Below are 72,089 nucleotides of genomic sequence, written 5' to 3'. Positions count from 1 at the left end.
ATTTGCGGCTCCTGATTTTTATATATATTATCTTTGCGCCCAAGCCCAATACGCGCACTACTGGTTCCGGACACATGATTTTATCCCACACATTGTGGTGGAAGACGGGGACGCATACCCTGTCCCGCTCGGGAGTATCCTCGCATACACTAATAGACACACGCCCAAAACTCGAGATCATTACTATTGATATGACTCTTGCAGCCTGGCAGGCGATCGGCAAGCGCGCTCAGAAGCTCCCACTCTATGCACCTGCTCTACCCCTAGCGGGCCACGCTTCTCTCTCTGTAGCTCAGGAACAGGGGCCCATGAGAGCCCTGAAGGAGGTTGGCATTGCACACATGAGTGATCTATTTCCAGGAGGTGGTTATCTTTCACAGGCTATTACAGGCTACATTTAGAATCCCACATTACTGTTTCAATATTCCCTCTATCGCCTAAAACGTGCACTTAAAGATCACTACCCTGACTTTCCGGCAGAGTCCCCTATACTTCAGTCGCTTCAACTGCTATTATTTACCCCAACTAAGAAGAAATTGATTACCAAACTTTATAAGGTGGTGCAGGGGGAGGCGATGAATGGGCCAGATAACAGTCTAGAGCGCTGGAACTCTATATTGGATTCTCCGATCCTCCCACGGGAATCAGAAACGTTTTAATGCATGGGCAAAGTGGGCTCTGGCCAGGGCCTTGTCCTTTCAGGGGGGCCCCTGACAAAGTCAGCTCCATTCTCCAGAGTTTTGCCCTTATGACCTTGAATATCAGATTGTTTTAAATACTGTTTTCCTTTAATTTAATTTGATGTACCTGATGTGTGAGAGTCTAGCTCAGCCATTTTGCAGAGAAATTTTGTGTTTACGTTTCATGCAATATACTTAAAAAAAGGTTCTTTTAGATCAAAACAAGGCCAACATATAAGAAATGGGAGGGCGTCCCAGAGATTATTTGCAGTAATAATGGTGAGCTGCTGCTGTGTTACAATATTGAAAACACACATAACTATCCCTGAGTATTAGATGTAAACACATTTAGGGCCTTATTTATGAGAAGTGACGCATCGCTGTGTGAAAACAGGGATGTGTCACTTCTTAGTGCGCCCTCCTTGTGACATGATTGATGCGTCATATTTACTGTATGATGCATCATGTCGAAAGGAGTTACAGATACAACAGTATTTCTGACGTATTTGTGGGCGCAAAAGTGATGCATTGCTGGGGTGTGTCTGAAAATAGACGCAACTCCAGCAATGTGTCCTTTCACATGGGGCAAGCCCCATGCGAAAGGGCCTGCATCAGTCTTATGCCTGCTGTGAGGCAGGTGTAAGATATTGACGCACTGACGTCCTAGAAGTGGTGCACTGAGTTCTCATAGATTTCAATGCGACACTTCTATGAGGCTTTTTGCGGGGAAACCCCCACCCTGCATACATTATACCTGGCGCAGGTATAATATGGTGCAGGTGTTTACAAAGTGACACATCTGCTTAGATGCGTCACTTTGTAAATAGGGCCCAACATGGCACATTTTTTACGCTGCCGGTGCGTCACAAAAAATGACACACCGGCGGCATAAAAGTGAAGCAAGGCCTCATAAATAAGGCCCCTAGAATTTGGACGAGTGTTCCTTTGCATTGTCAGGGACCTAATGAATTGAAATTAAATAGTGTATTTAATAAAGTGCGCAGCTACTCAGACTAGAGTGTTGTGGCCTGTGACAGCAGGAGGAAAATGTGCGTAAAAGACCCATAAGTTTAAAAAAAGCCCGGTTTTTAAGTTCTTCCTGAAAGAGAGTAGGTCTGTGGTTAGTCTCAGAAACTCAGGGAGTCTATTCCACAATTTTGCGCCTAGAAAGCCGAGGGATCTGCCTCCAGTGTGGGCACTGCATATTTTAGGCATGATGGCCAGGTTGGCACTGGAAGATCTATGGGGTCTAGATGTAGTGTTGCGATTAACGCACCTATTTAGGTAGCCTCTCCTAAGCCGTGGAATACTTTAAAGAAGATGGTAATCGCTTTGAAGTCGATTCGTTCTTTTATGCGGAGCCAGTGTAGAGACTTAAGAATAGAGGGTCATACTAGATCTGGGTTTAGGTCTCAGGATGACTCTGGCCGCCGCTTTTTGTACCACTTGATGGCGCTGGATAAGTGATTTGGGAAGACCGAGGTACAAGCTGTTGATATAGTCAAGCTTTGATGTCACCAGAGCCTGCACCATGATCTTTCTGCTCTCAAGCAGTAACTGTGGCAGGAATTATTTTAGCATCAGGAGTATGCCAAAGGAAGCGCCATTTAGATTTTGGATTTGAAAGCGCATGGAGAGTGTCTTGTCTATGACAATTTCAAAGTTTTTGACTTTCTCCTTTTCCGCGGGTAGGGGCAGCAGATCTTTTGGCCACCAAGAGCTCCAGTCAGGCGTTTCTGGATTACCAAATAAAACCACTTCAGCGTTGTCAGGATTGCACTTCAGCTGATTGATCTTAAGCCAGTTAAAAACCTTTGTGAGGCAAGACCTAATCATTGCCCAGTCAAAGTCGGTTCCTTTCTCACATGTAAAAATCAGCTGAGTGTCATCAGCATAGGAAACAATTTTGCCGCCCTTTTCCTCTAACAGAAATGCAAGGGGGGATAGATATATATTAAAAAGGGTGAGCTCCTCCAGCGAGAGCGTTTCCCCCTTCCGCGTCTTAGTGATTCTGCGGCGGCGGACACTGGATCTACCGCTTACCCCTGAAGAGGTGACAGGCGCCATCTCCCGCATGGCAGCTGGTAAGACGCTGGGCCCGGACGGGCTCCCCCAAGAATTCTACTTGTCCTACTGAGATACTTTGGTCCCGCCTCTCATTGAGATGTACAATGAAGCGGTGGAGGGTGGCTCCTTTCGCCCGGAAACGGACCTGGCGACCATTGTAGTAATCCCAAAGTCTCAACCCCCCTCAAGTTGTTGTTCGGATTATCGTCCTATCTCGCTCATCAACACTGAACTTAAGATCTTCGCATCCATCCTGGCCAACCGCCTACGACCCCATCTAGCCACACTGGTTCATCCGGACCAGTGTGGATTTATGCCTCTCCGAGGCACCAGACATTGTCTCAGACGCCTTCATCTTGCTCTTGCAAATCGGCACTTGCTGTCCCCATATTTGTCTCTCCTGCTGGTAGACTTCGAGAAGGCTTGTGATTCGGTCGATTGGGGTTACCTGGAGGATGTCTTGAAGCAGATGGGCTTTGGTGCTCCCTTCCGAAAGCTGGTGAAGACGCTGTACCAGCGGCCCCGGGCACAGGTCCTAGTCAACGGAGCTTTATCTCACCCTTTCCCCATTCGCCGTGGTGCGGGACAGGGATGCCCCCTCCCTCCGATCCTCTTCGCTCTGGCTATGGAGCCCCGTGCCTGCCTTATTCGTGGTGACCACTCTCTCATGGCCTGGCGGTGGCCCGGCTTTGAGGAGGATAAAATCGCACTTTATGCGGATGACGTCCTGCTGTTTTTGGCTGATCCAGCCCAGTCAGGACCCCGATGCCTCCGGGCACTTAGCCTCTTCGATTGTACCACTGGCCTACAGCTCAACCCAGCTAAGTCCGTGTTGGTCCCCCTGCACGTATCGCGGGAGTGCTTTGATTGGCAGTCGACGATCCCCCTTCGAAGGCAGTCCTTCAAGTACTTGGTGATCTGGGTGGCTCTTCTCCCCGAACTTGCATGGTCAATTAATGTCACCCCGCTAGTCAAGCGGGTCCGTGCGGATCTCACGAAATGGTGTACTCTGCCCCTAAACCCTTTGGGAAGGATAGCCCTTTTCAAAATGATGATTTTACCCCGTTTTCGCAACATGCTTCAAAACACACACCTCTTGTTCACCAGGTCTTGGTTCCGGGAGATGGATGGTCTGATCACAAAGGTTTTACGGGGGGGAAAGAGGCCTAGGCTGGCCCTGGCCCAGTGCAGCATTCCACTTTTTGACGGAGGTGTTGGACTGACGAGCCTCTATCTGTATTATTCAGCGAGCCGACTACTCACGCTTCACGACTGGTTTAAGGGCGGATGGTCCGATCCGGCGTATCGCCTGGAACTGCTCACTCTCTGGGCTTCGCCTCCCTCCAGGGGATGCTCTATGGTGCGGCTGTCCCTCAGGCTCTCCCTGATGTTACTCGTGGAGTGTTCCTGGCTTGGTGGGCCTCATTGCGCCACACCCGCTGGTCGGGCAGGCTGACGCAATATACCCCCCTGTGGTGTGGTACCCGGCTCGGGGAGGTGGCGTCCCTGGCAGGGTTCTGGCAGTGGGACCTCATTGGGATATCCCTGCTGGGCGATGTCTGGAGTGGTACCCACTTGCGCTCCTTTCAAGACCTGCAGGCCAGGCATTCTCTCCACCCATCCCAACTTTTCTGCTACCTGCAGCTGCGTCATGCCCTTCGCTCATGCATCCCAGATGGTACTTCCTTGCCGGAGTACAGTTTGCCGGAGGCGCAGATTATAACTGGTGATTTGGGGAAAGGAGGGATTTCCAGAATATACCGATCACTCACTAATAATACCCCCATCTCCCTCTCTCACCTCCGTGATAAGTGGGAGGGCTGGCTTGGGGCACTAGAGGATGCAGACTGGAGAGATGCCTTGATGGGCCCCAAAACAATCACGGTCTCGGCGCGGCTTCGGTTGGTCCAAATTTACTTCCTGCATGCTGCCTAACTTACACCACTGTGCCTTCACAGCGCAGGGCTCTGGTCGGATGCCCTTTTCCCCCGCTGCTCCCATCCCAGGTCTGGACGGTAACAGAGCCGAAAAGCTTTTTCTTAACACGGCCTTGGTGGTAGCAAAGAGAGATATCGCTGCCCATTGGCTGACGGCTACAGCACCAACATTGGCGCGTTGGTGTAGGGGGGTGGACTGGTGTGCCGTCCAGGAACGACCTCTTTATGTGGCCAGGGGATGCCCCGTGAAATTTCGCCGAATGTGGGGGAAGTGGGTGGGGGTGATAGAGTTTTAAGGTGGGTCGGCTGAATCCACAGAATGCTTCTAGGGATTTGGGCCTTTAATTTGCATGTATGTCACCGTTTATATCAATGTGAAATGTGCTTAGCCTGAACTATTCCCATGCGATGTAATTCTGAATGGTGCTGTTTGTTTGGTTACACTGAAAACTCAATAAAATTGATTATAAAAAAATAAAAATAAAGGGTAGGGCTGAGAATGGACCCTTGAGAGACACCTGCATTAATTGCCGAAACCGGGGATGAGAAAGTGGGGAGCCAGATGTCCTGAGATCATTTTGCCAAGAAGGATGACATCCATATTAAGGCGGTCCCCCTCAGGCCGATGTTAGCAAGTCTCTCCAGGAGCCTTATATGTGGGACCGTATCAAAGGAAGCCGACAGATTGAGCAGTATCAGAACAGCCTTGCCTCCCTGGTCCAGCTTACCCTTGAGAAATTCAGTCACTTCCAGCAGAGCGGACTCCGTACTGTAGTTAGCCCTAAAACTGGATTGGGACTCATGAAGGAGCTTCCCATCTTCAATGTGTTTTTGGAGGGCCTTGTTTACATGTTTCTCTAATACTTTGGAGAGGGCCAGAAGAAGGGAGATTGGCCTGTAGTTGGCAGGGTCCGTCGGTTTGGCAGTAGCCTTTTTTATCAGTGGAAGAATCTTAGCATTCTTCCATAATTTTGGCATGTTGCCTAAGGAGAGGGAAGCATTAAAAAGCTGGTATACCGTGGGATTTATGGTGGGACCTAATAAGTTCAGGATATTCGCTGTACATGGGTCTGTTGGAGAGCCAGACTTAATGCTTTGGAGAAGGGTCAGTGACTCTTCAAGCTGAAACTCAGGGAAAGCTAGTAAAGATGGAGAATCCAAGAGGTGAAATTTGCTATAAGAACTAAGGTAGAAGGCCAGTTCTTCCTCTGAGATGTTAGTGAAGGCTTGTTGGATCACGGAGATCTTTTTGTAGAAGAATTGAGCTATTTGCTTAGACCATTCTTCCGTGCATAGCCCTTCCTTTGTGCCGGCTTTTGGGGCAGTAAAGGATTTAACTATGCTAAATATTTCCTTACTCTTATTTTGGGCATTTTCTATCTTGGTTTGAAAGAAGTTTTTTTTGGCTGCTTTCATGAGAATGTAATGAGCTTTTAAGGTGCCTCTTTACACCTTCCTGTCCCGAGGTAGATAGGATTTACGCCATTTCCGTTCCATTTTTTAACAATTACTTTTTCTAGATCTAAGGGAATCGTTAAACCATGGAGCTGGTGGGGCTGACCTCTTTGAGGAGCGGGAAACAACCGGTACCACTGCAACAATGTTGGTTCGGAGCTATGAATCTATTGAGGGCATCTGAGTCAGGGCAGCCAGACAGCTCTGGTGAGGAATGACCGAGGGCATCTGAGAACATTGGGATATTTTATGGAACCTCCTGTAATTAGGGACCCTCTGCCCTGAGGTAGCCTGAGGGGCTGTGGCAGAGTTGGGAATGACGAATTTTAATAGGAGGTAGTCAGACCAGGTAATGGCAAAAGGTAGGCTTACTGATATGTCAAAGTTGTGAAAGATTTGGTCTAGGGTATGGCCCTTCTCATGAGTGGCCGAAGAAATAGATGGAAACATGTTGCAGGCCTGCAGCGTCTCCAACAAGGAAATTGTTTGAGAGTCTCTTCCATTGTCCATATGTATATTGAAATCTCCCAGAATAAGGCAGTTGTTGTATTTTAAGGCCAGGGAGATGGTGGCTGCAGTAAGCGTAGTAATAAAATTTCCAATTGCACTGAGAGGTCGTCAAATCAAAAAAACAGCTATGCGGTGATGGGGGGGATAAGGTACAGCGGAAGCCTAAGGACTCTGCGCCCTGGAGGTTTTCCATCCGGATGGGAGAGCAGTCTAGTTTTCTATTGTAAATTTTGGCTACACCGCCCCCCTTACCACTCGGTTGGTCCCTCCTAAGGATTTTATAACCCGTAGGCATGGCCGAAGTGATAGTAGGGTTGGAGGCTTCAGACAGCCAGGTCTCAGTGAGAAATAAAAGATCAGGCTGTTCGTAAAAGTAGGTCATAAATGTGTGGTTCATACTTTTGCATAGAGCGACAATTTTAAAGGGTGGCCTTTAAGTCCTCTGTTTTTTTATTGTTTATTGTTGCGTGGGAGGATCTTAGGTGCGAGTTTCCTGGGCTGGAGGAGAGACCAGTTGCATTTATTGCATCGAAAGTCTACCTCCAAGCTTTGATCAGCCGCTGTACACTGACATAATGGTAGCCGCCTAAGGCTAAGCAGTTTTTCCCTATTATAATATAGTGGAAGAAACTCACCAGAGGGTAACTGGGCAGCATGGCCAGTGCCGGACGCCTCCAGGACACTGACGGGCGCAGACGGGCTTACCTCTGGCACGCCTGTGGCGCGCCAGCAGCACGCCAGCTGCGCGCGTCCGTTTGCAATGGAAATATGTAGGCTAATGCCTATGATGAAAACTGGATCGCTAACACAGCTGAGAACGTGGAAACTGCGTGGGGGGAAGTGAGGAGCCCGATAGTAGCCCCAGCCCTCCGCACAATGGGCATATCAGTGGCGGCAGACCACGACTGGAGGAAAAGCAAGATGCGAATCGGAGCAGCTAAGGAGGTGTAGGCAAGCAGAATCAAGTAAAGTGCAAGTGCGCGTAGGTAGGAGAAAGTGTTAAAATGCACAGAGTATTTCAGCCACACATATACAATTTAAAAGGTATTAAAAACCTAGTAGCAGGGCTTTAAACCCTAAATCCTACCGCTGTCAGCTGCGCGCATCTGTTTACATCGGGAATATATAGGCTAATGCCTATGATGCAAACTGGATCGCTAACGCAGCTGAGGAAGCGGAAACTGCGTGGGAAACAGGGACTCAAATTGGATCATAAATTCAAAGCTGCTCTGAACAGGGGCCCCCAAAATATGTTTGGCTCAGGGCCCCAAAAATCCTTAAGATGTCCCAGATGGGAATGGGAACAGATTTGCACTCGCACAGGTCGCCTTACCCCTAATGGCAATCTACGTAACATACATTTTAAATTTATACATCAAATGTATCATACCCCTGTTAAATTGTATAAAATGGAACTGCGGGATTCAGAACACTGCAAGCGTTGTGGCCTTCCACAGGCCGATTTTATCCACATCCACCTGGCATGGCAGTGTGATTGTGTGTATAAGTACTGGGAAGGTGTGACAGCACGCATACAAACCATGACAGGAATCACTCTACAGTGTACGCCTTTAGAATGTCTCCTTGGCTATGTCCCCCAGTTGAAGGCCGCTCTGGGTAAGTTTGTTAGGGTGGCTCTCCTGCTCGCCAAACGGCGCATTATGTTTACCTGGGAGAGCAAATTGTCCCCCAAAGTTGATGAGTGGCTTAAAGACCTAGTGTACTGCCGCGAACAGTTGGAGTTGTATGCCGAGGAATTGCCTGTGTCGTCCAGGCCTAAAGACATCTGGTCACCATTAAGAGACTATTTATTACTACAGACTCATAATGACACTGTGTAAATTGCTTGCCTGTGTATATTGGTGTGTTCTCCGATTTCTGGACATGGGTGGATTGCTGCCTTGGGATGGGGCCAAAAGAATGCATGTAATGTAACGTCTGATCATAACATGTACCTTTACGAGTTTTGTTCTTATTGTTTTTGGTTAATGCTGCCTATCGTGGCGAAATGCCTGTACGATGCTGTGAAAATCCAATACACAGAATTTTTTTTTAAAAAGACCTCCAACCATCATCCAAGAAGACCATAGCGAGCTGACAACCTGGGGATAACTTACCCCTTTCCAAGTGGGCAGGGTGTAGATGAGTAAAAACAGGTGCATCCTGCATGTAAGTGGCCATGGTGCTGTCCTGAAGACCAGAGGAGGACTTACCTCCCTACTTTCCACAGTCCCCTCCAGATCCAGTCTCCAGATTTTTCCAATAGCGCCCTGGTAGTACTTGTGCTCCCCAAAACGTCCCCATTTACTCCAGAAAGTCGTGGTAGTTAGGGGAAGGGTGCTGTCATGGCAGAGCCAGAGTATATTTATGCCCCCTCCCCCCACCCAAATGACCTGCCAGTAGCCAATGGTGTCGGGACGAAATCATTGATTAGAAGCAACTGCAGTCGCCTTTAATACGTGTAACGGGTGACATGAGCAGTCTGTGCTTAAAAACGAGTGTTTCTTCTAAACGAAACTTTTCTCTGTAAGTATGTGAGAAAAATCAATAACATTACTCCTTGCTAGCTACCAGAATTATCTGTTGTCAGGGGAATCTAAGCTTTGTAAACCAGTACCAGGATGAGCATTACTGATGTGTGCCATACGATTTACAAATTCATTTTGCATGCCAAAGTCAGAGAAACTTTTCACAGAATTTGTAGAAAAGATGGACATTTTAGTAAAAAGTATGAAACTAAAATGAAATAGAGCTGATTCAAATTAATCTTACTTTTCGTGAATCTCATAACCCTAAAACCTAAAGTAAACGAGACTTGTACTCAGAAGTAAATGGGTTTTTTTCCGCAACATCGCGGTGATTTTTATCCTCTACGTTTGAGTTAGAAATGCAGACATCAAAGACTTTTGCTTAAGAGCCAGAACGTGCACCCACGTGTTGGCGTAACGTTAAGGTTACGCCTTTTTTTTATTGTGGCTCTTACGAATAATTTGATTTGCGTGTCAATAAATTGGAGATTGGTCGGTTTGTCAGATATTCGATTCTTTGAGACAATTTGAGATGTAATTTTATGCGGATGACGTCACCGCTCCTCTCTCTCTCGACAATGGGTCACACACTCTGTTTTTCATAAGCCACGTCACTCAGAGACTTGGCTATGAAGCATGGACGATATTTCTGATTCTCAGCCCAGTAGCAGAATACAAGGAGAGAGAGGCTGTCATATTCTACTCCTTCTATGTTTTGTGTAATGAGTAGAGATGCAATTACTTGTTAGTCAAAACATCTTCATCCTGCTAAGAAGAGACTTGTGTGGTCCTATTAAAAGAATAGCCACCCTGTCTGAAAGTGATGGCAGTGTCCCAAACAAGAAGCAGTCACTAGGAGGTGCTGATATATCCATAAAAAGTTAGTAGCCCTGGTTAGAAGGGATAAAAAAGCCATGAAAGTGCAGGAGCTTCGTACCTATGCGTATACTGACCAGGAACGTTATAGCGCTCTGGTCGAAAAATAAGTGCGCATCTGACACCATGGCGGGTAAGGCAGTTGTTGGCTCCGGATTTCTGGTGTGCCACGATTACTGCTCTTGACAATGCCAACTTGGGGCTAATTATGATGTCGGGGACACAGTTGTTGAATCAGGACCAACCGACCTCCAGTCAGCAGTCCCGACCGCAGCATTACAATGTGACCGCACATAGTGCGGTCGCATACTCTCATTTGTCTATGGGAGCTTGAGCTTTGGCCTTAAACCGGCGGTAGCACAAGCTCTCTTAGAGAAATTCGAGAATCTGTTCATCCATGCACTGCGTGGCATGCATCTCAGGGTGCCTGCCACACGATGCAGGAATCCCCCAAATGGACATTGCAATGTGAAGGGGGCCCTCCTAGTGGTCCCCAATGTAAACAGTCCGCCAGGATTTCCATGTCGGAAAGCCCAACATGGAAAGCCTGTCGGAAACCGGCATCTTTATCCCTATGACAGAAACTCCTTCCATAGGGATTACTGGCAGGCCTCCGACAGGCCGAGGGGCTCTTTGAGCACGTCGGAATCCAGCTGAAATGACCAGTCTGTCTCACTTTTGACCGCCTGCATCGTAATGCAGTGGTCCACACTGAAACCTGCAACGAGACTCGGAAAGCCTCCGACCTGCAGTCGGAGGCTTTCCAAGTCTCATCGTAATTAGGTTCTCATTCTTTATCCTTCCAAGGTCGATAATGGTGTACCATTAAATGGGATAAGATGTGTTATTTACAGTTCATAGTAACAGCAGATGCTGGGCTGTGGCATTAGGCGACATGTACCAATTATCATAAAAGTCAGAGTAACCCTGCTTACAAATGTTAGTGTTATCTCCTTCTGCAAATGGTAGGACTGTGACTCTGCCATTGGAAATACAGCCCCTAGACATTAGCAATGGCTGAGATAAAGTCATGCATTTCATCAACAATGTTTTTGTGTTTTTTAAGTTAGATGCCGTAACTGTTACGGGTATGCTGGCCACTCCTGGATATAGCCAATATAGGTCCTGTGCTCTCTGTGCTATAGGTAGGGCCACTACAAATATGTGATTGTGCGGTCACAGTGATTTTCACATAATTGTAGATTTTCTGCATTTGCCACATAATCCATCATTCGCCGCATAATCTGCAGATTTCAACAAAAACAATTGTTTCTCGCTCAAACACTTTGCAAAGGTTGACTGGTCACCTTTCTGTTGCTAATTGCTGTGTTCAGATCTTAAATTGTTACTAATGAGGTGCAACCAGTGCCCAGACAGTGTTAACAAGTTTAAAAATGCCAAAATAATTAAATGATGCTATCACAAAATGTGGCGCATTACGCATCATAATTGACCATTTCTTGCTGCATAATTTGCTCAAGCCGGCCACATAAATTGGCCATCCCCTGATGCATTATTCCAGTGACCCTGGCTACAGACATCAGGCTTCATCTCACTAATGAAGTCCAAAAAGGCCGAAACCTTTCATGGTTCCTTGTATTCCCCTCTAGATATGAACCTGCCTGTCAGGTTGGGCTCAACTGTTCCTACTACAGCCGGACCAAGACTGATTTGCCTACGAACGGTTTTTGTCTGGAGCGGCCTAGTGAGGAAAGCAGCAGAAGTGGGCAAAAAAGGATGGCCTGGGATATGGTCCTGAGTAACTACTATTGCAGAAGAGTGATTTAAGATTTTATCTACCAATCTTTTGTCTTTCTAAGTGAGCTGGTACACAATCCTCCCCATAACTCCTCATTTTAACCACACCTCACCTTAGAAGTGCTACCCAACTCTATCACCCCTCTACACTGCAACTGTGGCGTTTTCCGCTTAATTATAGCTGCATTTGCCATGCAATCCATCACCTGCTGCCTTATCTTCAGATTGTAACCAAAAAAAGTGTTGTTTCTTGCTCAAACAAGCAGCAACGTGTGTTGCCGCGCCTTGGAAGGCTCTTTTCAAGGGTTGACTGGTCACCTTTCTTTTGCCTGTTGCTATATTTTCGGGTGTTAAACTGGTGCTTATGAGGTGCAACCAATGCCCAAACAGTGTGAACAAGTGTAAAAAGTCAAAATAATGAAGTAATACTATCTACACTGCATTGTGCTGCATTGTGCCGCATAATTAAAATTTTCTTGCCACATAATTTGTTCAGCCCTGCCACATAATTTGGTTCTACCCTGCCGCATAATTCCAGTGGCCTTGCTTACAATTAAACAACACGGTTTACAAGACGTCATTTGAACTCGTAGTATTGTTTTGACAAATCTTTCCTTTTCTAGCTTTTTTCTCTTGAGCTACAATTTCAGTCATGCTCTCAAGTCAGGAGAGTGCCAACGTTATCTACATCCGTGAAATAATTCTGTCATATAAATAATTAAATTGTTCCTCGTATATTCGTTTTCTATTCTCAGACAATACTTTCATTTGTACCGGCTCAAGAAAGTTTCCCATTTATGGCAAATAAAAATCAAATTGAAAGGATGTTGAGATGCTAGCAAGCATTTTTATTAAGAGAATATGCAATGCAAGCAGGAGTAAAAAAAGTTATGTGCTCAGACAGGTTTGATTTTTGCCTCCCACTGAGGAGTGTTTTTTTCAGTGTGTGGTAAACCTAGAATTTAAGATTGCCTCTTGAGTGCAAATTGTGCTCAGACCTGGGGTTTTTCTTCCTACAAATTCCTCTACGCTTGAGGTGGAGACATCTGCGTGGGGAAAACAATGCTGAAAGTGGAATACCCCATTCTTTTACAGGTTAATTAGTTCACAATTGCATGTTATTCCCCATTTCGACTGGGGAAAGTTCAGAATTGTATTTATTCTGGGAGTCGTTACTGCCCTGTGGTGGGAGTGCATTCATGGAAGTGGTTCACAGTTGAATCAGCTGCATGATTCAGCTTCCAGGAGGCGGATGATTAAGTGAGCAGCTTCTCTTCCCCTCTGGCCAGCTCCTGTTTTGATAGTTGGTACTCGCAGAAGAAGGCATATTTCGTGGTACACCACTGGCCGTTCCACAAGCCGTTGTCTGGAAGAGAAATCCATAGTGTCATACGAAGAATACACCTGGAGCTGTGGGCATGTGGGGAGGGAAGACGGATTTGAGGCTGGGGAAGGTAGTACAGCATGTGGAGGGGAACAGAACCCTAGAATTTGCTACGATAATGAATAAATGAAACAGCCTCACTGCAGATAAGGTGATGGACGCACAAAGAGTCATTGATTTAAAGAAATGCTTGTGTTATGAACTGGAGAGTTTTGTGGAAGCACGAGTGACGATGAGGACCATGAAAGGCCTGTTGGGTTATTTACAAGCCCCTTGCACCGCGGGTGCGTCACTTTTAACATGGGAAAAAGCAGTGGCATAGCAAAACATTTTTACGCCTGGGGCGGCCCCTATGTTTGCCGCCCTGCAGTGGCCGCATGTGAGAGGGGGGTTGCTGGGCGATTCCTGCGTTCGACACCCCACGACAGGTCACAAGTAAGAGAGGGGACGTCGCCGGCCCCAAACTCGTGCCGCCCGGGGCGGACTGCCCCTTTCCCCACGCTACGCCACTAGGAAAAAGTGACTTATCGGCGGCGCAGGTGGCTTGTAAATAATCCCCTGTTTGTCAAGAGACTAGATCACATTACGAAGCTAGAATTTTCCAACAGTTCATATCCACCATCAATTCTATGTTTAGATGCTCATCCCTAAATATAAAATATAGAAATTACACACAAAAGGATCCCACTGGAGTCCCCCCTCCTTTCTCCACCTTTGTAGTCTAAACTACTGTACTTCCTCTCACCTCTGATATCTGTACCCTGCCTACATCCCCACCTGCCTGCCCGTACCCTTTTTCTACGCACAGTTCCAAGGCCATATTCTGTGCATGGCCCTGTTCTTCTGTAGGTAGGTTTGCTCTTTATAAATGTCCTACATGAATGCTGAGAGGGTATGTGTCTTCGTGTTATCACAGACAGACTTGTCAATCTGCCATGGATTGTGGCATGCATCCAGTCAACAAACCTACGGAAAACAAGAAAAGCACACACTCCTTTGAGGGAACCCGTGGTAAGTGGATGTGGGTGCTACCATTGCATTATCTAGGGGAGGGATTTATGAATCAGTTGCAGTTAAATCCTCTGACTATGCATCTGTAACCTATGTTTATTCTAGAACTGCATTTCAGCAAGAGGAGTGTACCCAGACAAACTTCTTTCCAGCCCTACTCAAATGAGTTCCAGATTACTGGCAGCTCCGAAATCCCTCTAGTATGCCAGCTATGCTGCCAACGGTTAGTGTACCCTACAGACTCAAACTCAAAATACAACCCTTCAGAAAAAACAAAGCAATGAAGTAACACAGCTTTGCATGCTACAGACAATAATTCACAGGCTTTACGATTCAGGATGGCCACCTCAATCAGACAACACCTCCAAGCAAGCCGCACACCCAGATAGTCAAAATCCTTGGCTTGCTCCCTCTGAAGGATCTATGTAGACTAAAAGCCATACATTTGATTTTGGTGACATTATTTCCAAGCTAAACTGTTCAAAGGTGATAGAAAACCTATCTGTTAAGTTCTGTAAGCCCTCTGTAGTTTTTGAGATTAATAACGTATCATATGCGAACCGCAGAGCAGGCATTCTCTGGCCGGCAATTTATGGGGGGCTGACAGTGCAGTTATGAAACATATCAATTGCCTGTTAATATATAGTGTAAATAAGGTAGGGGCTAGTACACATCCCTGACGGATTCCCTTTCTTGATACTAATGCAGTCCATCAATTACCCTTGCCTGCCCCATCTCACTGAAGCATAATTGTTTCTGTAAAATAAAACATAATTAAATACATTTAAACACCATAATACAAATATATTAAAGTAAACCATTTTAAGCTTCAATATTATCATAAAACAGTAAAAAAAACAAAAAAAAAAAACTGCCTTTGATATTTTAATCCATGCTCTTTTTGAAGTCAGTATATTGTGACCACAATATTATTGTCAAATGGTATTTTTGAGTTTATTTTAATTAAGGTGGAATGCCGTCTGATACTTAGGTGTGCCAATGGACTTTATCCTAGTGGACACAGCCTTTTACATTTGAACACCATAGTAAAAAGATATTAAAGTAAACCATTTTAACCTTCAATATTATCATAAAAGAGTAAAAACACACAAAAAACTAGCTTTGATATTTTAATCCATGCTCTTTTTGTAGTCAGTGTATTTTGACCACAATATTATTGTCAAATTGTATTTTTGAGGTGATCTCAAGGTGGAATGGCATCCTAGTGGACACAGTCCTTAAATCCTCTCATTCATTCACTCATAGGAAATTATAAAACATGGTAAATGATAGGCATTGGGGGTGTGTATTGTTTTCTTACCCTGCATATAAACACAGTATTGATAGCTGCTGGAGAAATTTGGCTGTCCTGGTGTCCATAACCCGTAGTTGAAATCAGACCCATCCGACCAAATTAAAAGGTTACCCTGGAGAGAGAGAAAGGTAGTTCAAAGCAGAATTAGAGAGAGATCAGGTGAGGGGAAAGATGTGAAGAAAGAACATAACATCTAACACCACTCATGAGGTTTTTTCTTTGGATTTTTATTGTATTTGTATTTATTGAGCAGGGAGTTGTTTCTAATGAGTATTGTGGAAGATCAACCAGGAGGCTGTTACAAAAGTAAAGGTTGGCATTATAGTAACCTGATTAATGTGTTGCAGGAGACGTGGGGACAGATTTTACATTAGTTTAGAGCCTGAACCTGGTGTGTGCGGCACGTGAATAATGTTTTTCATAAAGGTCTTAATTCCACACTTCTGTCAGCTATATCTAAATGCTGTAAATCACAGATATCGCTATTAACCAATTTAACAGTACTCATTCTACTGACCCTATGCTGAATGGTAAATTTACCACCGTAGATGGATTGAAGGGTGTGCTGTGTCGAAATTCAAATTCTGACCTGTTAGCAGCAAATATTTAATCCAGCCCACCATCTTGACACCAAGCCCTTGCTTTGGCATAAGAAATTTAGAGACATCGCCGAGATAATGAAGATAGTAAGTTAGGCACCTACAAAGGGAGTATATGAATTGTGTAGGTTCCCTATTTTGATTAAACTAGAAGTCATTTGGAAGGGCGCCTGCTGGGCATGAGAGTGGGGATCCAGTTTTATCAGGGCTACTGCTTCCCCAGCAGACGGGGGAGATCTTTTAGGGCTTCTTTTAATAAGGGGAAGAAAGAGGTAGGCCTCAGGTAAATGGGGAGAGATTTCCAGTGGAGACGTCCCAAGAAACTTAAAGGGTGGAATTCATACACTGCACAGGCTGGTTTCCAGGACGGAGAGGAGGGGCAGATTAGCAGAGTGGAGATACTGATCTGGAGTATATTGGGTGAGGCTTCATCTGAGGAAGGTTGGATTTATGGCAAGGAATTGTCAGAGTATGAGGTCAAAGGTTCAAAGGGAAGAGTGAGTATTGCGGGGGACCAACCATGAAGTTGTTGCAGTTCTCGATATTGGCTTTACAAGCGACATGAGTAATGCTTTTGGGGTACTGAGGGAGTTGCAGAGAAATATTTACATCAAGCTAGATAGAGATTTAATTTAATTAAGTTCAAGTTCGTGGTTACAGACAGGTAACGTTTTCCTTTGTGTGCTAGTAGAAAATGTAAAGATGGTAAAGTGAGGAGCCATTAAACAATGACTGATTCAGATCTGAAGACAGGTGGAGATTGATAAGTGGGAAAGCAATGTGGAGAGAAAACAGACCTGGATTCTGAGCACCTGGGGACAAAATACATGGTGGAGTGGGCTGGTAGTGGATAGGTCACTTAGAGACAGAAAAGGAGTGGTCGGAAAGGTTCTGGCTATCATGCTAATCCTGAGCCAGGGATGCTGAGAGCAGCCAGTGCTTTCAGTAAGGTGGAATGGGATTGGCGAACAAGTTTAATGCTGCTAGCGAAGTCAATGAGGATGGGGGCTAGGGTGGGCTTAGGTGATAAAGCGTGTTACATATGATAGTGTGTTCTTGTCACAGTAAGGTGCTTGGAATGAAGGTTGGAGAGGGTTGAGTAGATTGCATTTGGAGCGATATTAAGTTAGACGAAGAAACCTTTTGAGAAAGAATGATGCACACAATTCTGGAGCTCTGTTTCTTGAAATGCAATTTACAGTACATCAGCAGCTATAAACTGGAAACAATTGGATGAAATTGATTTATCAAAAAGAGGCAAGACTGGTCAGAACACGATGAGTGGGAGCCAAATGTTTGATGATTTGTGGGCAGAAGTGGCCAGAGTGAGTTCAGAATGGTGTGGCCCAGATGGGCACAGAAAATAGTTTTGTGGGTGATGTGGAAGTGGATGAAGCAAGTTGGGCAGGGTGAGTGGGACGCGAGGTTGGGAGTATGAGGGAGATGAAGGTAGCAGAGAGTATTGAGTGAAGGTGCACTAATTACATAGGAGCTGTTGGATCCCTGCGCTCCCCCACAATGGTCAGCAGACAAGGTGTCTGTGCCTCACTGACACCCATCCAAAGCCCCTGACAGGTCAGTGTGAGGAGTAGACATAGAAGGTCAGCTTTTTCAAACAAAACGTCTGGTACTAAAGTCCCAGAATGCTCTGGGACAGTCACCCATACCAAGGAGCTAAGAAACAGTAGTTTTATGAGCTGTGATACTGTTCAGGGAAGCTAAGTAAAACAGGGGTTTCGGCAACATGTTTACATCAGGGCCTGACTGAGAATGCATGTGTGTGTGTGCTGGGGGGAGCAGGAGGGACCCAAAAGGGCCCCAGGGCTTGTATGAGACACATAAGTTATTTCTACCTTATTGGGGCTTCTATGGAATGATCAAGACCACCCCGTGGTAAAACACTAGGCCTGACACCTTGGGGCTGTGTGGGGTATTTTAGGGCCTTCCAGGGTTTTGTAGCTGCAACTACTTGAGCCTGAAATTTGAAAGCAGTACTTGGCATATTTGTGGGCATCATCAAGCCTAAAAAACATGCAATCAAAATATAAAAACGTGCTTATAAATACTTAAAAATAAAAAACAATAAAAACACAATACATGTACAAAAGATAAAAGTAGAGTACATAGCAACATGTAAATCATTGCAGTTCATTAAAATAATATTTAGTGAAGCAGCGGTACAGACAAAAAGTGCAAATATACAGTTTGTCATAACTGCAGGGGCCAGCAGTGTCCAAGTCTTAGGGGCTTATTTACAAGCCCTTTCCGCCGCCAGTACGTCACTTTTTCCTATATTAAAAGTGACACACCGGCGGCGCAAGGGGCTTGTAAATGAGCCCCCTAGTTTCATGGGAATACTGCAGTCAGATCTTAGAGTTCGAAAAGTTGTGCTGCTGGGCCTGGTACCCAAGGTAATGCCTATTGGCCTTAACCAGGACCTCCTAGGTTTATCATATACCTGACAGATAAAAGGAGGCGCTCTCCATCCTCAGTACAGTTATTGCAGAATGAGCAATTCTGTGTTTTCAAGCCGGCAGACTCCCACTCGTGCGTAAATGTATTCACTAGCAGTGTGCTAACTGTAAACTTTATTAGCAGGGTGCGAGGTAGCGGTGGTACAAAAGCATCCATGGCCAGGGTCGGCTGGCGATATTTGAAAATGGCGGGGCGTAAAAGTGCTGGAGGAGTGCCCCGTAACATAACCTGGACGCTAGCTTACCACTTCGGCGCAAAGGTAGGAGATAGAGCTGCCAAGCCAGAACACCCTAAATTAACATCCCAAACATGTGCATTACCGCAAGCTCCCAAAGGCCTAAAGTCGCGTCAAAACGCACTCTGAAACTAGGCCCAAAACACACCTTCCCCTCCATGGATTTTCTTCAAAACACTTGCAATCCAAATTAGACCTTCCCACCTCTGATCCCAGCTAAGCATATCCACTCGGAACCACCTGCAACACCCTACAATCGAACCCCAAAAACATGCAAAACTCACGTTTAACATGGGCTCCTATGGCAGCTCTTTCCCTTCCTCGTATTTGCCAAAAAACACCCTTCCCATCGATCGATTCCTCCCAAACTTCCTGCACCCCATGAATTCCCCCTCCCCACCACTCACAGCAGCCCCGTTCCTGTCGATCAACTGGAACCCCCTAAAAACCACGTCCCCACCACCCCAACACCGCCCATTGGATAACATCGCACTTCCACTACTTCGATCATCCGACATCTTCAAACTCACTGGGACACTAGTTCCAGCCATTCCAAAGAATCTCAGCAAGAATTACACAAATCCATCCACTGGAAGGGGTACGACTTTTCACCCAAACACAAACCCCCCGCAAACCCACAAAAACACCACTATTATGCACGAACCTGAATCGGGCCCTGAGCCCTAGACTCCGGGAACCCTAGCAAATTTCAACCCTAAACACCACCTTACCCTAAACACCACCCCAAACCTACCACCAGCAGCGGGAGAAGTGAATAAAATAAAAAGAAAAACTTACCTGACCGCCTCTGCTCCTGGTCCGCCGTCCGCGTTGGCGCCTCTGCCACCTTCAAACTGGAACACGACGTCAGCACTGGTGTGGCAACCCCTCAGCCAATCCTGGCGCTGCTGCAGCGCCAGGATTGGCTGAGGGCACAGCTTACGCTACGCCCGCCGCCTGCCCATTAGGAGACCGAGGGGCTCCTAATGGGCATGCGCAAGGCAGTAAAAACACAAGTACGCATGACTGGGCACGGTCTAAAAATTACTCTCCATGCCCACTCATGCGCACTTGTGCTGCCTTTCCATGGCTTGTCTTACAATGCATGTTAGTCAACATGACGCCGGACCGCCTACGGTCTGACGTCATGCTGACTGACATGCATTGTCAGTTCTCCCCACCCTCGGCGTCTCTGAACTTAAGTAAACTAAGTTCAGAGACACCGAGGAGGGAGCTGCGAGCGGGTGCGGGGGGCAACGCCCCAACGCCCCCAATGGACGCACCGTGCCTGTCCATGGATGATTCAAATGGGGACAAGAAAACATCCGTCAGCCTTCCCGTCGTTGCATTGCGGGGCTTAGAAACGATGCTATGAGCCCAGAAATTCTCTTTAACAACTGACTTGGAGTTGGTGTTAATTTGGGATGGATGAGACCAATGTATACCAAGCCTATTACGTTTAGTTGGCTTTTGCTGTAGTGGTATGGTGGTGCTTGTCCTTAGGTGAAGTACCTCCTCCAGTGCTAATGTGTATATTGCCAGTTCCGGAATACACTCCAGTCTCACACACAGAAGTGATGGTCTCAACTTTGCCTGATCTCCAATTCTTTTAAGTCCGGTATCAAAGAACGGGGGACTGGCGGGGTGCTTCTCCGGAGGTTGAACAGGGGGACTGGCGGAGTGCTTCTCCGGAGGTTGCACAGGGGGACTGTCGGGGTGCTTCTCCGGAGATTGAACAGGGGGACTGTCGGGGTGCTTCTCCGGAGGTTGCACAGGGGGACTGTCGGGGTGCTTCTCCAGAGATTGAACAGAGGGACTGTCGGGGTGCTTCTCCGGAGGTTGAACAGGGGGACTGTTGGGTTGCTTCTCCAGAGGTTGCACAGGGGACTGTCGGGGTGCTTCTCCGGAGGTTGCACAGGGGGAGTGTTGGGTGCTTATCCGGAGGTTGATCAGGGGGACTGTCGGGGTGCTTCTCCGGAGGTTGAACAGGGGGACTGTCGGGGTGCTTCTCCGGAGGTTGAACAGGGGGACTTTTGGGGTGCTTCTCCGGAGGTTGAACAGGGGGACTGTCGGGGTGCTTCAACGGAGGTTGAACAGGGGGACTGTCGGGGTGCTTCTCCGGAGGTTGAACAGGGGTACTGTTAGGGTGCTTCTCCGGAGGTTGAACAGGGGGACTTTGAGGTTGAACAAGGGGACTGTCGGGGTGTTTCTCCGGAGGTTGAACAGGGGGACTGTTGGGGTGCTTCTCCGGAGGTTGAACAGGGGGACTGTCGGGTGCTTCTCCGGAGGTTGCACAGGGGGAGTCTCGGGTGTTTCTCCGGAGGTTGGACAGGGAGACTGTCGGGTGCTTCTCCGGAGGTTGAACAGGGGGTTTCTCCGGAGGTTGAACAGGGGGACTGTCGGGGTGCTTCTCTGTAGGTTGAACAAGGGGACTGTCGGGGTGCTTCTCCGGACGTTGAACTGGGGGACTGTTGGGGTGCTTCTCCGGAGGTTGAACATTGGGATTGTCGGGTGCTTCTCCGGAGGTTGAACAGGGGGACTGTCCGGGTGCTTCTCCAGAGGTTGAACAGGGGGACTGTTGGGGTGCTTCTCCGGAGGTTGAACAGGGGGACTGTCGGGGTGCTTCAATAGTGTTCGAACAGGGGGACTGTCGGGGTGCTTCTCCGGAGGTTGAACAGGGAGACCGTTGGGGTGCTTCTCCGGAGGTTGAACAGGGGGACTGTTGTGGTGCTTCTCCGGAGTTTGAACAGGGGGACTGTCGGGGTGCTACTCCGGAGGTTGAACAGGGGGACAGTTGTAGTGCTTCTCCGGAGTTTGAACAGGGGGACTGTCGGGGTGCTTCTCTGGAGGTTGTACAGGGAGACTGTTGGGGTGCTTCTCTGGAGGTTGAACAGGGGGACTGTCGGGGTGCTTCTCCGGAGGTTGTACAGGGAGACTGTTGGGGTGCTTTATTGGAGGTTGTACAGGGGGACTGTTGGGGTGCTTCTCCGGAGATTGAACAGGGGAACTGTCGGGGTGGTTCTCAGGAGGTTGAACAGGGGGACTGTTGGGGTGCTTCTCCGGAGGTTGTACAGGGGGACTGTTGGGGTGCTTCTCCGGAGGTTGAACAGGGGGACTGTCGGGGTGCTTCTCCGGAGGTTGTACAGGGGGACTGTTGGGGTGCTTCTCCGGAGGTTGAACAGGGGGACTGGCGGGGTGCTTCTCCGGAGGTTGCACTGGGGGACTGGCGGGGTGCTTCTCCGGAGGTTGAACAGGGATTTTTAAAAGGCAATTCTCCTAGATGACCAACCCACCAAGGTGGAAAAACTGCCAAAATAATCTCTGGTCCTTGTTTCTCGAGTCGATCCATTCCTGCACAGAAGTAGTGATGATGGATTTGTGAATCGCTCGGTGTTGCCTAATTGATTCACGGTCACCTGATTTCACCCCTGATTAGAATCTCCTTAGCAAGGCTGCACCATTCGCGAACCACGCAGGGTGTGGTTTACCCTTCCCTTGCAAGCCTTCATAACCTCCTAACTTTGGCGCATAAGATGTACAGAGTGGTAAACAGTGCATTGTGTATATCCCCCAAAGGTGTTTCATTTAGTGAAATGCTTTTGAAGGGACCCAGTAAGCTATCGAAAGTACTGTATATTTGGGAGAGTGTGACTAAATTATAACTAACCATGTAACTGCTTTCCTATTTGTAAGTGACAAGGTTGTTTCAGAAGTGCATTATGGACACGATCTTCCCATGCTATGACTTTGAAATCAAGCGGAAGGTGCCAGAGGACAATGCCATGAGAACAATATCTATTCTCCTCTGTCGAGCCCCTCTGGCAAGAGTTGGGGCCAGGAGTTTATTTTACTCGAATCTGCCATTACAGGCGCCTAGGCCAGCTGTCCTGTAATTGGACTGATGCAGAAGACATAAACTAAGTGGAGGAGCCTCCAGTTTCTGAATGCCCCCTGCTTCATCTTCCCCTTCTGCGATCCCAGTCAGTCCTTCAAGAGGCTCAAAGTATTAAAATCCGCTGCAGTTACTACAGCGGAGCTGTCCAAGAGCTCGGAAAGGTGGGGAGCCAGTGGGTTTAAGGTGCGTGAACCTTTATTCCTGCTTGTGGGTCGATTATAAATGTTGTAAACTCTGAGTCTGCACCCCTTGTGACCACTTATACACAGGCCCAGGATGTCAGTGCTATTGCTGCCTTACCTTTTGACAGTGACCCCTGGCATGTTTTTATCCAGGTGTTTAGCCTGTCATACGGGCGTTCTGCCTTAGAGGGCGCTGCCTCTGTACTGTGATTCCTGTACCCTTGCCAAAAAACTTCATCCGGAGCCCATGTTTCCTGGAGTAAAGTTATGTGGAAGCTGTTCATAAAATGATAACAATCTGGGTCTAACACTTGCCTTGCCCTCCTATGCCAGCTATATTTCAGGACAATAATTTGAGCGATGTAATTGTACTCTCGTCTATTTGAGTGGCATCTAAGATTCCTTGATAGACGTGCTTTGGGTCAGCCTCGTTTTCGGTTGGACCAGCAGTTGTTTGGGAAACAAAATACCTTGTTGTATGAGGGCGACTGGGGCGTTATAGGCTCAGTTTGATGGCTTGGGGTAAAAGTAAGAGCATTAGCATCGAAATGACCACCTGTCAATACCGAGGCATGGGCAGCAGAGGGTGGGCTTGAGACTATGAGTGCCCTGGCTGAGGATGTGGGCGGAGACCCTTCCCTCAGTCAGGCGGTTTAATTCAGGCCAGACTTCTCAGTTTGCGTAAAGTTTATTACCTCCACTAGTATTTGTAATTCTCTCCCATGTGAAATTAAACTTTCTGTATGCAGGGGACACAAGAGAAGCAGGGAGGGGCGAAGGCATTGTATCCGTTACTTGTAACCCTGGGGTACCCCTGAATTGGATTGATGAGCCTGGAGGTGGGTCAGAACGTGCCTCCAAAGCCAGCAGCTCATTGGTCAGTGAGGAATCCTTCAGCGTTAGTCTTATTGCATCCCAGTTCCCCATAAGGTTCATTACACTTTGGACAGATGTTATGTCCAAATGTCTGATTAGGAAACACTTTCTGTTGAATCTAATCCAAAGGGACGCTTTATTTACCAACGATCCTTTGGTCTCCCATTGGCAAGGCTTGAGTCTTGGGGCATTTGACATGTATACCAAGGGCTGATTACTCTGACTACTTATAGGAGGAGGCCTATGTGTTGTAGCCTTGGGGAAACTGTTTCAATTCCTGGTTTGGGGAACAAAAAGAGTTATTGACCGCAGCTATGTGGTTAAATTGCCCACAGGTGTGGGGCAAGGTGCAATAGATCCCTTTGTCGGACACATACCCTCTAGCTGTTCTAGATGTAACTTGAGGTATGGGAGTATTTAACCCTACCCCCACTTTGTTGGTCAATATTTGCGTAATGGTCAGGTACGGTCCTGGCTTGGGGTACATATACGATGGATTATTGGAGGGCTGTGCCTCATTCTTATCAGACTTGTGAAATGGGGGTTTGTCCACGGCCATGGCAGGAAAATCGCAATGCACAAGGTCCTGATATGTGGGTTTTGAGTTCTTTCAGGAGATCTGCATTTGTCTTGGAGAGCTCTAGTACCCTTTAATTTGTCAACTTCATGATGGCCTTCATACCGGCTATGTCCTTCTTTAATGAACCGATAAGCGAGATCATAACTCCCGGATTGTTGGGTGGCATGCTTTTAGATGAAGATGATGCAGGTTGGGTATTTTGTGTAGTTTGTTCAGGGAACAAGTCGATCAATGGGGCATAACGGTTTGATCATAAGATGTTGAGAGTGATGGCTAGTTGTTTATCCGAAGGCTTGGCCCCAGGTGATTTTCCATTGGTAAAAGATATCTGGGTTTCGGAGGGGAGTGTTAAGCTGACGCATTCAGGAGCATTTGAAGCTGCCAACCCTTGAGTCAGGTCAGTGGTGGTAACGCCAGTCTTACGTTCTTTACTGTTCAGGAAATGGGTTACTTTAGACTTGGCACCCTTACGCTGTATTCGCACTTTACCATGAGTTAGCAGATCCTCAACCTCTGCAATTAAATTGTCAATGTCGACCAAGGTACAGTTCTCTTCATGTGTGTTTTTGCTTGTTTGAGCTTCTTCCCAGATCACCTAATAAGCTTCGGTGCCTTCCATTTTCTCATTTAGAATCACATTTTTAGGCAGCTGACTGGATTTGCAGAATCTTCTGCTCGTGGTAGACTCATACTTGGTTTCAGGATTCAGAGAACCAGGGAGGTGACCCTACCCAGCCTCATCCTGTCGCTGACGGGAGTAGGACAGGTCTGCTCGTGGTCCGGGCTTTGCCCGGACGTGGTCTGTGCGCTCCCCACAGAGCGGGATTGCAAAGAGCGCGATGCAAGGCACTGCCCCCTTCAGGCACCAATTAGCAGGAGTGCCTCCTGGTGCAATGCTCGATGGGGGATGAAGTCCCCTAAGTACAGAATGGTCGTGGGGTCCGTCACCCATTTGTCAGCCTTTGATATGTCCGCTGCAGTGGGATTGCAGAGAGTGCAATGCAAAACCCTGCCCCTTCAATTACCAGTTATCAGGTGCACCTCCTGGCGCAGAGCACAATGGGTGATGAAGTCCCCTATATTCAGGGTGGTCGCTGGGTGGCCGTGAACCCCTTTGTCAGTCTTTGATGTGTCTCAAATAATTTTTTGCATTACCATATTTTTGACCTGGTGAGCACCTGTACATTTTATTTATTTTTTGAATTATTTTTTTCTTTCCTTTTCTTGACCCTTTAAGTTTTATTTATATTTAAAATGTTATTTCATTTTCATATTTATGTATAAAATCCACTATCACTGTGTGAACACATGAACACTATATGTATATATGTCCATTGACTAAACCAAAGGTTAAAGTGATATTACAGGTAGGTTTTGAAATGGGTTATGAGCTAATGTTTAAAAACCGAAAAACCTCTTTAATTCGCTAGTTATAGTTTAGTGAACTAACTTTAACTTATATCCCAGTTATGCATGGCTTATGTTCTCACATAATATATCACTAATGGAAGGTTAAATCACCTTATTGGTGACATCACTGATGACATGTCAAATAACATTATTGATGATATTGATGTCATTATTGATGACATCCCTGATGACTTCCTACAATATTTGTCACAGTGTGCTATAGCCTGTGTGGACAGGAAGTATTCCAATAAGCACACCAGTGCCTACTTTTCTGTCACCAGTCACTTTTTAATGGACATATCCTTAGGCAGCATGTAGGACACATCGCATATCTGTCAACTCATTCACATTTGCGGGATGTCACACTCTTTTTGCTGTTATTTACCCGCCTAACAAACAAAAGGCCTTTATAGATTTTAATGGGGCACTCACATTGTAAACCTACTAGACCGACTAAAAAGTGTTTGATTTCTATATACCTTAATTAGATCACCCTCTTAAAGATTTCACAAGGTCCACAATTTTGAGTCAAGAGGTTGACAGGCTTCCATTAGCCTCTGATAAGACATTTTGATAAAGCCCTATGGACACCCATACAGAGCTTGGTAAAACGCACAGCACACATTCCTGGAATGAACAAAATGGCGTGCAACATACAACCATAGAGACATTTTTAGAACCCCGGTGTGGTTTAAACCACCTCTATGTGGATCACCCCTAAATTCTACATTATTCATCAAGTTGCAATGACTCAAAATCTTCAGGAAAGTTCTGGAAAAAAACATCCACACCTCATAAACACCCACTTTATATAGAAGTTGTCTATTATGCTGGATAGAAACTTTTTAACACTGGCACACCTCCACATGTCCACTAGTGGATAATCTGTCATGAGCACAAGCTTTGGCTTTTCTCACAGATATTTTGCAACCGGTGCTGCTTTAAGTAACAACCTACTTAAAAACAGTGTCTGCAACCCACTCCAGGTGTGCTCAGTGTGAGAAGCTGGCCTGGTATATGATGTCCACTTATGTAAGTGGGCACCTTGCACCAGTCCTGACAACCCTTATGGTGATTTAAGAAGTCATAGACAACCTTAGAAAGCTCTCTAAGTAGTAGCTGTGGAGAGCAACCTTGAGGCTTTGTGCAGAAGAAGTGTAAAGCAGCTTGTTTTACCAGAATGCAATTTTATAGGATAGATTAAGGAAAAAAGAACCTCAGAAAGTATTTATAAAAATATGTATTTGTTATATGTTACTCTCTAACACATACAAATATCTCCTACCGGGAGAGATACACAATGCACATAATACTTACCAAAAAAACGCAATAAATAGCACAGAATACACAGTTGACCCCAGGGGAGGACCAAACCATATACTAAGAAAGTGGTATAAGAACCAGGGCTCAAGTCAGGATGATGTTGAGAGCACGTAGAAGTGCTGGGGATCCACAGAACCACCAAGGTAAGTAGATAGGGACCCCGCGGAGAGCGTGTGCAATGTGGGAACATGACTGTGTGCTCTGTACAAGTCTACGTGTAAATCACGTTTAGATTTTTAAATATTAAGGACCCTTCCCAGTGGACCCTGAAGAAACCACGTGGAAGACAGAAGGTTGGAAAGCCACCCCACCTGTGCATACCCTAGTGCCCACGTTACCTACACTAGGGAAGCCGGGTGCATACGTGTGAAGTGGTGTCAGAAACCGCTGTCGAACCCAATGGAGGATTTCAGGAAAGTGCCGCTAATGGAGAATGAGAAACTGTCCGGTGGAATCCGAAGGTGGAGTCTAGATGAGAGGTACCTGCAAGCAGAGGGGCCAGAGTCTACGTCACCCAGGAGTGACCAGGAGATTTGGAAGACGGATGCCCTCTTATGTCGAGTGTTGCAGGATGGGTGACTATGACCTTGACTCTGCAGCCGTGAGGAGCAGGCAACACTGAGGAGGGCTAGGAGCCGTGCACAAACTGTTCTACGAAGGATGGCGAGTGCTGAGGGGTCAGTGTCCCTCAGGAACACCAACAAGCCTTGGAAAATGCAACCGACGCAAGAAGTGAAGAAGGAGCGACGTCGGGACCAGCAAGGTCCAGAGGACTCACCAAAAGCTGGGGAGTCGGGGCAGGCCCGACCAATGTGGGGAACCCAAAACAAATTAGTGTGACCCTCAAATGGACCCACAGGCCGGAGGCACTGGAGTTGCGAGAGGACCTCAAGCAGCTCACTAAAAGATGCAGGCCACGATGCACACAATGTGGTGTGGCTGAAGAGTCTGGTCACTGGAGGTGGTCGAGTTTGGGGCTACTTGAAGCCCAAAGATCTTGGAAGAAAGCCAACAAGCCTGTGCAACTGCAAGATGACGGGGTGCACAGGGGTTCGGTTAATGCAACCCCCACTGGGAAACTGGCCTCAAACAAGGTGAGAGGGCAGGGCAGGCCTCGGGAGCTGTGGAAAACCACCACCTGTGTTGCTGAACCTTATGAAGTCCGGAGGAGCACAGGATCAGCAGACCGATCGACTTAGTTGCAGTGCCTGCGAATGCTGGGGACTGACTACTTCACTCCAAGGGAGATTCCTTCAAGGCCGTGGAAGGTTCCTGTATGATGCACAGGCAGAGATGATGCAGCAGACTTTAAGGAAGACAAAGTCAGGCCCAAACGAAGTCCAAAGTGCCCAGACTGCAGAAGGGGAAATGGTGTCTGATCTGATACTTATCCCATGACAAATCTAGGGACCTACACCCAGGTAAGCCCTTAAGTGCCCTAGGGAAAGGGTTCGGAAGATTTAGAGGATCGTCCCACGGGAGGGTCTGGACAGGGGGGAGGTTACTCACATGTCCTTTGTCCAGTTTTGCACCAGAGCGGGAGCCAACGGCTCCCAGGACTGGTTTAAATTGGACTATGCACGGGGACACCAAATGTGCCCCTCATGTAGACTTTCTGACACTGACAAGCGCACCCACCCAGTCCCAGTACACTAAATCCTGTCTGGGAGGTGGTCACACTTCCCAGTGACAGGATGCCTATAGTTACACCTTCCTCTGCTCAAGCTTGGTTCAGCAGCAGGAGGGCAGAAATGTGTCTCTGGTCGGCAGCAACCATTTTGTGATGTCCGGGTCTAGAAGGTTGGCACCGGGAACACTGAGAGTCTAACAGAGGACTGTTCCAGTGCTTGGACTCATACCTCCCACACCATTTATGGTGTGGGAGGTATGATTCCAACATGTTTGATACCAAACATGATAGGATTAATTGCAGCCAGTTCCGAGATGGACATCACCTAATTATGCAGTGCCCCTCTATATCGTATATGGCTGCTTCACTGACTACCCGGGAGAATGGACTCTGTAGGCTCTAGGGGGGTCCTGCTCAAGCAGGGGCACCCTCTCACTTAAAACCAAGCCCCCTGCCTTCCGGATTGCCCAGGCCTGCTATAGGGGTCACTTATAGGTTTTAAGTGCAGTGACCCTAGATATAGGAAACCTATATCTTTAGTAAGTGGTGCTAGCACCAACTTACACAGGCTGCAATGGTAGGCCTGTAGTTCCATTTTGAATGGTCTCTCATGGGTGGAATAATACATGCTTCAGCCCATGGGGGACCTCTGGGGTACCTATGCCCTGGGTACCTTAGTACCCCATACAAGGAACTGACAAGGGTACCCCAGTATCCAATCTGGGATGTACCTTAATACTGAACACAACATTTTAGGGAGAAAGCAGATAGACTGGGGTCCTGACTAGCTGGATCCCAGTCAGACTAGTCAAAAACAGCATCACATCAAGCAAAAAGTGGGGGTAACCATGCAGAAGGATCCTACCTTCCTACACTCAGTCTTTACCTTGTATAAGATGCTGTACTCCTTGTACCCACACCTTTACTGGTAGCTAAATCGTGCACCATATAACGTTTGCAATAAACAGCCAGACTTGGCTTGAGGCCTACCCTAAATCCCTTTTATCTACCCACATATGTACGCACAGTAATTTTGTGCTGTATATGACTGTAGGTCTTTTACACATTTTTCTAGCTACCATTTCTTTTTTTAATTGATGCAAGGGCTTATGGTGTAATGTGTAATAGCAGTATCATGGATGATCTCATAAGTGAAGTCAATAATGATGCCATTTGAGATGTCATCAGTGATGTCATCCATGATGTTGTTTAACATGTCCTGAATGAGGTAATATGTGTGGTCATAAGCAGTGAATTACATGGGTATTTTAAGAGATGACATTACCAAACCTAACCATAGCATAACATTAACCTTTTGTTTAAAAAAAATAACATTTCAGTTTTTTAAGGTACATGGACATCTTATTACCAAACCTAACTATGGCTGCATTTTATCCTTTGTAATTTTCAGCAAATAGGTGGACCTTTTTTTATCATAGTCTAACCAGAAATTTTGAGGGAACTCTGCTCTTAGACGACTAATATCCGGCCACGCCCTGCCCAGCACCTTTTATGGATGCTCTTACCCCTATGCCTGTGTACAGCAGTAGTGGGGCACTGAACCAGCTAGGCATGCACCCCTCCATCCATGAGGATCTTTCCCCTCTATGAAAAGCCTTCAGCCATGTGCAGTGAAAGCAAGTAATAAGACCTGGCTTGTGGTCAGGCCTTGTGTCCTACACTCTGCGGATGCTACAGACACCATTGGGCCATGCCCAGCTGGGCAAAAGCCTTGCCTGCAGTTAGGCCTGCACCCCACGCTTTGAAGACACTCATTCCCAAAGGCAGTGTGTACAGCAGGAGTGGTGGGGAGCCCTGAGCTCTGTCGGCTTAGCACATAAACCAGCTTACATTTGTTGTTAACTGCAGACCTGAGGATCCGGGGTTCCTTTAGAGCAAGTATCCTCACCAAAGTACTGTGGCTTGCAGTGCACCACTGTATCATATTAGGATTGCTTGCTCCCAATGGCCCATATTTGTTCTATGCACCAAAAGGGTGCAAAAAGAACAAATGATGGTCAGGATGCTGAACAATGCAAACATTCACCCCCAGTAACAAAGATCTGGGTTTATTCCCTCGTTCTTTTGCTAACCACACCACCCCAGTTTGGACCCAGCCATATGCAAATCAGTCTTGGTCCTGTTCCTCATGGGAACAGTCCAGCCCGAACTGCAAGCCAGGTTCTTCCTGGACCGTAAACAAGCATCCTGGGACCGGTTTCAGGGCATCACCCCTCATCAGCCAGGGTAGCTTGAATCCAGTGGTGCAGTGATCACTAGACCCACGTCTGGGCATACCATTTCCACTTAGGGCGCCAAATGCAAAAAGAACAAATGATAGACGGAATGCTGAACGATGCAAACATTCACCCCAGTAACAAAGATCTGGGTCTATTCTATCGTTCTTTTGCTCATCCCCCTTCCCCCCCCAGTTTGGACCGAGCCATATGCCAATGAGTCTTGGTCCTGTTCCTCATGAGAACAGTCCAGCCCGAACTGCCAAGCCAGGTCCTTCCAGGACCGGAAATAAGCTTCCTGTGACCGGTTTCAGGGCAGCACCCCTCATCAACAAGGCTAGCTTGAATTTAGTGGTGCAGTGAGCATGGGACCCACGTCTGGGCATACCCTTCCCACTTAGGGCGACAAATGCAAAAACAACAAATGATGGATTTAGGCTCAGATCTCTGTACTTGGGTGAATGTTTGATGTTGTTCAACATTTTGTCCATCAATTGTTTTTTTTTGCATGGACCAAAGGGGGCACACACAAGGGCCTGGCTGGATTCTGCAGTAGCAAGTGCTCGTACCAAAGAATCTGTGACAAAGATTTACATGTAAGCATCCCTCACATATTAGCAAACTCATTACATATTCTTGATAACATCCTTATTGATATCTGAAATGACAACTTTGACAACAGCAGTGTTAACAACACAGTGCCGGGAGGGGGCACGCGTTATTGTTACTTGAGGTAAATATAACTGGTGAATTTTTGTGGTTTTGTTAGTTTAAAACGTGAGGTTTTAACTGACATTTTCACCTAACTATAACATCCCTTAAATCTTTGTGTTTTCGGTCCTTTCTCTGACCCCTTGAATTAATTTCGAACCTTTTTTTCAGGACTGGGACTGAGTCCCTGAGTCCTAAATGGCTGTCACCACATCTTTGTAGATGTGGTGGCAGCCAATCAGATCTTAAGATCTGTTGGCTCTGCGGATCCTCTATATATTTTGCACCTCAATATGTCTACAGCTATTGAACAAAATTACACACAAAAAGCACGCTTACTAGACAAAGACCTAGCTTTCTGCCACATTTGGTGTAATTTGGATCTACAGTTTTGGCTGTAGCAGTGTCTAAATTTTCCATGGAAAATATATGAGGAAACCACGATTTAAGAACCCCCTTTTTCCAGCTCCCACTCGACGGATCACAACAAACTGTTCCAGGAAGGAGCTGAGGTGCATGAGATTTTTGGGGAGGGAAAGTTTCGTGAAGATTAATCGAATGGCGGCACAGGCTTATGCTTTTCCTATGAAAGTGTTGTCCTAAGTATAACTATCCAGTGGCGACCACTGCTGGTAATATATATATATATCTATATGTATATATATATATATATATATATATATATATATATATATATATATATATATATATATATATATATATATATATATATATATATATATATATATATATATATGTATATATATATATATTATGATTATACATATTCATGATACCACTTATAGCCATGCCTGGTGACTTTGCGTGGCTTCATAAATCTTTATGAGAGCCCAAGTCAGAGCATATACCACTTTACCTGGTTCGAAAGTGATGCAGGGCTCTCATAAATAAGCCCCAAAACCTTCTGCCCTCCTTTCTTTCAGTGAATCCCCTTCTCTTCAGTTCTTATTATCCGGTCAGATGTTACCTTGGTCCATGGTCGTTTCTTGCAGCTCAGATTCCGGTGAAAATTTAAACTGGCTCCCCTGAATGAGAGCGGCTATGAATGGAGATGTTTTGAGTAGTTAGAGGAACATCTATAAGTGGAGAGTCATAAAGGAGCTATGAAAGTATGAAGTCGGGGCGTAGTGAGTTTATTTTACAGGGTACTTGTTGGGGTGTGATCACAGTGAAACAATGAGCCCTGGAAATTGTATGAGTCGCCTGCATGTTGTGCAATTGTGGTGGCACAACTAAGCCACATATACTTTAAGAGTTGTGAGCAGTAGCCATCCTTGGAGAGGGTTGTACTTATACACTGGAAGGGAGAGGACTGTGGAGGTCCGCTAGGGCTGGAGCAGTGTGTGTCCAGGTCGCTAAAGTTGTGCAGGGACGAAAGTGGTTTCCTACAAAATTCTTACAAAATAAAAACACCTTTCATACTCTCCAGTTAGGAGACCTTCAACAGAAGGCCAAAGTGTTACCACACTTTTCAGTTATGATTTCTGTTCTCAAGATCTAAATAGCATAATATTGATGAAAATCACTCTATTCGTTTATATATTGATCAATAGCAAAAAAAGTTCCTAAAATGTTTCTAGCAAGAGTGGGCAACTGTTCTCCCTCATTGGATTCAAAAGCACCTGTCCTTTCCATTCCCATCAATGTCAGCACAATGCACTTGTTGTTCTGAGGAACGTACCTGCATATAGAGCCCCCCTAACCAGACAGGTTGGGGGCTATCATGGGACAAGCCACGTAGTTGATTATTTTGTCTGCTGGAGTGTATGGAGGCCAGGTGCCCACCACGGATCTTGTGCCTGCAGAACAGCTACATCAACGTGGGTTCAAGTAAAGCGATAACAGAGAGGAAGAGTGGGAGAAAGAGAGAACATCAGTTGAAGCAAACATAATACGATATATGCATTTCCATCATCTCATGGATACATCTGAGAGTTCCATACTTTTGTGCATGAAGACAAGAATCAGAAGGATGTCAATCAGGGGTAACCAGGATCAGCAGCTGCTTGCCTGTTGGGGTTCCTGGCACTGCCCTTGCTACTCTGGTTCTCCGTGTTCATGAAGGTATTGGCAGGACCAGAAAGTAAACAACCCTCTGAGAACCATCTTTACTTTCTAAATCTCACACGGTTTACCCTTCCCGGGTCCATAGCAATAAATTTGATGCTGTTGAGGGGCTCCTGATTGGACAAGCGCATGTGCGGGCCGGCTATTCCGGCGCTTCCTCACTGGGCTGCAGTCTTGGGGTCTATATTCATCAAACCTTAGGCGACTACGAGTAAACCCTGCAAGCCTCTAGGGTTACATCCTAACCATAGGTGACAGTCAGTGCCTTTCCCCTGCCAAGCAACCCTCTTGGTTTTCTGACACAAAGAAACTTCCTTTTGGAGGTAGCCTCTTCTTCCAGGCTAGGAAATATAGCAAACTATTAAATAATGGTACCAGCCATCTAAACGCAAATACATATAGAAGGTTCCCTCCGCTGGTGAACTGAATGGAAGGCTGGAGTGGTAGTGAAAAAAAAGAAGTACTGGGAAGCAAGAAGAAAGCTCAGCCATCCGTCTGTGTCTAAAACAAACCCATGAGAAAGCTGGAGCACTGATCATATATGGGTGCCATTCAGATATCATGGAATGCTAGCCAGATAATCCCTGGCCCCTGCTGCAGCCCTGGAGCTCTTAGTAAGAAGGTCAGAAGAGGGAGGGCAAGGGGACAAGAGGGGGAAGGCATCTGTGGTGGGTAGTATGTTGTGAAGTGTGCTTCTAATGAAAAGAGTTATTTTTATACAACAGGGAATATAACTTCTTCCCATTACACTGTTGCTGTTCATTTCTGGGTAGTGGGCATTTTATTGGCATTGCTGTCAATGATGCTATATAAACCAGGGCAATGAGGAAACATTATATAATTGTGTTTTACACACTGGGGCAAATTGGTTTCAGGCATCACAGAATTATTATATATACCTGTGCAATCTGTACTCTGGCATGGCAGTGTCACTGCACATACCTCTGCAATATGTACTCTGGCATGACAGTGTCACTGCACATACCTTTGCAATATGTACTCTGGCATGACAGTGTCACTGCACATACCTTTGCAAATGTACTCTGGCATGACAGTTGCTATATGTACCTTTGCAATATGTACTCGGGCATGGCAGTGTCACTGCACACACCCGTGCAATATGTACTCTGACATGACAGAGTCACTGCACAAACCTTTGCAATATGTACTCTGGCATGACAGTTACTATATATACCTTGACAATATGTACTATGGCATGACAGTGACACTGCACATAACTTTGCAATGTGTACACTGGCATGGCAGTGTCACTGCACATACCTTTGCAATGTGTACTCTGGCATGACATTTACTACATATATCTTTGCAATATGAACTCTGGCATGACAATTACTATATATACCTTTGCAATATGTACTCTGGCATGACATTTACTATAAATATCTTTCCAATATAAACTCTTGCATAACATTTACTATGTATACCTTTGCAATATGTACTCTGGCATGGCAGTGTTACTACACATACCTTTGCAATATGTACTCTGGCATGACATTTACTATATATGTCTTTGCAATATGTACTCTAGCATGGCAGTATTACTATATATGTATTCGCAATATGTACTCTAGCATGGCAGTGTTACTATATATACCTTTACAATATGTACTCTGGCATGACAGTGTCACTGCACATACCTTTGCAATATGTACTCTGGCATGACAGTGTCACTGCACATACCTTTGCAAATGTACTCTGGCATGATATTTACTATATATACCTTTGCAATATGTACTCGGGCATGGCAGTGTCACTGCACATACCTGTGGAATATGTACTCTGACATGACAGAGTCACTGCACAAACCTTTGCAATATGTACTCTGGCATGACAGTTACTATATATACCTTGACAATATGTACTCTGGCATGACAGTGACACTGCACATAACTTTGCAATGTGTACTCTGGCATGGCAGTGTCACTGCACATACCTTTGCAATGTGTACTCTGGCATGACATTTACTACATATATCTTTGCAATATGAACTCTGGCACGACAGTTACTATATATACCTTTGCAATATGTACTCTGGCATGACATTTACTATAAATATCTTTGCAATATAAACTCTTGCATAACATTTACTATGTATACCTTTGCAATATGTACTCTGGCATGGCAGTGTTACTACACATACCTTTGCAATATGTACTCTGGCATGACATTTACTATATATGTCTTTGCAAAATGTACTCTAGCATGGCAGTATTACTATATATTTATTCGCAATATGTACTCTAGCATGGCAGTGTTACTATATATACCTTTACAATATGTACTCTGGCATGACAGTTACTATATATACCTTTGCAATATATACTCTGGCATGACAGTGTTACTATATATACCTTTGCAATATCTACTATGACATGACAGTTACTATATATTCCTTTGAAATATGTACCCTGGCATGACAGAGTTACTATATATATCTTTGCAATATGTACTATGGCATGACAGTTACTATATATACCTTTGAAATATGTACTCGTGTATAGCAGTGTTACTACACATACCTTTGCAATATGTACTCTGGCATAACAGTGTCACTGCACATACCTTTGCAATATGTACTCTGGCATGACAGTTACTGTACATACCTTTGCAAAATGTACTCTGGCATGACAGTTACTATATATATCTTTGCAATATGCACTCTGGCATGGCAGTGTTACTCTATATGTATTTGCTATTTGTACTCTGTCATGGCATTGTTACTATATATACCTTTGCAATATGTACTCTGGCATGACAGTGTTACTATATATACATTTGCAATATGTACTCTGGCATGATAGTTACTATATATACCTTTGCAATATGTACTCTGCCATGACAGTGTCACTGCACATATCTTTGCAATATGTACTCTGGCATGACAGTCACTCTATTTACCTTTGCAATATGTACTCTGGCATGACAGTTGCTACTATATATACCTTTGCAATATGTACTCCTTCATGACAGTTTTACTACATATACCTTTGCAAAATGTATTCTGGCATGACAGTGTTCCTGCACATATCTTTGCAATATGTACTCTGGCATGACAGTTACTATATATACCTTTGCAATATGTACTCCTTCATGACATTGTTACTACATATACCTTTGCAATATGTACTCTGCATGACAGTGTCACTGCACATACCTTTGCAATATGTACTGTGGCATGACAGTTACTATATATACCTATGCAATATGAACTCTGGCATGAGAGTTACTATATATACCTTTGCAATATGTACTCCTTCATGACAGTGGTTACTACACATACCTTTGCAATATGTACTCTGGCATTACAGTGCCACTGCACATACCTTTGCAATATGTACTCTGGCATGACAGTGTCACTGCACATACCTTTGCAATATGTACTCTGGCATGACAGTTACTATATATATCTTTGAAATATGTACTCTGGCATGACAGTGTTACTATATATACCTTTACAATATGTACTCTGGCATGACAATCAAAATATATATCTTTGAAACATGTACTCTGACATGACAGTTACTATATATACCTTTGCAATATGTACTCTGGTATGACAGTGTTACTATATATACATTTGCAATATGTACTCTGGCATGATAGTTACTATATATACCTTTGCAATATGTACTCAGGCATGGCAGTGTTACTACACATACCTTTGCAATATGTACTCTGGCATGACATTTACTATATAAGTCTTTGGAATATGTACTCTAGTATGGCAGTATTACTATATATGTATTCGCAATATGTACTCTAGCATGGCAGTGTTACTATATATACCTTTACAATATGTACTCTGGCATGGCAGTTACTATATATACCTTTGCAATATGTACTCTGGCATGACAGTTACCATATATACCTTTGCAATAGGTACTCTGACATGACAGTGTCACTGCACATACCTACGCAATATGTACTCTGGCATGACAGTTACTATATATACCTTTTCAATATATACTCTGGCATGACAGTGTTACTATATATACCTTTGCAATATCTACTATGACATGACAGTTACTATATATACCTTTGAAATATGTACTCTGGCATGACAAAGTTACTATATATACCTTTGCAATATGTACTATGGCATGACAGTTACTATATATACCTTTGAAATATGTACTCGTGTATAGCAGTGTTACTACACATACCTTTGCAATATGTACTCTGGCATAACAGTGTCACTGCACATAACTTTGCAATATGTACTCCTGCATGACAGTTACTATATATACCTTTGCAAAATGTACTTTGGCATGACATTGTAACTGTACATACCTTTGCAATATGTACTCTGGCATGACAGTTACTATATATATCTTTGCAATATGCACTCTGGCATGGCAGTGTTACTCTATATGTATTTGCTATTTGTACTCTGTCTTGGCATTGTTACTATATATACCTTTGCAATATGTACTCTGGCATGACAGTGTTACTATATATACATTTGCAATATGTTCTCTGGCATGATAGTTACTATATATACCTTTGCAATATGTACTCTGCCATGACAGTGTCACTGCACATACCTTTGCAATATGTACTCTGGCATGACAGTTACTCTATATACCTTTGCAATATGTACTCTGGCATGTTAGTTGCTACTATATATACCTTTGCAATATGTACTCCTTCATGACAGTTTTACTACATATACCTTTGCAATATGTACTCTGCATGACAGTGTCACTGCACATACCTTTGCAATATGTACTGTGGCATTACAGTTACTATATATACCTATGCAATATGAACTCTGGCATGAGAGTTACTATATATACCTTTGCAATATGTACGCCTTCATGACAGTGTTGCTACACATACCTTTGCAATATGTACTCTGGCATTACAGTCCCACTGCACATATCTTTGCAATATGCACTCTGGCATGATAGTGTCACTGCACATACCTTTGCAATATGTACTCTGGCATGACAGTTACTATATATACCTTTACAATATGTACTCTGGCATGACAATCAAAATATATATCTTTGAAATATGTACTCTGACATGACAGTTACTATATATACCTTTGCAATATGCACTCTGGCATGGGAGTGTTACTCTATATGTATTTGTGATTTGTACTCTGGCATGGCATTGTTACTATATATACCTTTGCAATATGTACTCTGGCATGACAGTGTTCCTGCACATATCTTTGCAATATGTACCCTGGCATGACAGTTACTATATATACCTTTGCAATATGTACTCCTTCATGACATTGTTACTACATATACCTTTGCAATATGTACTCTGCATGACAGTGTCACTGCACATACCTTTGCAATATGTACTGTGGCATGATAGTTACTATATATACCTATGCAATATGAACTCTGGCATGAGAGTTACTATATATACCTTTGCAATATATACTCCTTCATGACAGTGTTACTACACATACCTCTGCAATATGTACTCTAGCATTACAGTGTAACTGCACATACCTTTACAATATGTACTCTGACATGACAATTAAAATATATATCTTTGAAATATGTACTCTGACATGACAGTTGCTATATATACCTTTGCAATATGCACTCTGGCATGGCAGTGTTACTCTATATGTATTTGCTATTTGTACTCTGGCATGGCATTGTTACTATATATACCTTTGCAATATGTACTCTGGCATGACAGTGTTACTATATATACATTTGCAATATGTACTGTGGCATGATAGTTACTATATATACCTTTGCAATATGTACTCTGCCATGACAGTGTCACTACACATACCTTTGCAATATGTACTCTGGCATGACAGTTACTATATATACCTTGACAATATGTACTCTGGCATGGCATTGTTACTATATATACCTTTGCAATATGTACTCTGGCATGACAGTGTTACTATATATGCATTTGCAATATGTACTCTGGCATGATAGTTACTATATATACCTTTGCAATGTGTACTCTGCCATGACAGTGTCACTGCACATACCTTTGCAATATGTACTCTGGCATGACAGTTACTCTATATACCTTTGCAATATGTACTCTGGCATGACAGTTGCTATATATACCTTTGCAATATGTACTCCTTCATGACAGTTTTACTACATATACCTTTGCAAAATGTACTCTGGAATGACAGTGTTCCTGCACATATCTTTGCAATATGTACTCTGGCATGACAGTTACTATATATACCTTTGCAATATGTACTCCTTCATGACATTGTTACTACATATACCTTTGCAATATGTACTCTGCATGACAGTGTCACTGCACATACCTTTGCAATATGTACTCTGGCATGAGAGTTACTATATGTTCGAGGCATGTGGGCTGCTGAATTCATATCTGTGCATAGATCGCCGCCTAGTGTTGGGTCCGGATGATTGCACATTGTTGTCCTGGAAGAGTCTTCGAAGTATCACGAGATAGGTGACTCCTCCCCTGGACCACAGTGCGCATGGGCATCCTCTCTATCCTTAGATTGCTTTTTTTCCGCCATTGGGTTTGGATGTGCTTATCTTAGCTCAAGTTAGGAAAATTCAGTTTAAGGCCAAAAGGCCTTTAGTTATCGTCGGTACTGTTCCCGTTCGGTATCGCCTAGTTTCTTTAGTGCTTTAGCACCTTCTTCCAGCTTTTCGGATCCGCTTGGTCCGAACATCAAACTTCGATCGACGATGGAATCGAGGACTCCATTCAAAAGGTGTCCTTTATGCCACGCGAAATACCCACACATCGACGTCCACCCGGTATGCAACAAATGTCTCTCACCGGATCACGATGAATCGAAATGTATGGCCTGTGCCCGATTCCGCTCGAAGAAGACTCTCCGGAATCGACGGGCAGCGAGATTGGAGGCGCAGCAATCGGCTCCTGCCCCGGCCAACATCTTTAGCACCGAAGACGAGGACGCCGAGAGCGTGGAAGACGTAGACTCCAGCCCCGCTTCCGAACACGATTCCCGATCGGAAGACGACGATGAGGTGATCTTTCAGAGAGAAGAAGTCGTTGAAGAGGTAGGAGACTACGATGAGGCCTTTGGGGCCGAGGAAGATAGCTCCAGCGAGGAGCTAGGCCAACCCATCGATACGGAGGCCGAAAAAATACGTCGTCATGAGGCTCCGCTCAAGGGATCGCCTTCGGGCCTTACCCAAGATCAATCTCACGGTTCTTCGGCCCCGCCTTCAGGCCCGGCCTCGAACATTTCGCAAGAGCCATTATTATCGAGGACGACTGGATTCCATTCAGCGAAACCCAAACCATCCATCGCACCAGTTCCATCGAAACCGAAAGTGAAACTGGTTGTGATTGGATCGAAGGCCTCGAAGCCCTCCACTCCTTCGACGACGGCAAAGGTCATCGGCTCCGACCGCGCAAAAAGGGATTTTGGTGCCGAGCTCACCGCAGCGGATACGGGTGCCGAGCCAAAGAAGAAGGCCCTCGGTCCCCACAAGGCACCTCGGCCTCTGGCACCGAAGACATCGGCCCCAACCACCAAAGTCAAGGTGGCCACCCCATCTGCGTCGACGTCTAAAACGGCGGCGCCTGCCAAGTCATCGACTCCAACGATCGTCGATACCTCCCTTCGGATCGATGACCCCATGACTGCAAAAAAGTCGGGGCCGCTTCGACGCCTACCTCCAAGGTGCCGACCGGTTCCAAAGAGCCATCTGCGTTCACCGTGCAACAGGTCTCGGCATCGTTGCAACGCATCAGAGAACGGGCAGCCCTCCACTATACGTCGGGTCCCGACACGCAGAAGGCTTCGAAAGCACCCTCGGCGCCGACCAACATCACGTTTGGGTTGCCGCCGCCCACGGCGCCGAAACTGTTCAAGATTCGGACACGTGTCCGCCAGACACAGTCCCCATCCACTGGACAAACAGATCTCGAGCCTTCACAGCCACAATTTATCGACGCCAACACTGGTAGGTTGATGCTCCGCAAGCGGAAAATCACGCCAGAGAGGGGATTGGACTCCTACAAAATTCCTCTCAAACACAAATTGCCGGCAGGGTCAGAGCCAGTGCTTCATGAACACTTTCAACCCTTCCATCAGGATCCACCGTCCTTTTCTCCTACGCCTTCAGAGGCAGACGCAGTAGAGGACTATGTAGGGGATGATACCACCTACCCTGGGGATATCGATCCTGATGATCACCTGCAAGACCCAGATCAGGCATGGGATGACCCCACAGACCAGGGTACCGCACCAGATACCCATGACACGCAGCTTTATAACATAAAGACATCTCCCACAGAGGACACTGCTGCCTTTAATGCCCTCATAGAACGGGCTGCTGCCAATCATGGAGTAGAACTCCATTCTGACACTGTCGAAGAGGACTTCTTGGTGGACACTTTCGCCTCTTCCGAAAGAACTGTCAAGACTCTGCCCATGTTAAAAGGAGTTCTCAAACCTGCAAAAGACATTTTTAAAGAAACAACCAGGGCACGGGTGCTAAACCTCAGGATTGAAAAAAAATACAAGCCTGCACCCGGAGACCCTATGTACATTAGGGGTCAGTTACCTTTGGACTCCATGGTGGTTGCTAATGCTCGCAAGAGAGCCCACTCACAAACAACAGGTGATGCTCCTCCCCCAGACAAGGAGTCCAAAGTGCTGGAGACATCAGGCAAACGGATTGCAGCGCAAGCAGCGAACATCTGGCGCATTGCCAACACACAGGCACTCCTGGCCCGTTATGATAGGTCCCACTACGACACACTAGAATCACTACTCCAACATTTGCCAGATGAATGTAAGGAGGCAGCGGAGCTCCTCATCAGAGAGGGACAACTCCATACCAATGCATCCATCAAGTGCGCACTGGATGCAGCCGACACAGCGGCGAGGGCAATCAACACAAGCGTCATGTTGCGACGGCATGCATGGTTGAGAATCTCAGGCTTCAAGCCGGAGATTCAGAACAATATCCTAAATCAACCGGTCAACCCGGACTATTTATTTGGCCCTGAAGTTGACACTACCCTCGAGAAAATTAAAAAAGACACTGACACTGCGAAATCAATGGGGGCTCTGCAGACGCAGCAGTTTCGTAGTGACTCCTTTTGTCGCCCCGGGAATAGAGGAGCAGCTAGAGGTCAGGGGTCACAGCAGCAGTACACTAACGGAGGCACACAAAGTACCTATGATAAAACCAACAGAGGTGGATATCGTGGCTCCAGCACCAAGGGGCTGAGGACGTGGTTACGGCAACACCAGGTCCTCCCCCAAAAACAAACAGTGACGCCCTCTCCCTGCCCCCGACCACATAACACCTGTCGGGGGGAGACTCCAACGGTTCCTGTCAGCGTGGAACACCATCACCACAGACAGGTGGGTCAGGGACATTATCCAGCACGGTTACTGTCTCGAATTAACGTCCACTCCACCCAACATACCGCCAAAGCACCGTCCTATGTCCGTAGAGCACTTGGCATTATTGCAGCAGGAAGTGCTAAGTATGCTGCAAAAAGGTGCAATAGAGGTCGTGCCCGTCAACCAGCAGGGGACAGGGGTGTACTCTCTGTACTTCTTAATCCCAAAAAAGGACGGGTCGGTCAGACCTATACTAGACCTGAGACTCCTCAACCGATACATTCTCTCAGAGCATTTCCATATGCTCACCCTACAGCAGGTTCTCCCGCTACTCAGTCAGGGAGACTTCCTAGCCACACTGGACCTAAAAGATGCGTATTTCCACATACCCATACACCCTTCACACAGGAAATATCTCAGGTTCACTATTCAGGGGCATCACTATCAGTTCAAAGTTCTCCCCTTCGGAGTAACAACAGCACCCAGGGTCTTTACCAAGTGCCTAGCAACAGTGGCGGCACATCTACAAAGACAACACATTCACGTCTTCCCTTACCTGGACGACTGGCTTGTTCAGGCAAAGTCAGCCCAGCAATGTGCCAGCCACATGTCCCTCACCATTCACCTTCTTCACAGTCTGGGATTCTCACTAAATTACCCAAAATCACATCTCCAACCCGCACACGTACGACAGTACCTAGGCGCGACCATAAATACTCTGGCAGCCACAGCTCAGCCAAATTTAGTGAGGATCAACAGCATGCAACTGCTGATCTCAAAGTTCAAACCTCAACACTCCCTTCCTGCGCGAGTGTTCATGCAGTTGATAGGCATGATGGCCTCCTGCATTTTCATAGTCCCGCACGCGAGACTACATATGCGCCCGCTTCAGGAGTGCTTGGCACGTCAATGGAATCAGGCTCACGGGCAATTAAAAGACCTAGTGTTGATGAGCGGTCGGGCATACAACTCTCTGCATTGGTGGAATCCACAAAACCTTTGCAAGGCCGACCGTTCCAAGAGGCTGTTCCACAAATAATGCTGACAGCGGACGCCTCTCCAGGGTTGGGGAGCTCATGTACTCACTTACACAGTGCAGGGACTATGGACAACGCAACAAAAGAAGATGCACATCAACGTTCTGGAACTGATGGCAATCTTCCTAGCCATGAAGGCATTCAAAGTACACTTGTGCAGCAAAGTCGTGTTGATCCGGACGGACAACATGACTGCCATGTACTACATACAGAAGCAGGGAGGAACACACTCTCCACAGTTGTCTCATCTGGCTCAGAGCATGTGGAAGTGGGCCATTCAGAGGAACATATTCCTCATGGCGGAACACCTCCCCGGCAAGGACAACCAGATGGCGGATCTGCTCAGCAGACACAGCCACCAGATGCACGAGTGGGAGCTACATCCGTCAGTTCTCCAACTGTACTTCCAACAGTGGGGTCATCCAGAGATAGACCTATTCGCCACAAACGAAAACGCAAAATGCCAAAGCTTTGCCGCTAGGTTCCCACATCCACAGTCACAGGGCAATACGATATGGATGAACTGGTCCGGTAGATTTGCGTACGCTTTTCCCCCAGCGCCATTAATACCTCTAGTGGCACGCAAACTGCGACAACACTCACTAACACTCATCCTAGTTGCTCCCACATGGGCGCGCCAACCATGGTACACCACCTTTCTAGAACTTTCCGTGGTGCCGCATCAAAGGCTGCGGATCAAACCCGCACTTTTAACGCAGAACCATGGTGAGATTCAGCACCCAGATCCGCAACAGCTGAACCTGGCAATCTGGCTCCTGAAGTCTTAGAGTTTGGCTACCTAAACCTGCCACCTCACTGAATGGATATCATCAAGGAGGCCAGAAGACCCACTACCAGAGCTTGCTATGCGGCTAAATGGAAGAGGTTTGTCATTTACTGCAACAACAATGACATTAACCCGCTGGACGCATCCATTCAAAACATCATCTGTTACCTCCTACACCTATACCGATGCAATCTGGCATACAACTCAATACGTATCCATTTAACCGCGATAGCAGCCTATCTCCAAAACAGGCAGCACCTCTCTTTATTCAGAGTGCCTGCCATCAAAGCCTTCTTGGAGGGACTCAAATGAGTAATTCCACCAAGACACCTACCGGCACCGGTGTGGAACTTCAATTTGGTCCTCACCAGATTAATGGGTCCACCCTTTGAACCTCTCCATTCATGTGAGATTCAGTTCCTCACCTGGAAAGTGGCTTTCCTAGTGGCAATCACTTCGTTAAGAAGAGTTAGTGAACTCCAGGCACTAACCAGTCAAGAGCCATTCATACAGGTTCACGCAAACAGGGTTGTACTACGTACCAACCCCAAATTCATGCCCAAAGTCATATCGCAGTTCCACATTAATCAAACTATCGAACTGCCTGTTTTCTTTCAAAATCCACAGAATGTCGCAGAGAGAATGCTCCATACACTAGATGTAAAGAGGGCCCTCATGTACTATATAGACAGAACTAAGGACTTTAGGAAAACAAAACAACTTTTCGTTGCCTTTTCTCCACAACACAAGGGCAACACCATTTCCAAAGCAGGTATAGCCAGATGGATCGTTAAATGTATTCAAATTTGCTATCAAAAAGCTAAACGCACATTAACGATTCCCCCAAGAGCCCACTCAACACGAAAGTTAGGGGCATCCATGGCTTTCCTAGGAAACATTCCTTTACAGGAAATATGTAGAGCAGCCACATGGTCCACTATACATACATTTACCAAACACTACTGTGTAGATGTACACTCAAAACAGCAGGCATCTGTAGGAGAGGCTGTTCTCAAAACTCTTTTTCAGACTGCTGCAGCTGGCACGGGTAGCCGCCGCTAATGGAGGTACTGCTATATATTCTATGCACAGATATGAATTCAGCAGCCCACATGCCTCGAACTGAATATGCTACTTACCAGTATGCATATGTTCTTGGCATGTAGGGCTGCTGACATTCATATCGCCCACCCTCCTCCCCAGCGCCTGTAGCGGCTGCAGCACTCAGAATTACTGTATAGCATGGTCATCACTTACTGTATCTACTCCATCACTGCCACAATGACGAAAAACAATCTAAGGATGGAGAGGATGCCCATGCGCACTGTGGTCCAGGGGAGGAGTCACCTATCTCGTGATACTTCGAAGACTCTTCCAGGACAACAATGTGCAATCATCCGGACCCAACACTAGGCGGCGATCTATGCACAGATATGAATGTCAGCAGCCCTACATGCCAAGAACAGATGCATACTGGTAAGTAGCATATTCAATACCTTTGCAATATGTACTCCTTCATGACAGTGTTACTAGACACATACCTTTCCAATATGTACTCTGGAATTACAGTGTCACTGCACATACCTTTGCAATATGTAGATATACAGAAAGAAGGGAGAGGCAATGCTATAATGACCAAAGAGTTCATCTCTTTCATTCATCACAGACGATGACAGAATAAATGATTTCTGTAGCCGGAAATGTTCTTAGTCTTTTTTTATTTCAGGTTTGTATGTATAGCAGCAAAACAGCCAACGCGTTCCATCCTTTCAGGCTTCTAACTGGTTTCACCCTTTCAGGCTTCTTCAGGTTAGTATCAAAGTTACTGTAGGTACATATTCTGGTCCACGTTCCTCTTTCCAATTCAGCGGGTCCTACTACCACATCAATAAGTGAATGTGCTCAATCGCCCAATCTTTCAAAATCAAAAAGTTGTCCTTCTATGTGTTTGAGTCCACACCCATGGTAAGTCCAAGGACCTCGAGTAATAGACAGTAATGGCGGCGCTCAATCGCTACCCCTATTGAGCGTGGAGACTCCTCTTACATACACAGGTGCGGCGCATTGCCTCTCCCTTCTTTCTGTATATCTGTTTTATATTTGAAACCAAATTGGTGGCTGGTTTCGGGAGGTGGGCATTTGTTGGTCCACTACAGGTTGAAATAACTAATATGTATTAGATATTGTACAAGAACACAAGTAATTGGTGCAGCATCTTATACCCTGCCACTTTTCTCACTGTGTACTTTGCAATATGTACTCTGGCATGACAGAGTTACTATATATACCTTTGCAATATGTACTCTGGCATGACAGTATTATTATATATATATTTGCAATATGTACTCTGGCATGAAAGTTACTATATATACCTTTGCAATATGTACTCTGGCATGACAGTGTTACGTCCCTCCTAGCGCAGCTGCAAGAATCGCGTGGGCGATATTCAGAATATGATTCCAATGTAAATTAACAGTTTGAGAATGATGATATGAGTTATTTCAAATCTTTATTCATTCCATAAAGATGTGTAAACTTCTTTTCTGCTAGCGAAGTCATCATTTGCAGTATGTCAATAAAGTTAAAGGCTAATCCCAATGCATTTCGGGCTTAACAATAGCCCTTCATCAGGGGTAATCTAAACACAGAAAATAATGAAGTATGATAAATGAGGAGTCACGTCATCTAGAGAAAAGCTCTTGTCAAGTTGTAGTGTGTATATCATGCAAAGGTGCCAAAAAACAGTAGTTCTACGAGTGTGAAAAAAGTTTTGGAGGTGTACCGTGTTGTTTAACGAAAATGTTAAAGATAACACATGCCGCATTGTTTAATGGAGGTGCTCAAAGTAACTCATAAACGTATATAAAAGAGTGAATGTTAAAAACGTGTACCACAAATCAAGAGTCATGCATAAATTGAAAACGTTGATAATTCCTTGTCAGTCGGGCAGTTTTTATATGCGATAACGTGGTGGTCGGTAGTGCAAATGTCAACGCTTACGAGCGTGTTCACAAACGCCTTGTCAATAAAGGTGGATGCTGTTAATATAAACAACATTAACTGTTAGAAGAAGTGCGGTCGTGCCTAATTGAACGCAAACGTGTGCTTTTAGTCAAGTAGTGAATCAAGTCCCGTGATCGGGCGTCCGCTTACCGGTTTCGTACCGTAGTTTGGAACAAAATAATTCTTGCGTCTCTCGTATCCCGTGGAGGGTGTTGTTAGCGCGAAGGTTGTTACGTGACTGTGAGCGTGGTGGTTCATAAAAGGTGCAAGACATTGTAAACGGACTGTAGTTGTAGCTAATCAAAGACAGAGGACTATTACGTGTAAAACATGGCGACCATGTGATATGAAAATAAAGTAATGCAAAGAAAGGTGGAAGAATACAATGAGAAAAAGGAAATTTGAGAAATGAAAAAATCAATGGTAAGTGCAATTATATATTCACCCACTCCAAGTGGCATGCTTCATCATAGACGTTGGTCCTTGCTAGCAAACAAGTTACTTGGCTGGTTCATTCAGAGCTCTTAGATGTATTTTCTTCCAGCGTGGGATGAGTGTATCCTGTCTTGGTCCCATAGTTACTAAAATTGTATATGGCGATACTACCTCTTACATTTTATTAATGTTGTAGATCAATTATAAAAATGATGTGATGGAAATGCAGTAAATTGTGAAACCTCCTTCATCACTCCTCGACTGGTTGACATGTTTCTGCCCCAACTACCTTGCCCTTCAGTCAATACGAATTCACCAAGACCTAAGGGACACGTGTGAATGTGCCTTTCACTATGTCTTAAATAGTTAATCATGTAAAAAGATGATAGCAAACGGGATAAACCTGTCTTCCAGGATACAGCAGGTACCATCTTAGGATCTGCTCCTAATCATTTCAATTGTAGTTAGCCCATTTCAGAAGCATTCTGTGATAATTATCTGCCCCCGGCCACGTTAGACTGATATATTGAACTGAATTATTTTGGAACTTCACAATAGAAAGTGTCAAGCTGAGAGATGGTACAAAAAGGTGAATCCCCCTGTGTCTGGAAGTTAATATATTTGATGAAGAGTCGGGGAACTCTGCCTTTCAGGTAAAACAGCACAGAATAAAGAAAACACTGAAGCTTGCTGGGGCAATCAGGAATCTTTTGTAATGCAGCAGAGCTTCCAGATGGCCTTCTGTACCACTGCATCCTTCTGATCAGCCAATTATGTAGGGAGTCCTACCGCTTACTTATCAACAATATGACTATATGACACTGGAAGGGGTGCTTATCACTGAACAGCTAATGCTTGGTGGGACTTTAGTTCCTCAAGATCCAGTGGTGGATGTCACCCTTCAATGTATTTTAGCAACAGGGTTCATGTCACACCAGTTGGAAGGCAAGAAGAGAAATGTCACACTTAATGACCCACTTCTAAATCCAGGCCTGCAGGAAAAGAAAGGGACTCTATTCTGGGTTTTCACATTAAACGTAGTAATGTACTCTGCGAGTTTAGAGAAGAAACTTCAGGGGTACTTAAACTGCCTCCAGCACAAACAACAAAATATCAAGTATTTGGCAGTAAATCCAAAATCTGGTTGCTATCACACCAATGGCCATCTTCAAGAAATGCTCAGATCTTAGAACCAGGAGGCGTGGATCCATACCAGACATTTCGAGTAATCACGCTCTGCGTACATTCATTGAATGATTTGATCCTTCTAAATATAAGTTGATTGCTCCTGCTCTGAAACAACTTCACAGAGGAGAGATGCTCAAGGGAAAGGTCCACAGCCCTTAGCCAAGAGGCGATGGTGGATGACAAGAATACTGTCCTCTGAGTTAGTGCAGACACTTGCGAAAGCAGAGGAATGGAAGGTAGCGCTGCAGTCCGAAGAGCTGCTCAGTTCTTCTCTGCTGTGGTCATTTTGTATCTTCTTTGCAGGTAGAGTCCCCCCTCCCCATCTTTTTGTTTGTCTTCTTTGCTGGCGGAAGCCCTTCACCCATCCATTTGTCTCACTTCTCTGAAGTGGAGAACTTCCCCTCCATCATTTTGTCTCCCTTCTGTGCAGGCGGAGGCCCCAATCCTCTCATCCTTTTCCTCCCTTCTCTGCAGGCGAAGGCCCCACTCCCGAATAGTTTTTCCTTTCTCCAGAGGTGGAGGCATCTCCCAACCATTTTGTCTCCCTCCTCTGCATGGAAAGACCCTTTCCATCCTTTCTATTGTGTGCTGGCTCTCATAAGGTCTCCGAATTGTTTACTCTGGTCGCAGAGCTTTATAATGTAATCCTTTGATGGATACACATTTTATATTGTGCTGTGTTCACCACTCGGTGGCTTATTGAGATACTTGTGGAGGTTGGAGTGCAGACACTTATACGTTGGTTTCTGCAACTCTTTATAGTCCTAGTTCAAAATGAGGTTTAGATGAAAGTACCGCTTGCTAACCAAGAAGGCTTTTCCCCATTGTATTTTAATCAATCTGTGGAATGCTGAGAGGGTTCTAGGAGCAGGATTGAAGGGGTCTGGAAGAGATATATGGTTGAAATGTATCTCAAACTAATGGATGCTGTTACAAATATCTGAATTTAGGTGTAATTACATTTATTTGGAATAGAAAGAACCTTGAATTTGTTGAGTTAATATGTTGATAGCCAAGGTCATATTGTGGAATATGGTCATATTGTCAAAACATAGTTGACCATTATATGTCAGAATTGTGCACGTATTGCAGTTTATTGATCTTTCCCAGCTGTATCTCATGTTTCACCAGTACAACCTAATCCCCTCCCAAACAACAATCCTAAGAAAAAATATCTATGTATCAATGTATAAGCGGATAGGTTGCTGTGTATCAAAGAAGACCTTTACCTTTATGTGGGAGCTTGGAAACGATACAAGTTGATCTATATCCATGGCAGATTTACACATTTCAATGGTCTAGCAGGATTACAATTCACCTTTTACAGTTTAACGAGATTTCACACATATTTACAGTTTCATACACAAGGAGATTAAGGGTTTTATTCAAATATTGGGCAGATGGGTTTCTCCGTCACAACGGTACCAAATTATCCTGCCCGCCGAAATGTAAATCCCATTCTATCCTATGGGATTTCTACTTCAGCAGACGGGATATTCGTCACCATTTTGACTGAGTAACCCGTCCGCCGAGATCCAAATCAGGCCCTACGTCATTTGCACAGTATGTCAAAACGATGATAGGGCCAGGATTAGAGCCCAGGTCCACAGATTGCGTGCCCTATCTACAGATATACGATTCTAAATCATTATTCAAGATGTGCCTCTCCCTCTCCCCTGAATTCATTAGAAACTGAAGGGCTTATGTATGAGTCCCTTGAGGCACTTTTACGGCACTGGTCCATCACTTTGTTGACACACTGGCAGCGTAAATATTGTGCTACGTTGTGCCATATCTACAAAGTGACCCATCTAGGCAGATGTGTGACTTTGTAAACCCCTTTGCTACATTATACCTGCATCAGGTATAATGTATGTAAAAAAGCCTCGTAGAAGTGGCGCAGTGAAATCTATCAGATTTCACTACCCCACTTCCAGGACGCCACTGCGTCAAAGCCTTAAGCCTGCCTCACAGCAGGCGTAAGGGTGACCCAGTGCAATAGGTATAGGCCTCCCCCATGCATTGCTGGAGTTGCGTCATGCTTATGACACAACTCCAGCAATGCGTGGGTTTTGCGCCAGCAGATACGTCAGGATTCCTGATGTATCTGTCAATCCTTGCGACATGGAGCACCATACAGTAAATATTGCACATCCATGGTGTCGCAAGGAGCGTACACTGAAAAGTGTTGCATCGCTGTTTTCATGCAGTGATACAACACTCTTCATAAAGGAAGTTCCTTCAAGAGACCTGGCATTTCTAAAGTCTACCTGCCGGCAGGTGCAGCATAATTAACAGTCTTCCAGGGTTAGCACATTATTCATCCCCTTGACCAGTGGCACCCTGCTGTGGGATACGTGGACTGTTACAACCTTCCATCAGCCCTATCCCAGATCACTCATCTTCAGGACAGGTATCAAGATCCCAGCTTCCTCCCAGCTTCCTTCACAGAATGTTTTAACCTGTGTAGCTTAGCTGAGCCCCACCTGATTGTGTTTCCATTCCACAAATACGTGCTCATTAAACATAAGTTAAAATAAGATAGAGCTAGACACACCTCGGCTTCGGCGAATGTAAGGTGCAGAGGGATGAATTTGTAACAGGTTGTTCCGAACTGGATCCATTCATCAATTCCACTCGCTGGGCACTTGGAGGCATCAGAAATGTTCAGCTTCGTTAAGGAATCAGATCCAGAGAGGTCCATCAGGTCATCTTCAGTCATCATTTCTGCAATTAGAGGAGCCAAAAACATTCTAATCAAATGAGTGGTTGACAACAAAGCTACATGTCCAATCCCAACCCGCTGCCTGCGGTGACATGTCCTCGTCCGCTGTACACAGCAGAATGTAATGTCATAGGGCCCAGGGCCCTCATGCATACAACAAGACCACAGGGACACAAGCAGATACCATGCACATGTACAGTGACACCTGTGCTGGAAGTGTGTGGGGTGAGTATAAGCCAGCCCGCACAGAGTGTTTGGTGCTGGCAACAACTTGAACAGTGGACACCAGTGCAATGGAAACAGAAAACACCTGCATAACAGAGTGAACTGCTGAGCAACATGGGTGGAGCCGGAGCCAGTACAGAGGTCACCCAATATTCAGACAGGAGGTTCCGTGAGTTGCAGTGCACTGAGGTAGGGGCACCAGGGCTGAGCATGCACATGTGCAAAATTGTCTCGGATCGAATCCCTCTGGATATCCCTGACGCAGCTGCCGTAGGTTGTGTCACACCTGCCACATCGCACCCAACAGCGTTAAAGGTCCTCCAGCCTGCCTGAGGTGACAGTTGCGTCTGCAGTCCACAGCACAATAACCAATCATAGATCCGGGTGTGTAGCTTGACTACCACCTCCAGTCGGCATTCAAGCATTCTGATTTGTTGCCTTCTGCCCTCCCATTGTCTGTGCCATGTCCCGTCCGCACACTTTTCGTGACGTATGGTGGCGCAGGGGGCTCCTCCATATTTACAAGAAGGGGAAAAGCCACCCTGTATGCCTTTTCCTCTCCTCGTAAATACAGCCCCTTCACATGCAGCACTTTGCGTTGAAGGGCATTCCATGGGTGTTGCTGTGGGTGTTCCCACGCAACACCCAGGGTGGCGTAGCGAGGTGCAAAAAGGAGAAATGTTTTCATTTCTCCTCGTTTTTTCCTCCTTCAATGCGTGCTCCATTCTACAGCACGCATTGAAAGAGAAAAAGCCTGTAGTGATCGTTTTTGTGCAGGAAAGTGCCCCTTCCTGCACAAAAACAATCTCCCCATGACGCAGGCATCCTTGCACCATGGTGCAAAGGTGCCTGCGCCAGCACATGGCTGCAATTTGTGCTCCATATTTACAAGGAAAGGAAAAGCCACCCTGTGTGACTTTTCCCCTCTTCGTAAATACAGCCCCTTCCCACGCAGCACTTTGCGTTGAAGGGACATTCCCTGGGTGTTGCTGTGGGTGTTCTCACGCAAAACCTATGGAACAAGACACATCTCCAGATTTAGGCGAAATCTTAAATCTGGAGACGCGCCTGAATGCTACGCCACCCTAGAGGTGGCGTAGCGAGGCGCAACGAGGAGAAATGTTTTCATTTCTCCTCGTTTTTTCCTATTTCAATGCGTGCTGCATTCTACAGCACGCATTAAAAGAGGAAAATGCCTGTTCTGGTTGTTTTTGTGCAGGAAGGTGCCCCTTCCTGCAAAAAAACAATCTCACCACGAAACAGACATCCTTGCATCATGATGCAAGGGTGCCGGCGCCAGCGCATGGCTGCAGTTTGTGCGCCAGCACAGGGGGAAGCACAGAGATGCGACATATTCTTGTAAATATGTCGCATCCCTGTGCTTCGGAAGTGCCGCAGCGTGGCACAGCCAAAGGGCTTGCGGTGCCACGCTGTGGCACTTCCTTGTAGATCTGCCCCTCAATAAAGAAATAAATATTGCTCAAGTATGTCCATTTGTATTGGAGGATCTTACTACAAAGAGAAGCAACTTTTGTTGTAGAGACCCCGGACAGCCCAGAACGTCGAGCACTGACTTTGAATTTTGGGTAAAACACATGAGGGCAGATTTACAAGCCCCCTGCTCCACCAGCACGTCACTGTTCGTGATGTATGGTGGCGCAGGGGGCTCCTCCATATTTACAAGGAGAGGAAAAGCCACCCTGTGTGACTTGTCCCCTCTTCGTAAATACGGCCCCTTCACACGCAGCACTTTGAGTTGATGGGGCGTTCCATGGGTGTTGCTGTGGGTGTTGCCACGCAACACCCATGGAACAAGACACATCTCCAGATTTAGGAGAAATCGTAAATCTGGAGATGCGCCCGAATGCTACGCCACCCTAGAAGTGGCGTAGCGAGGCGCAATGAGGAGAAATGTTTTAATTTCTCTTCGTTTTTTCCTCTTTCAATGCGTGTTGCATTCTCCAGCACGCATTGAAAGAGGAAAATGCCTGTAGTGGTTGTTTTTGTGCAGGAAGGTGCCCCTTCCTGCACAAAAACAATCTCCCCACGACACAGATATCCTTGCACCATGGTGCAAGGGTTCCTGCGCCAGCGCATGGCTGCAGTTTGTTTGCCAGCACAGGGGGAAGCACAGAGATGCAACATATTCTTGTAAATATGTCGCATCCATGTGCTTCGGAAGTGCCGCAGCGTGGCACAGCCAAAGGACTTGCCGTACCACGCTTGTGGCACTTCCTTGTAGATCTGCCCCTCAATAAAGAAATAAATATTGCTCAAGTATGTCCATTTGTATTGGAGGATCTTACTACAAAGAGAGGCAACTTTTGTTGTAGAGACCCCGGACAGCCCAGAACGTCGTTCACTGACTTTGAATTTTGGGTAAAACACATGAGGGCAGATTTACAAGCCCCCTGCGCCACCAGTACGTCACTGTTCGTGACGTATGGTGGCGCAGGGGGCTCCTCCATATTTGCAAGGAGAGGAAAAGCCACCCTGTGTGACTTTTCCCCTCTTCGTAAATACAACCCCTTCACAAGCAGCACTTTGAGAAAACCAGTGGCTCCTCGTGACCATACCTGCTGCAGGGGGCTTTGTTGCTGTCCCGTCCTTCCGCTGCTGTCGCCGCCATTTGTGGGTCCCATACGCTGTTAGTCTCCCCTGCTGCCGCAACTCCATCGTGCGGCCGTGAGCAGGGGGAGACTACAGCTCCCAGATCTCCCAGCGGCTGTTGACGCGATCCACGCGCCCGGAGGCGCTGAAAAGAACGCGGCGCCCCCGGCGGAGCGGGAAACCAGTGGCTCCTTGTGACCATACCTGCTGCAGGGGGCTTTGTTGCTGCCCCGTCCTTCCGCTGCTGTCGCCGCCATTTGTGGGTCCCATACGCTGTTAGTCTCCCCTGCTGCCGCAACTCCATCGCGCGGCCGCGAGCAGGGGGAGACTACAGCTCCCAGATCTCCCAGCGGCTGTTGACGCGATCCACGCGCCCGGAGTCGCTGAAAAGAACGCGGTGCCCCCGGCGGAGCGGGAAACCAGTGGCTCCTTGTGACCATACCTGCTGCAGGGGGCTTTGTTGCTGCCCCGTCCTTCCGCTGCTGTCGCCGCCATTTGTGGGTCCCATACGCTGTTAGTCTCCCCTGCTGCCGCAACTCCATCGCGCGGCCGCGAGCAGGGGGAGACTACAGCTCCCAGATCTCCCAGCGGCTGTTGACGCGATCCACGCGCCCGGAGGCGCTGAAAAGAACGCTGCGCCCCCCGCGTTGCGGGACGCGCGCGGGCTAAGCCCGGGCAAAGGGCGGGCCCTCTGTGGCCCTCAGAGGACCGAATGAGGCTGGGCTGGGCCATTCCCGTTGGTTGCTGCCTCCTGGAGCCAGTAAGTGTGTCGTGTTTGCATTATTGACTTTGGATATAGAGTGAAGCACCTATAAGTATATTTGAACTATATTCACAGCCCGTACATCTCGATATAGCCGGTACAACCACCTGTCCTACCATGTCCAAACAAAAATCAATTATGGACAATTATCTTGTTAAAGTTGTGAGTAAAATTAATAGTGACCGGAGGAAATCCTTGGGCCGAGAAAGCCTATCTGACCTACCCCTGGGAGCTCCCGAAAAGGATAATTTTGACATTGCTGAGGCTGTGGTTACTGGCTGTATTTCTGATGCCCCACCCATAGTAATCGCAGATGTCTGCGTCCCGACAGGTCTCATTAGTAGTCCCGGAGGTTATAACAGAGCAATGCCTGCCGGTCCTGCGTTCAGTGAGGGTGTGCAGAAAAGCGTCTACCAAACGGGGAGGAAATACCAACCGGAAAAAAGTGGAACCTACACCAAAGAACACCGTCTGCGATAAGGGTACATTGACTAAGGACAATACCGTGACTATCAATCCTGAACAATTTAATTTGTTAGTTGGTATCCTAGAGAGTAAACTTGAGTCGATCGTCAAACCATTATTCACCAAAATTGATCAACTAACAGCCGAAGTATCCAGATTAGGGAGTGCTCTAGGTAGGTATTCGACAAAGATGGTTCATCCTGGGCCCCCAGGGAGGGATGGCCCAGGAGGTGATTTAGCCACTAAAATAATTAATGATAGTACCAGCACTGCGATATTAGCCACATTAGGTCCCCAAGCAGACAGTCGGGTGATGCAGGTCCGAGCAGTACCAGCACCAGTAAGTCTGAGTGGAGTGTCGGCTCCAAAATCAAGTACTTTTGTGCAGGTACCCGCAGCGACAGCAAGATCAGACAGAGAAGCTACACCTAACAACAACCGACCTGTAGATCTCCCACCCGAGTGTGCACCTTACATTGTTGTCCTATCTAATGTTCCCCCTCTAGATACTAACCAGTCTAGAACCTTCCCAGAGTCGCAGGATTCATTAAAAAATAAAACGATCTTTTGGCTAAATAGGCATTGTGGGTTTCCGCTTAAACTCTCTGACCAAATTTTAACAACTAGAAGGGTCAGTTGGATCGGAAATTCTAGGAAGTCCTGTAGGGGGGACTGTGTTATTGTCAATTTCCAACACCCCCAGCATGTTGTGACGGTCCTGTTAAGTGCAGCTTCCTTAACACAGAATGAGACTGCTATAATTGCACGACCCCTTGGTTATTTTTATAACCATCTTAATAAGACGTCCTATGATATAAAAAGAGATAGAGCCTTCCCTCTAATCATACCAATAATAGAGACAGACCATTTCCCCCCAACATTAGACCAGTTTTCGAAATACCTGTCCAGAATAGATTTCAATCTCTGAGTTCCCTAGATCAGAATGATTGACATCAGAACGTATTTGGTTCCCAGTTGTCCATTACCACGTGCGACCTATCCAGTAAACCCAATAAGATAAGGTTAGTCACTAAGGGTCTACAGGTTAGTGATAGCCTAGAAATTATTAACAGCGGGGTAACAATAGTAAATGCCCCTGAGGACAATCAGGAATTGATTACTGAAGTAGATGGAAGTCTGGATATGACTGTGAACGATTTTTATTTCGGGGGTATCTCCATCGCTAGTTGGAATATAGCCGGTTGGGCTACTAAGGGAAACAAATTAGGATGGGAGGCCTTGATCAGATCATTTGACATTCTTTGTTTCCAAGAATCTTGGTGTACTGCTACACCTAGCTTTGAAGGCTATGTATGTTACAGCGTAGATGCTTTAGAGTCTAGATATGGTAGAGCAAAGGGGGGACTGATTTGTCTCATATCAGTAGACCTTAAACTGACGGTTGTTAAACACTTGTCAGTTGGTACTCACTCCCAAATTCTTTGGGTGCGACTATTAGAAGGTACAGAGGTGCTTTTAATCAATTTCTATAACAACATTTTTAATAATTCTCGGCACAAGGTAATAGCTGAGCTAGATAGTGCCCTCATGAAGCTTGTAGCCGAAGCAAAATGCATTTTTATTTTTATTTGGCTAGGTGATTTTAATTCCACAATTTGTGGTTTGTCCTCCTCAAGGGCCTATGGGGTACAAAACATTAGTGGTGAGAATATGCCCCATTTCCCACATAATGCCTCTGGGGAGGACATTAATAATGTAATGGCAACCTACGATTTAGAGCTGGTAAGGCCTGTATTAGAGGCAAGTGCTTGTCCTATCCCTACATTTACAGGGAGGAACGCCAGCTCAAGCATTGACCATATCATGGTCTCATCCAGTTTGGTGCCCCATTGTTTGATCAAGATAAGGGATACCTCTGATTTGAGTGACCATAATTGTATCACCATGCGAATCGAGTCATGGAAATGTAGAGATCAGGTGGCGTCAAGAATCTTAGTCAATATTGAGCCGCATAGAGTAAATGGGACCAGGCTTAGATGGAAAGGGGATAAATCTGCTGTAGTAGTGCCTATAATCATATCTAAAAACTTGATAGGTATCAACGCTATTTTAACACCAGGGTGTTCACCTACGTCTGTTGTGACCAATTTTATCAACATTAGTATGATTATTAATAACATATTTACGGGGAATAAGCCGGGTATGAGAGGCAAGGGGAAGTGCTGGTTTGATCACGCTTGTACAGGCCTTCTCACCCAACTTAAACAAGCTTTAGCACTTACCCCGAGGGATAAGAATAAAGTCACACTCCTGCGTTCTGAATATAAAATGGCACTTACTAGAAGGAAGAAGGAACTACAGCAGGAAGCCTGGGATAACTTAACACAGGCAGCAGAAACCCTGGATAGCTGCTTATTCTGGTCTATTGTTAATTCCCCTTTCCTACAAGATGATATAATCCCCCAACTTTCCTCTAATGTGGGGAGCGAGGCCTGGGTGTCCCATTTTACATCTATTTTCCAAGATGGTATTTCGATTGAAAACGAGCAAAGGCTATGGCCCATGGTCCCACTAGATATCTCCCTGCGTGAGGTGGAATGCAGTATCATAGCTAGCAAGGGAGGGAAGGCCCAGGGTCCTGACGGAGTCCCTATTGACGTCTACAAAGCCCAACCACTAATTTGGGGACTGATACTTACTTTGGTCCTCAATGCAGCAGTAACCACTCTGATTCCACCAACATGGGGCGATTCAATTATCGTCCCCATCTACAAACAAGCATTGGCATAGCCAATAGGTCTCGCTTTTGGGACCTTATAAGTATTTAGTTATGCAGCACAATATCCTTTGTGCAACAACATCAACTGTTGCATGGCTAAGCACTTATAAGGTCCCAAAGGCGAGACCTATTGGCTATGCCAATGCTTGTTCTCTTTCTAGAGGAGAACAGTGTTTTCTCCAACACTCACAGAGTGAACATACCTGATACATTCCAAGCCAGGGGATAGTGTCCCGACTGGCTCAGAAAAGGGACCCATCCAATCTAATGGTCCTGATGAAAGCCATCGACCTGTATGGGCGCAGGTAGGCTGATACATGTTGACCTTATAAGTATGTTGATGTGAGACACCTTATATTTCCCTAGACATGTCCTCTCTTTTTAAACCTTATCCCTGCCTATGTTTTAAGAAATTCCTGTTGCATTGCGACAGGAGGTAATTTTAGATCACTACCTACTTGTTACGGATACCCTACTGTCGTTTTGCTTTGAGAAATGCCCTCCTGGTAGAGGGAAGACCCAATGATGATGCTACCAGTTACTAGTATGTCAGTGGGGAACAAGCTATTGCCCGAAAGTAGCTGTTCAGGGAACCAAAATGTATTTTTCAAAAAGACTCCTGTGCAAACTACCTGGTCCCACCCTTTTTGATACTTGACAAAAAAGATTAGCAATGTCTTGGAGAACAGCCGGTGCAACTAGGATTGCCTGTTAGAAGGGCAAACTACTTGAGTGGGCAGAAGCAGAAAGCACAGAATGGAAGGAGGAGCGAGTTACATAACAGGATACAATTATATACTCTAGAAACTTACGGGAGACAATGACAACTGACCGTTCTGAGTACTAGGGAAGGCCCTAAATTAGACATAACACAAAAAAAAAAACACAACAGGACAACACTTCACGGACAAGACACACTTCACAGACAGCCAACATAAAAAAAGATGCACAGGGCTTCACCGAACTTGAACGAGATGTACTCACAAGTAATAGTGCCATTCTGGAGATTGGAGCCAAAACAGGAAATCGTGAGAAATCAAAAGATGGAAACCCCAGAAAAGTTGGGCCATTGGTGGGGGCAGCAATATATAAGAATAGCATTCATCAAATGTCTCAATGACTGCAAGTTGACATCAAGTTCTTCATTAAAGTTACAAGGAAAAAGCAAAACGTTTATGATTACTGTATGCTTGTTTTCACATAAACATTTCTAGGCATTGGTACTGGTGCAATTTTTAGGGTGATTCATCCGTTGGGGAATTCTTAGGGGAGTATGGAAATGTCAAACAGGTCTTTGTGTCCCCCTTTCACAGCAAAGTAAGTTTATCTATCATGTTAATAATTTTTTTTTGGGGGGGGGGGGGTAATACAGCGCTACACCCTACCTAATGTAGCCTCAGAGCACTACTAACAGATGACATCAGTATAAATCAGCAATTATAATGAATAGACGATAGTGAAGTTGTAAAATTCTTGAGAATCGGAAGCGCGACGAGTGTAGTTGCTGGTTTTTAGGCATCCAAACAATCCAAGCCTTAGTAAACACAAGTGGCCACCTGCATGGAAGTGAACAATGGGTTTAAAAAAAAACTGGGTTTTTATGAGTTTTAGTAAGTAATTTTCCAGTCAAAGATGCACTGGGAGTGAGCTTCCATGGGATGATCCTGGTGTTTATGTGTAAGGTCCTGCGACCAAACTTCTTGAGGTGGTATGACTGAATTGAGAGCAAGCTGTGGTTCCTAGATCGAAAGATTCTAGCTAGATGATCTGGAAGAAACAGCTTCCACAAGTACTTAAGGGACCTGCCCTGTAGAACCTTATGGTCTCTCAAAGGGGCGTGGCTTAAAAACATGTAAGCTAAAAACATGCTTAGCATAGTGTGCCTGCCGCCGGACGGGTATTTTGCTGCTTCTGTCATTGCATCCTGAATATTTAACACGACAAGCGGCTCATTAAGTAGGATGAAAAAACTGGGGAGTCTCTCAAAGGGGCGTGGCAAATGTAATCAAGGCCATGGCTTAAAACATGTAAGCTAAAAATCTGTGCATAGCATAGTGTGCTGCCCAACTTGTATTTGGCTGTTTCTGTTATTGCATCCAGATGTATGATACAACAAGTAACATCATACCTACAACATGTTAGGACTATTGGCTTTGTCAACGGTTGTTGGCTGCGTAAGATAAATAAGCAGCAACTATGGCTTGTATATAATATTGAAAAAGCTTCCACTTAAAGCCCTGGTGACACCAGGACAATGTTGCTGCTCCTGAGTTTCAAAAAGAGAAGGGAAAACCATAGAAAAAATTTTACTCTTTAAAGGATTTCCCTTCTCCTACCAGGCTCACCTGGCATGACCTAATGCCGTAACTTGTCCGCTAGTGAGAAGTGAGCAGACGCGCACATCCATGTGCCTGCTGTCACTGCAGTCCGGGAAAAAACGGACCGCCTGTGCCAGGGCACGAAACAGAGCCCAATAGAGCCCCGTTTCGATGCCCCTTTTAAAAAACTGCAGGTGCTCAGCACCGGTGAGACCCGTCCCACTTAAAGCCCTGACAAGAGGTAACATTACACCAACATCAAGCCAGGACTATTGGCTTTGCCAATGTATGTTAACTGCATAAGATAAATAAGCAACACCTATGGCTCCCCTGCATCGAATATTAAAAATGCTTCAGTTCTGAAATGATGAGGCTGTTAAAGAACTATAGCGAGTCTGTTTGAAGTTACATCAAAGGCAAGGAAGGGTTGAACCGCTGCCGAGTAAAGATTTCACCCTGAATGGTAAGGGAAAATATAGAGAGCTCGAGCGTCTCAACAGCTGGCAGGACCCGGCCCACTTAAAGTTCCGAGCCAGAGTATGTTTACTTTACTGCTGTTCGAACAATGTACCTTTTGTCAGATAGATGTGAAGACAATTATGAGCAATTATGTGAATGGCTACTGAGATCTAGGTGAACCTGAGTGACGATTCCCTCCATCTAAGACCTTGTGGAGGGAGGGCTGCTACTGAGTAAGAGAAGTCTGATGTGGTGTTACAGTTGTAGATGCGAGCAGAAGTGCAGAACATTGGTGTAGCTTACTTCTACATAGGCTAGAATTAGTTCCGGGATTATTTAAATAGGTGTTTGTCCGGGAAACAATTATTTTAGGATACGACGTCTTGGGACCACGGCAAAATGTCTGGTTAATGCTGAGGTGGAGCAGAGAAGCCCGGGCTAATGTTTGCCCGTTGCCTGGGTCACGCACCTCACAAGCAGCTCAGCGCCGGGCCTAAGAATGTGTCGAGCAGATTCCTCCTCCAGAAATGAAAGAAGACAAGCAAGAGCGCATGTGCTAGCTGCCGTGCACCCAATTAAAAAAATATTTTTAAAAATAGGTTCACGGGTATTGGGGATCGGATGTTCAAAAGAGGAGCAAGTGGGGGAATCAAACAAACAAAGCTGGATTTGGGGGAAGCAGGGAAAAGCAGCACACGAGAGAGCAGCAACACAGAGTGCTGAGGGAGATAGACATGAGGAAAGAGCAGCATGGTACGAGGGGAGAGGCACACGAGGGAAAAAACTACATGCGAAAGTGATCGCGGTAAACATCAAAGCGGCCGCGAAAGTGAAAGTAATCACTTCAAGCGCGGCGCGCGCGCCCGCGCACATGCACTGTAGCTCTAGGCTGGCCTGGTAGCACTTTTTGGAGCCCTCTCAATAAGTCTCGCCAGACCAGCGCATGCGCTGGGTCAGGCGAGACCTAAAAAGGGGACAAAGCATCAGCTTGTAACTATCGGCCAATTAGTCTGTTGGACTCATCGGTAAAAATTATGAGCCGGGTGCTGTTGTCTAGATTGGAATCTTGGGCTGAGGAGAATGGGATTCTTGCAACCTCCCAATACGGTTTTCGAAAGGGCCGCGGGACCATGGACCAATGCTTGAATTTAGAATTACTAATCGGTAAATTTACTAAGGCCACCCATGGTAATTTGTACCTGTGCTTTGCCGATTTAAGCAGCGCCTTTGACCTAGTTAATCATTCACTTCTATGGTCAGTTTTGCTAGAATTAGGCGCCCCCAAGGAAATTATCTTCTTCCTTGCTAGATTATACAATAAGATGCAAGCGTGTGTACGATTTGGGGCTAATGGGGAGTGTACCCCGAATTTTAATGTGAAACGTGGAATCAGACAGGGCTGTGTCCTCGCCCCGTAGTTGTTTATTTTATTTATTAACGGGGTGGAAACCGTCCTGAAAACAGTTAAGGCCGACGCACCCCAGGTTGCCGGGATCAGTGTACCAGTCCTGCTTTATGCGGATGATGCTGTGCTCCTATCTCGGACACCCATTGGTCTGCAGCGTCTGATGGATCGTTTTTCTAAATTTATTGGGGAGAGGAAGCTGCTGATTAATAAAAGTAAAACACACGTCATGATCTGTGGGGCCAAGACTGGTAAAAATCATGCCTTTTTCATAGAAGGAGTGAAAGTACAGCAAGTTAAAAAATTTTGATATTTGGGTGTCACTTTCACGAGCGATGGTAGCTGGGCCCAGGACCTAATAAATGTTAGGACTAAAATGATTAAAAGTTCCTATGGCATTTTCAAATTTGCCACAAAGATAGGGGATAGACGAATAAGAGACATGATGGAGATATACAAGGCACAAAGTGTTTCCATTGCCCTTTATGGGGCTGGGCTATGGGGCTATTCTAATGTTGGTTGTCTGCAGAGAGAAGAAAATATCTTCCTTAAAAAATTAATATGTCTACCTGCTTCTGCCCCAACAGAGTTGATCCACAAAGAGGTTGGGGTCGCCTATTTGAGCGACCTTGTCTTACTCAGGCCTTTGTCGCTTTATAAAGCAATTTGGCACAAAGAAGAGACAGAGTTTAACCAACTTATTATTAAGGATTGCCTTAAACTAGATAACTGCATGAAAATCCCATGGCTCAAATTTGTTGTTGAGAATTACCAGGCTATTTTTGGGTTGAACTTGGTATTAGATCCTAGTTCTCTCCGAGATCTTGTTAAACAAGATTTGAAAAATACCTTTATGTTATCTAGAACACATAAACGTTTAGTAGGGTCTGGTTCTCTCATTACTGTTCAAACTTATAACAAATATATTGTTAATGAGGGATTTCAGCAGTATTTGAATATGGTAACTCGCCCAGCCCACAGATTTGTCTTAACGAGATTAAGGCTAGGAATGGCACATGTCTTGGTGGCTTTCCCGCAACAAAAAAGGTATCCTGTTGGCCCTTGCCCGTGCGATGGACACTCAAAACAAAGCAGTATGCACTTTATGCTTATTTGCACTCTCTTGGATGTAAGGATTACATTTTTAAAACCATTGTTTTTAAAATATGGCATTTTTAATACGGATGATGCAATGAGGTTGCTTTTTAACATGAACTCCCCAGATATATGTTTTTACACAGCTAGTTTTATCTGTAAATCTATTTATTATAGGAAAAGTATGATTTTTTAAATTCTCGTTTGTATTTCTGTATTTTGTGTTTTGCTGTGTGCTTTTATGGTCATTACATGATATGAACCGAATAAAGCTTCATGAACTGAACTGAGTTGAAGGGGCGTTCCATGGGTGTTGCTGTGGGTGTTGTCACGCAAAACTCATTGAACAAGACACATCTCCATATTTAGGAGAAATCGTAAATCTGGAGATGCGCCTGAATGCTACGCCTCCCTAGAAGTGGCGTAGCGAGGCGCAATGAGGAGAAATGTTTTCATTTCTCCTCGTTTTTTCCTCTTTCAATGCGTGCTGCATTCTACAGCACGCATTGAAAGAGGAAAATGCCTGTAGTGGTTCTTTTTGTGCAGGAAGGTGCCCCTTCCTGCACAAAACAATCTCCCCATGACACAGACATTCTTGCACCATGGTGCAAGGGTGTCTGCGCTAGCGAATGGCTGCAGTTTGTGAGCCAGCACAGTGGGAAGCACAGAGAAGCGACATATTCTTGTAAATATGTCGCATCCCTGTGCTTCGGAAGTGTCGCAGCGTGGCACAGCCAAAGGGCTTGCGGTGCCACGCTGTGGCACTTCCTTGTAGATCTGCCCCATTGTTGGTATGCATAGGTTGTCCATGTCTTCCTGTGATGTCGATCAAAATTCGAACTATACACCTACATGCAGCGGCATAGCTAGGGTGCCATGGTCCCCAGTGCAAGCAATTAAAAACCACTCTAACAGTTAATTAGGTAGTAAAACCACTGCTCAATTGGCCCCTCAGGCCTCTGGACCCTGGTGCACTGCACCTGCTGCACCACTGCTAGCTACGCCTCTGTCTGCATGTGCTTCTTTAGACCTTCTCACACAAACTTCATTTCTGGTCCGAGTGTTCAGCATGTGTTCCAGAGTAACTTTTGTTCTATTTTAATTTGTTGAGAATCATATTTACCCCCCTGGAGGAATGCGAAAAGTTGAATTATTTCTAAAATTGAATTTTCTGCTAAAAAAGTATGCAACATTTCCTTAATGAACACGTAATATTCAGTACACGGAGTGGGCTGCATGTATGCGTGACATAACTTGTCCCAGATATTCTGGCCACTGTGATCAAGATAAGACAATCAAGGACTGTCCCCAAAATCTCATTTAGAAGTTTTGGTTGAAAGTAAATTCCATGTTCTTACTAAACTGGTACTAGTTTAGGGAGAAATGTCTGAAGCTGGCCGTACCAGCTGTCCCATCCTAGTATTTATTTATTCCCCTGTATTTTGTGATGATGTTTCCTTGTCTCAATTTCAAGGAACCATTTCCATGCTACTGACCCACTCTGCCACACCCTAGGATGACATAGAGGACTGACAATACCCCCAAAATATGTTCCCCTGCTATTGTCATTCTCTGTGACGGTGGGCATTCAAGAAGGCTGGGGTAGTGATTATTGTTTTAGTGGGGATAGACTGTTTGTAACCCAGAGGCCGTATTATATGATGCAGCGCATCTTCCGTGTTAGGCCTGGGCGCATCTTTCAAAAGGTACGCTCAGTGCAAACAAGGAGAATGCACTCAGACTGAATACGCTGCCCATAGGGGAGCCACGTACTCACGCTATCCTGGCGGCAGCCCATTACAGTGAAATATGAAGCGGCTTTGAAGCAGTCGCTCTGTGTTTCACTATGCAGGCGGCAACGCGCCTGCACTTTTAAAGGTGATTAGACATTCTCTTGAAGGCAGGTGCAGTGAGTAACTTTTCCTGCCTGCAAACGGATGTCTAGGGGATCCATAGGACCCCCTTCACCTCTTCCAAAGGTCTTCCGTCAGGGGGCGCACTGAGAGTGCGCCATCTTTTAGATGGCACACTGTTAGCACACCTCCTGACATCTTCTTTAACTTTGCTCCTGCGTCTATAATAAAGCTCAGAGGCAAGAAGATTCCCCCATCTGCATGGGGCTACGCCCCCATGCGAATTAGGGAACATCCTCTGATTATAGTGATGGTGCTATATGTGCCTCAGCCTTATCTGTATTACAGAAGTGGCCGCACCTGCGTCTGCCGCCCCTTCTGTAATACCAATGTGCCCTGTTGCTTCTCCGGGGAACTTTGTATAATAAGGTCCCTGGTGTATTGAGATCTATGACAAGATGTCGGATGTATATGTAAAGGTATTGGGCCTGATTCGCAAAGGTAACTTACACTTTGGAGTAAATTTACACTTGGAGTAAGATGGCTGATCGAATATATGTGACAAAAATATTGTGCGGACAGAATATCTTGTCAAGAATATTGAGGCCCAAAATATTGAGAGAGTAAGTACAAATAGGTAAGTAGAGATTTACTATTTTTCTATTTTTAGCTCCACAGCTATGTACATTGAATATATATATATATATATATATACACACACACATATATTGCCAAAGTACGTAGATGTGGAGTTCAGTAAAGTGAAACCTAACTTTCCCATAAAACTTACATACACAATATTTTTGTTCTCGATATTCTTGACACAATATTTTGTCCGCACAGTATTTTTTCCTTGATTCTTTGTCCAAACACCTTGGTGTAAGTGTAATATTTTTGACATCCACCCCCAGAGTAATGCAATTGCCTTACTCTTGTGTGGATGAGTAACCACCCTCCCACAACCTCTCTAAGATCATCCCTAAACCCCTCTTATTCCTCCCTAATCCCAACCCCCTTTTGAAGTAAGTCTGTCCCTATTCCCACCCAGACCCTCCAGTCCCACCCACATTTACTACTACAATGTATACTTATCATGCAGAGGCTCTGCAGTCGAGGTGGAGAACTCTGAACTTAGTTTGAGAATCGCAACTTGCAGTACATTTTGAAGTACTCCAAAACATACTATGAAGTGCAGTTTGTGGATCAGGTCCAAAGTCCCTTCTATAGAGGCTCCGTTCCCACCTGGTCCTGGATGGGAATGGAAGGAATGGCTAAATAAATCTCAGCCACTGGGGACCGCTCGGGCAGCTTCCCATGCCATTGTTTTTTGCCAACTACGCCACTCCAGAGAGAGGGACCTGTCACAAATCAGTCTTGACCATGATCCAATAGGAATTTGGGCAGGACTGTTCCTATTGGAGCAGATCCAGGACTGATTTGATCATGTTGGTCCTCGTCTAGAGTGGCAGTGTGCATGAAAAACATAGGTCTGGAAACAGGTCCAAAGCGACTGCCAATGGCTAAGATTAATTCAAGCATGCCTTACTTCACTTTGCTTCTGTTGTAAACAAGATTGAATGTAGGTAGAAGGTAATTTATGATCCTCTGCCCAATGACTGTCCCGTTCTTACCATTCTTGGAAAGTTAGGATGAAACTTTTTTTTTCCTCTTATCTGGCTTGGCTGTGGGACACACAAAGTGATCCAGTCCAAGTAAATCTCTCACTCTCAACTGTGGGAGATAGGCTGATAAATTCAGCCAGCCTGCTTGGTTGCCGAGATCTGAGCCTGAAGTTCTTCCCTTTGCCCTGGTGATATCTGCTGCCTGGCAATGCTGGCAGAGAGTAGTCCCAGACCTACCTGAAAGAGACTGGAGGGGCTCCATGGAGAGCATTAAAGACCTCCAGAGCCCCCTAATTAGAGATACTGGAAACCTGTAGCAAGCTTGACAAGCTTGTTCCCATGCAGCACCCACAAACATTTTCCTGAATGTTGGAATCCCACTTTAAGCAACTCAAGTACCCTATCCTTTGAGTGGGATAGTGCAAAGACTGGCTGTCTACCAGTCTAGTTACTGGAGGAGAGACCCTGGCACAAATGCAGGACCCATCTTTATTTTTCTGGGCTTTGCCGCAGTGCAGCCAGACCCAATCCCCATAAGGTGCTTGAGTCCCATGGCATTGTGACCACAGCACCCTTGTCTGAGCATACCTATTAACCCCTGTCCCAGTACCTGCACCACAGTATTACATTAGACTCTTCTGTGTTTGCATTGCATGTCCTATGGAGCCCCATCTGGAAAGGCACAGTACCCCCCATTGACTCACACTGTGCCACAGCTTATTCCCTGAAGACCCCCTCTGTGCAGACATGGCTCGCTCAGTAAATGCGCTCCGTTCTGGAATGGCTCTCCCCAGTGCTCTTGGTGTACGCTAACATTGTACTCAATATGCATCCCCTATGTGCATCTTCCTTATTGACACACTCTTTGCCTTTTGACTGTTTTATTAGAGTGTCTCTGTACAAGCAAGGCTCCACAGATACAACCCAACGCTTCTTGCATAACACTTCATACAGACTCCCTCAGTCCCTGCATGGAAGGCCTCCAAGTATCTCTCAGTCCTTACAGGGCACTACAGGATATTGTCTATGAGCTTCAGACACAACCATGTGTTGGCTCAGTCACTTACCCAGAGCTTTGCAGGTCACCAGTCCCAGCAGGGAGAAGACTATGAGCAGAGATTTCATCGTTGCCGAAGTTGGAGACTCCTGTCCCAAAGCCAATGTCTGCAGAAGCTCAGTCTGAACCAAGCACAGCACGGACTTCCTCCTTCTCTGCTCTGGCGCAGTCCCTTTAAAGGAGTACTTTGCAGAAGTACTTACACGTGCTGCCTATGATACTTATCAGCACCTTTATCAAAATGTCCTCACCGCCAGGCTTTATTGAATGTGGAGCAATCCCTGAAAGCACCCAAGAGTTGTCAACAGGAGGCATTTCTCAAGCCCTCGCCATGTCATCTGATGAGATCTGAGGACAGGATATGCCAGACAAATGCTCAAGTCTTCTTGTGTATTGGTGAAAGTGATCGAAAAAATATATCTCAGCTGTAACGTGTAAATCATGCAGTGCAAAAAGCTGGGTACGTTAACTCAGAGTATTTGTTTAGCAGCAATTTTTTTTCGTAATTTGAGTTTCTCTTTTAAACTGCTATACACCCATTAAGAAGCATCCAAGGATAGAACATTCAATATATAGCACTGTTCACGTCTTTAAAATTTCGCAAGATCCTGACTTCATCTAGAAAGAAAGTCCGTGTTCCAGCACTTGCCTTCGAGAATTTCGGTATCGTTGTATTTGTATTACATTTAGAAAGTTGTGGTAGTTGAGTGGCTATAAAAAGGTTATTTCGTATAGTTATGTACAGCGCCTTTCGAAGTGTGGGAGTGTAAACGTCATACATCTTGTTCCAGCATAACAACTTGATGTTTCTCCTCGTCGCCAGTTGTAATATTTGAAAGTGTAACGATATATGCACCTCGAAGATGGGCTTTCAAAGAGGCACAACGATGTGGAAAGAAATGGAGGAGCGTGAAGAAGAGTTTCAGAGCTTAATGGCAAGAAGAAAACAAGCATTTAAATCCAGAAGGGCCACAAAGGGAAGAATGTTGTCAGACCCGGTTTGCGAGGGTTAACAGATCAAGCAGGAACTAGGCCTCAGCCGGGAGGGCTAGAGTCATTTCCCTCTGATGTGCCAGGGCCATACCCACCACAGCTATGCAAACTGGGGGCAAGTACAGTCTCTTTTGACTGTTAGTGGTAGAGATGGCAAGCAGTCAAAGGCTTCTCAGGGAGGTAGTATTGGGGTGCACAAACCCAGAACTCATCAATCACCAAGCAAAGTGTTATCTGTTTCTCCGTCCTAGTTCTTTACTTTAGGAAAGGAAACATCATTTATTACATATATTTAAACATATATGGTACAGGTGAAGGTACTGGCTCCTTGGGATACCACTCACCCCCTTCCTTTAACCTAAACATCGACAGATATCAAGGACCAGATTAGCACATGCAGCGTTTTTAAGTGGAGTTCCCATCTCACTAATTGCAGGTCTCCATGTTCAAATCAAAGCTGATAGGGAACTGTGAACACACATCCTCACTCCCTTCCATTTCTGGGAGGGGTTGCACTGTTCACAGGAGCAGACCTCTATCAATGCAGACAGGCCCCAGCAAAAGACAACAGTGAGTGCTGTCGTCCGAGGTCCCCCGACACAAACACAGGTACTTGGAGTTGCACAGGACGTACATGAGGTGGATGCCCTCTCGGCTTCAGACCTGCTTCTGAGTCATTTCAAAGGGGTGTCAGGGTAAATCGTGGTTATTTGTTATCTCTTTTGCGGAAAAAATTCCAGAGGGCAGTTTCATCTTTTTTTAAACGTGTTTCATACAGTTTTTATGAGACTTCCTTTTGTGTGAGCAATATCAAGTTACGGCCAACACGTGTTTCGCCCCTTTTACATGGCCATCTGGGCTGGGGCTTCCTCAGGGCGTACAATAGTATCGAGGGACATGAATATAGTCCCGTAGTATTGGTTGGAAAGTCCTTTATTTTCTGATAACTTGCAGTAAAGGGCACAATGCCCCCGATCGGTCTGTCCCTGCGGTCGGCAAAATCGGGATTGAGGTATACCCTAGCATTCAATACGGCGGATGGTAGGGTCATCAATCGGCCTTCCTACTCTGTCCTAACCACCGGTTTTCCTCCCTCTTACACTCCTTAACCTCCCTCTGGTTTTTTCCCTTTTCCCATATTCCTTTCTCTGTTATGATGTCTCTTCGCTACTATTTTTAGGTCTTGCCTAGCGTTGCAGTGCGCATGCGCTACTCGCTCTGCGAGACATGGTGGTAGAGGAGATTTCAGAAAGGGACTTGAAGCCCCGCCCATTATTTTCAGTGGCTGGCGTCATCGTTTATGCTAAATGGTGGCCTCTGATTGAAAATGAGCCTTCTTTGTTACCGCCTTGTCTCCTTTTGGGACGGCCCATCTGGACTGGATTGCTTGCTTGATGGCTGTCGTGTGGGTAGTTCTTATCTAAAGGAGGCGTGTAGTGACGGATCATGTTTCCAAACTTAGTCTTTGAGCTCTACTTTCTTTAATGAGTTTTTCCCACTGCAGTCACGCACAACGCGCATGGCGCACTTTCACTTTCCTAGCAGACCGTCAATTGTTCTCACAATGACGACAGCTTGTTCTAATTCGCTTTCACTTTCGTACTTTTCGTTTCACGGCCGTTCATTAGCCGGGACGCACTATATTTTTCTCACAATGCTGACAGCTCGATTGTCATTCCGGCTGCGAAGCGCGATCGCACTTCGTTGTCCATGCATTTTCGCACCCATATCCCCCGCCCTTAGTCCGTGGATTTTTGCATCCCCCGCCCGCAATCCACTGTCCATTAATTTTCGCACCCCCTCCCGCACTCCATGGATTTTTGCATTACCCCGCCTGCACTCCGCTGCCCGTGCATTGTGGTTTCTTGGTGAGTGTCCTTTCAGTATTTGTGTTTTTTTGGACCGTTAAAACAACAATGAAGGTCGCATTGCAAGTGCTAGAGTGAGAAACTGCTTTACTAAAATGATTGAATATTGGTGTTCTGGCCATATTTATAACAATAAACAATTGTCTGAAAGGAACCTGGGGGCGGTTATTTTCGGAGAATTACAAATTTGGAAAGCGTCTCAACCACAGAAGGGCTATCACCATGTGGAGGATGTCCAAAGCTAACGAACAGAGCAGCCGACTCTGGAGCTGGAGAACCAGGGGAGTCTCGGCGTCGGATCAACATCCTGTGATTCTGGGCAAATCACTTAATCTTCCCTGCCAA

General features: G+C 45.6%; 1 protein-coding gene across 1 annotated transcript; it reads right to left on the bottom strand.

Annotated features, from left to right (window-relative positions):
* Positions 1-12,638: 12,638 nt before the first annotated feature.
* Positions 12,639-69,054, bottom strand: LOC146829658 (C-type lectin mannose-binding isoform-like). Its single transcript, XM_085608332.1, has 5 exons — positions 68,894-69,054; positions 52,104-52,273; positions 33,377-33,505; positions 15,528-15,633; positions 12,639-13,177 (listed from the first exon to the last, which is right to left on the bottom strand). The coding sequence occupies exons 1-5, from the start codon at positions 68,949-68,951 to the stop codon at positions 13,068-13,070; spliced, it is 573 nt and encodes a 190-aa protein (XP_085464458.1). The 5' UTR covers positions 68,952-69,054; the 3' UTR covers positions 12,639-13,067.
* Between the last annotated feature and the right edge of the window lie 3,035 nt (positions 69,055-72,089).

Source organism: Triturus cristatus, chromosome 5_2 (assembly GCF_964204655.1).
Source record: "Triturus cristatus chromosome 5_2, aTriCri1.1, whole genome shotgun sequence".
Lineage (NCBI taxonomy): Eukaryota > Metazoa > Chordata > Amphibia > Caudata > Salamandridae > Triturus > Triturus cristatus.
The sequence above is the reverse complement of the archived record's forward strand: the minus strand, read 5'-3'. Positions and strand labels throughout refer to the sequence as shown.

Excerpts from the sequence above, each read along its gene's own strand:
- LOC146829658 (XM_085608332.1), bottom strand. The coding sequence starts at position 68,951 with ATGAAATCTCTGCTCATAGTCTTCTCCCTGCTGGGACTGGTGACCTGC. Across the intron at positions 33,506-52,103 it reads TTACATTCGCCGAAGCCGAG|CTGTTCTGCAGGCACAAGAT; the intron begins GTGTGTCTAGCT and ends ACGTTGATGTAG. Across the intron at positions 13,178-15,527 it reads ATACTGTGTTTATATGCAGG|ACAACGGCTTGTGGAACGGC; the intron begins GTAAGAAAACAA and ends TTTCTCTTCCAG.